The sequence below is a fragment of the Anarhichas minor genome, unplaced genomic scaffold, assembly GCF_050575085.1.
Source record: "Anarhichas minor isolate MPS153535 unplaced genomic scaffold, ASM5057508v1 ptg000036l, whole genome shotgun sequence".
Classification (NCBI taxonomy): Eukaryota; Metazoa; Chordata; class Actinopteri; order Perciformes; family Anarhichadidae; genus Anarhichas; species Anarhichas minor.
This window is the reverse complement of record NW_027466482.1, coordinates 953,204-1,025,292: the sequence shown is the minus strand read 5'-3', so window position 1 is coordinate 1,025,292 and position 72,089 is coordinate 953,204.

Here is a 72,089-nt window from a genome sequence, read left to right as displayed (position 1 = left end):
ATATTCATGAACATGACATCAGACTGTGAAATCAACTGTGTTGATGAATTTTTTTGAAGAAAATCTTTGAAACTATGCTTACTTTCACAAAATCAACTTTTGGCCTCCTCTCTGCCTGAAACGTCTTTTAAGAGCATAAAAAGTGAAAATGCATCTCTAGGCAGGAAAGTGCTGAAAGCTGCAGATATTCATGAACATGACATCAGACTGTGAAATCAACTGTGTTGATGAATTTTTTTGAAGAAAATCTTTGAAACTATGCTTACTTTCACAAAATCAACTTTTGGCCTCCTCTCTGCCTGAAACGTCTTTTAAGAGCATAAAAAGTGAAAATGCATCTCTAGGCAGGAAAGTGCTGAAAGCTGCAGATATTCATGAACATGACATCAGACTGTGAAATCAACTGTCTTGAGGAAGTTTTTTGAAGAAAATCTTTGAAACTATGCTTACTTTCACAAAATCAACTTTTGGCCTCCTCTCTGCCTGAAACGTCTTTTAAGAGCATAAAAAGTGAAAATGCATCTCTAGGCAGGAAAGTGCTGAAAGCTGCAGATATTCATGAACATGACATCAGACTGTGAAATCAACTGTGTTGATGAATTTTTTTGAAGAAAATCTTTGAAACTATGCTTACTTTCACAAAATCAACTTTTGGCCTCCTCTCTGCCTGAAACGTCTTTTAAGAGCATAAAAAGTGAAAATGCATCTCTAGGCAGGAAAGTGCTGAAAGCTGCAGATATTCATGAACATGACATCAGATTGTGAAATCAACTGTCTTGAGGAAGTTTTTTGAAGAAAATCTTTGAAACTATGCTTACTTTCACAAAATCAACTTTTGGCCTCCTCTCTGCCTGAAACGTCTTTTAAGAGCATAAAAAGTGAAAATGCATCTCTAGGCAGGAAAGTGCTGAAAGCTGCAGATATTCATGAACATGACATCAGACTGTTAAATCAACTGTTCTGACGTAGTTTTTTGAAGAAAATCTTTGAAACTATGCTTACTTTCACAAAATCAACTTTTGGCCTCCTCTCTGCCTGAAACGTCTTTTAAGAGCATAAAAAGTGAAAATGCATCTCTAGGCAGGAAAGTGCTGAAAGCTGCAGATATTCATGAACATGACATCAGACTGTGAAATCAACTGTGTTGATGAATTTTTTTGAAGAAAATCTTTGAAACTATGCTTACTTTCACAAAATCAACTTTTGGCCTCCTCTCTGCCTGAAACGTCTTTTAAGAGCATAAAAAGTGAAAATGCATCTCTAGGCAGGAAAGTGCTGAAAGCTGCAGATATTCATGAACATGACATCAGACTGTGAAATCAACTGTCTTGAGGAAGTTTTTTGAAGAAAATCTTTGAAACTATGCTTACTTTCACAAAATCAACTTTTGGCCTCCTCTCTGCCTGAAACGTCTTTTAAGAGCATAAAAAGTGAAAATGCATCTCTAGGCAGGAAAGTGCTGAAAGCTGCAGATATTCATGAACATGACATCAGACTGTGAAATCAACTGTGTTGATGAATTTTTTTGAAGAAAATCTTTGAAACTATGCTTACTTTCACAAAATCAACTTTTGGCCTCCTCTCTGCCTGAAACGTCTTTTAAGAGCATAAAAAGTGAAAATGCATCTCTAGGCAGGAAAGTGCTGAAAGCTGCAGATATTCATGAACATGACATTAGACTGTGAAATCAACTGTGTTGATGAATTTTTTTGAAGAAAATCTTTGAAACTATGCTTACTTTCACAAAATCAACTTTTGGCCTCCTCTCTGCCTGAAACGTCTTTTAAGAGCATAAAAAGTGAAAATGCATCTCTAGGCAGGAAAGTGCTGAAAGCTGCAGATATTCATGAACATGACATCAGACTGTGAAATCAACTGTCTTGAGGAAGTTTTTTGAAGAAAATCTTTGAAACTATGCTTACTTTCACAAAATCAACTTTTGGCCTCCTCTCTGCCTGAAACGTCTTTTAAGAGCATAAAAAGTGAAAATGCATCTCTAGGCAGGAAAGTGCTGAAAGCTGCAGATATTCATGAACATGACATCAGACTGTGAAATCAACTGTGTTGATGAATTTTTTTGAAGAAAATCTTTGAAACTATGCTTACTTTCACAAAATCAACTTTTGGCCTCCTCTCTGCCTGAAACGTCTTTTAAGAGCATAAAAAGTGAAAATGCATCTCTAGGCAGGAAAGTGCTGAAAGCTGCAGATATTCATGAACATGACATTAGACTGTGAAATCAACTGTGTTGATGAATTTTTTTGAAGAAAATCTTTGAAACTATGCTTACTTTCACAAAATCAACTTTTGGCCTCCTCTCTGCCTGAAACGTCTTTTAAGAGCATAAAAAGTGAAAATGCATCTCTAGGCAGGAAAGTGCTGAAAGCTGCAGATATTCATGAACATGACATCAGACTGTGAAATCAACTGTCTTGAGGAAGTTTTTTGAAGAAAATCTTTGAAACTATGCTTACTTTCACAAAATCAACTTTTGGCCTCCTCTCTGCCTGAAACGTCTTTTAAGAGCATAAAAAGTGAAAATGCATCTCTAGGCAGGAAAGTGCTGAAAGCTGCAGATATTCATGAACATGACATCAGACTGTGAAATCAACTGTGTTGATGAATTTTTTTGAAGAAAATCTTTGAAACTATGCTTACTTTCACAAAATCAACTTTTGGCCTCCTCTCTGCCTGAAACGTCTTTTAAGAGCATAAAAAGTGAAAATGCATCTCTAGGCAGGAAAGTGCTGAAAGCTGCAGATATTCATGAACATGACATTAGACTGTGAAATCAACTGTGTTGATGAATTTTTTTGAAGAAAATCTTTGAAACTATGCTTACTTTCACAAAATCAACTTTTGGCCTCCTCTCTGCCTGAAACGTCTTTTAAGAGCATAAAAAGTGAAAATGCATCTCTAGGCAGGAAAGTGCTGAAAGCTGCAGATATTCATGAACATGACATCAGACTGTGAAATCAACTGTCTTGAGGAAGTTTTTTGAAGAAAATCTTTGAAACTATGCTTACTTTCACAAAATCAACTTTTGGCCTCCTCTCTGCCTGAAACGTCTTTTAAGAGCATAAAAAGTGAAAATGCATCTCTAGGCAGGAAAGTGCTGAAAGCTGCAGATATTCATGAACATGACATCAGATTGTGAAATCAACTGTCTTGAGGAAGTTTTTTGAAGAAAATCTTTGAAACTATGCTTACTTTCACAAAATCAACTTTTGGCCTCCTCTCTGCCTGAAACGTCTTTTAAGAGCATAAAAAGTGAAAATGCATCTCTAGGCAGGAAAGTGCTGAAAGCTGCAGATATTCATGAACATGACATCAGACTGTTAAATCAACTGTTCTGACGTAGTTTTTTGAAGAAAATCTTTGAAACTATGCTTACTTTCACAAAATCAACTTTTGGCCTCCTCTCTGCCTGAAACGTCTTTTAAGAGCATAAAAAGTGAAAATGCATCTCTAGGCAGGAAAGTGCTGAAAGCTGCAGATATTCATGAACATGACATCAGACTGTGAAATCAACTGTGTTGATGAATTTTTTTGAAGAAAATCTTTGAAACTATGCTTACTTTCACAAAATCAACTTTTGGCCTCCTCTCTGCCTGAAACGTCTTTTAAGAGCATAAAAAGTGAAAATGCATCTCTAGGCAGGAAAGTGCTGAAAGCTGCAGATATTCATGAACATGACATCAGACTGTGAAATCAACTGTCTTGAGGAAGTTTTTTGAAGAAAATCTTTGAAACTATGCTTACTTTCACAAAATCAACTTTTGGCCTCCTCTCTGCCTGAAACGTCTTTTAAGAGCATAAAAAGTGAAAATGCATCTCTAGGCAGGAAAGTGCTGAAAGCTGCAGATATTCATGAACATGACATCAGACTGTGAAATCAACTGTGTTGATGAATTTTTTTGAAGAAAATCTTTGAAACTATGCTTACTTTCACAAAATCAACTTTTGGCCTCCTCTCTGCCTGAAACGTCTTTTAAGAGCATAAAAAGTGAAAATGCATCTCTAGGCAGGAAAGTGCTGAAAGCTGCAGATATTCATGAACATGACATTAGACTGTGAAATCAACTGTGTTGATGAATTTTTTTGAAGAAAATCTTTGAAACTATGCTTACTTTCACAAAATCAACTTTTGGCCTCCTCTCTGCCTGAAACGTCTTTTAAGAGCATAAAAAGTGAAAATGCATCTCTAGGCAGGAAAGTGCTGAAAGCTGCAGATATTCATGAACATGACATCAGACTGTGAAATCAACTGTCTTGAGGAAGTTTTTTGAAGAAAATCTTTGAAACTATGCTTACTTTCACAAAATCAACTTTTGGCCTCCTCTCTGCCTGAAACGTCTTTTAAGAGCATAAAAAGTGAAAATGCATCTCTAGGCAGGAAAGTGCTGAAAGCTGCAGATATTCATGAACATGACATCAGATTGTGAAATCAACTGTCTTGAGGAAGTTTTTTGAAGAAAATCTTTGAAACTATGCTTACTTTCACAAAATCAACTTTTGGCCTCCTCTCTGCCTGAAACGTCTTTTAAGAGCATAAAAAGTGAAAATGCATCTCTAGGCAGGAAAGTGCTGAAAGCTGCAGATATTCATGAACATGACATCAGACTGTTAAATCAACTGTTCTGACGTAGTTTTTTGAAGAAAATCTTTGAAACTATGCTTACTTTCACAAAATCAACTTTTGGCCTCCTCTCTGCCTGAAACGTCTTTTAAGAGCATAAAAAGTGAAAATGCATCTCTAGGCAGGAAAGTGCTGAAAGCTGCAGATATTCATGAACATGACATCAGACTGTGAAATCAACTGTCTTGAGGAAGTTTTTTGAAGAAAATCTTTGAAACTATGCTTACTTTCACAAAATCAACTTTTGGCCTCCTCTCTGCCTGAAACGTCTTTTAAGAGCATAAAAAGTGAAAATGCATCTCTAGGCAGGAAAGTGCTGAAAGCTGCAGATATTCATGAACATGACATCAGACTGTGAAATCAACTGTGTTGATGAATTTTTTTGAAGAAAATCTTTGAAACTATGCTTACTTTCACAAAATCAACTTTTGGCCTCCTCTCTGCCTGAAACGTCTTTTAAGAGCATAAAAAGTGAAAATGCATCTCTAGGCAGGAAAGTGCTGAAAGCTGCAGATATTCATGAACATGACATCAGACTGTGAAATCAACTGTCTTGAGGAAGTTTTTTGAAGAAAATCTTTGAAACTATGCTTACTTTCACAAAATCAACTTTTGGCCTCCTCTCTGCCTGAAACGTCTTTTAAGAGCATAAAAAGTGAAAATGCATCTCTAGGCAGGAAAGTGCTGAAAGCTGCAGATATTCATGAACATGACATCAGACTGTGAAATCAACTGTCTTGAGGAAGTTTTTTGAAGAAAATCTTTGAAACTATGCTTACTTTCACAAAATCAACTTTTGGCCTCCTCTCTGCCTGAAACGTCTTTTAAGAGCATAAAAAGTGAAAATGCATCTCTAGGCAGGAAAGTGCTGAAAGCTGCAGATATTCATGAACATGACATCAGATTGTGAAATCAACTGTCTTGAGGAAGTTTTTTGAAGAAAATCTTTGAAACTATGCTTACTTTCACAAAATCAACTTTTGGCCTCCTCTCTGCCTGAAACGTCTTTTAAGAGCATAAAAAGTGAAAATGCATCTCTAGGCAGGAAAGTGCTGAAAGCTGCAGATATTCATGAACATGACATCAGACTGTTAAATCAACTGTTCTGACGTAGTTTTTTGAAGAAAATCTTTGAAACTATGCTTACTTTCACAAAATCAACTTTTGGCCTCCTCTCTGCCTGAAACGTCTTTTAAGAGCATAAAAAGTGAAAATGCATCTCTAGGCAGGAAAGTGCTGAAAGCTGCAGATATTCATGAACATGACATCAGACTGTGAAATCAACTGTCTTGAGGAAGTTTTTTGAAGAAAATCTTTGAAACTATGCTTACTTTCACAAAATCAACTTTTGGCCTCCTCTCTGCCTGAAACGTCTTTTAAGAGCATAAAAAGTGAAAATGCATCTCTAGGCAGGAAAGTGCTGAAAGCTGCAGATATTCATGAACATGACATCAGACTGTGAAATCAACTGTGTTGATGAATTTTTTTGAAGAAAATCTTTGAAACTATGCTTACTTTCACAAAATCAACTTTTGGCCTCCTCTCTGCCTGAAACGTCTTTTAAGAGCATAAAAAGTGAAAATGCATCTCTAGGCAGGAAAGTGCTGAAAGCTGCAGATATTCATGAACATGACATCAGACTGTGAAATCAACTGTCTTGAGGAAGTTTTTTGAAGAAAATCTTTGAAACTATGCTTACTTTCACAAAATCAACTTTTGGCCTCCTCTCTGCCTGAAACGTCTTTTAAGAGCATAAAAAGTGAAAATGCATCTCTAGGCAGGAAAGTGCTGAAAGCTGCAGATATTCATGAACATGACATCAGATTGTGAAATCAACTGTCTTGAGGAAGTTTTTTGAAGAAAATCTTTGAAACTATGCTTACTTTCACAAAATCAACTTTTGGCCTCCTCTCTGCCTGAAACGTCTTTTAAGAGCATAAAAAGTGAAAATGCATCTCTAGGCAGGAAAGTGCTGAAAGCTGCAGATATTCATGAACATGACATCAGACTGTTAAATCAACTGTTCTGACGTAGTTTTTTGAAGAAAATCTTTGAAACTATGCTTACTTTCACAAAATCAACTTTTGGCCTCCTCTCTGCCTGAAACGTCTTTTAAGAGCATAAAAAGTGAAAATGCATCTCTAGGCAGGAAAGTGCTGAAAGCTGCAGATATTCATGAACATGACATCAGACTGTGAAATCAACTGTGTTGATGAATTTTTTTGAAGAAAATCTTTGAAACTATGCTTACTTTCACAAAATCAACTTTTGGCCTCCTCTCTGCCTGAAACGTCTTTTAAGAGCATAAAAAGTGAAAATGCATCTCTAGGCAGGAAAGTGCTGAAAGCTGCAGATATTCATGAACATGACATCAGACTGTGAAATCAACTGTCTTGAGGAAGTTTTTTGAAGAAAATCTTTGAAACTATGCTTACTTTCACAAAATCAACTTTTGGCCTCCTCTCTGCCTGAAACGTCTTTTAAGAGCATAAAAAGTGAAAATGCATCTCTAGGCAGGAAAGTGCTGAAAGCTGCAGATATTCATGAACATGACATCAGACTGTGAAATCAACTGTGTTGATGAATTTTTTTGAAGAAAATCTTTGAAACTATGCTTACTTTCACAAAATCAACTTTTGGCCTCCTCTCTGCCTGAAACGTCTTTTAAGAGCATAAAAAGTGAAAATGCATCTCTAGGCAGGAAAGTGCTGAAAGCTGCAGATATTCATGAACATGACATTAGACTGTGAAATCAACTGTGTTGATGAATTTGTTTGAAGAAAATCTTTGAAACTATGCTTACTTTCACAAAATCAACTTTTGGCCTCCTCTCTGCCTGAAACGTCTTTTAAGAGCATAAAAAGTGAAAATGCATCTCTAGGCAGGAAAGTGCTGAAAGCTGCAGATATTCATGAACATGACATCAGATTGTGAAATCAACTGTCTTGAGGAAGTTTTTTGAAGAAAATCTTTGAAACTATGCTTACTTTCACAAAATCAACTTTTGGCCTCCTCTCTGCCTGAAACGTCTTTTAAGAGCATAAAAAGTGAAAATGCATCTCTAGGCAGGAAAGTGCTGAAAGCTGCAGATATTCATGAACATGACATCAGACTGTTAAATCAACTGTTCTGACGTAGTTTTTTGAAGAAAATCTTTGAAACTATGCTTACTTTCACAAAATCAACTTTTGGCCTCCTCTCTGCCTGAAACGTCTTTTAAGAGCATAAAAAGTGAAAATGCATCTCTAGGCAGGAAAGTGCTGAAAGCTGCAGATATTCATGAACATGACATCAGACTGTGAAATCAACTGTGTTGATGAATTTTTTTGAAGAAAATCTTTGAAACTATGCTTACTTTCACAAAATCAACTTTTGGCCTCCTCTCTGCCTGAAACGTCTTTTAAGAGCATAAAAAGTGAAAATGCATCTCTAGGCAGGAAAGTGCTGAAAGCTGCAGATATTCATGAACATGACATCAGACTGTGAAATCAACTGTCTTGAGGAAGTTTTTTGAAGAAAATCTTTGAAACTATGCTTACTTTCACAAAATCAACTTTTGGCCTCCTCTCTGCCTGAAACGTCTTTTAAGAGCATAAAAAGTGAAAATGCATCTCTAGGCAGGAAAGTGCTGAAAGCTGCAGATATTCATGAACATGACATCAGACTGTGAAATCAACTGTCTTGAGGAAGTTTTTTGAAGAAAATCTTTGAAACTATGCTTACTTTCACAAAATCAACTTTTGGCCTCCTCTCTGCCTGAAACGTCTTTTAAGAGCATAAAAAGTGAAAATGCATCTCTAGGCAGGAAAGTGCTGAAAGCTGCAGATATTCATGAACATGACATCAGACTGTGAAATCAACTGTGTTGATGAATTTTTTTGAAGAAAATCTTTGAAACTATGCTTACTTTCACAAAATCAACTTTTGGCCTCCTCTCTGCCTGAAACGTCTTTTAAGAGCATAAAAAGTGAAAATGCATCTCTAGGCAGGAAAGTGCTGAAAGCTGCAGATATTCATGAACATGACATCAGATTGTGAAATCAACTGTCTTGAGGAAGTTTTTTGAAGAAAATCTTTGAAACTATGCTTACTTTCACAAAATCAACTTTTGGCCTCCTCTCTGCCTGAAACGTCTTTTAAGAGCATAAAAAGTGAAAATGCATCTCTAGGCAGGAAAGTGCTGAAAGCTGCAGATATTCATGAACATGACATCAGACTGTGAAATCAACTGTGTTGATGAATTTTTTTGAAGAAAATCTTTGAAACTATGCTTACTTTCACAAAATCAACTTTTGGCCTCCTCTCTGCCTGAAACGTCTTTTAAGAGCATAAAAAGTGAAAATGCATCTCTAGGCAGGAAAGTGCTGAAAGCTGCAGATATTCATGAACATGACATTAGACTGTGAAATCAACTGTGTTGATGAATTTTTTTGAAGAAAATCTTTGAAACTATGCTTACTTTCACAAAATCAACTTTTGGCCTCCTCTCTGCCTGAAACGTCTTTTAAGAGCATAAAAAGTGAAAATGCATCTCTAGGCAGGAAAGTGCTGAAAGCTGCAGATATTCATGAACATGACATCAGACTGTGAAATCAACTGTCTTGAGGAAGTTTTTTGAAGAAAATCTTTGAAACTATGCTTACTTTCACAAAATCAACTTTTGGCCTCCTCTCTGCCTGAAACGTCTTTTAAGAGCATAAAAAGTGAAAATGCATCTCTAGGCAGGAAAGTGCTGAAAGCTGCAGATATTCATGAACATGACATCAGATTGTGAAATCAACTGTCTTGAGGAAGTTTTTTGAAGAAAATCTTTGAAACTATGCTTACTTTCACAAAATCAACTTTTGGCCTCCTCTCTGCCTGAAACGTCTTTTAAGAGCATAAAAAGTGAAAATGCATCTCTAGGCAGGAAAGTGCTGAAAGCTGCAGATATTCATGAACATGACATCAGACTGTTAAATCAACTGTTCTGACGTAGTTTTTTGAAGAAAATCTTTGAAACTATGCTTACTTTCACAAAATCAACTTTTGGCCTCCTCTCTGCCTGAAACGTCTTTTAAGAGCATAAAAAGTGAAAATGCATCTCTAGGCAGGAAAGTGCTGAAAGCTGCAGATATTCATGAACATGACATCAGACTGTGAAATCAACTGTGTTGATGAATTTTTTTGAAGAAAATCTTTGAAACTATGCTTACTTTCACAAAATCAACTTTTGGCCTCCTCTCTGCCTGAAACGTCTTTTAAGAGCATAAAAAGTGAAAATGCATCTCTAGGCAGGAAAGTGCTGAAAGCTGCAGATATTCATGAACATGACATCAGACTGTGAAATCAACTGTCTTGAGGAAGTTTTTTGAAGAAAATCTTTGAAACTATGCTTACTTTCACAAAATCAACTTTTGGCCTCCTCTCTGCCTGAAACGTCTTTTAAGAGCATAAAAAGTGAAAATGCATCTCTAGGCAGGAAAGTGCTGAAAGCTGCAGATATTCATGAACATGACATCAGACTGTGAAATCAACTGTGTTGATGAATTTTTTTGAAGAAAATCTTTGAAACTATGCTTACTTTCACAAAATCAACTTTTGGCCTCCTCTCTGCCTGAAACGTCTTTTAAGAGCATAAAAAGTGAAAATGCATCTCTAGGCAGGAAAGTGCTGAAAGCTGCAGATATTCATGAACATGACATTAGACTGTGAAATCAACTGTGTTGATGAATTTTTTTGAAGAAAATCTTTGAAACTATGCTTACTTTCACAAAATCAACTTTTGGCCTCCTCTCTGCCTGAAACGTCTTTTAAGAGCATAAAAAGTGAAAATGCATCTCTAGGCAGGAAAGTGCTGAAAGCTGCAGATATTCATGAACATGACATCAGACTGTGAAATCAACTGTCTTGAGGAAGTTTTTTGAAGAAAATCTTTGAAACTATGCTTACTTTCACAAAATCAACTTTTGGCCTCCTCTCTGCCTGAAACGTCTTTTAAGAGCATAAAAAGTGAAAATGCATCTCTAGGCAGGAAAGTGCTGAAAGCTGCAGATATTCATGAACATGACATCAGATTGTGAAATCAACTGTCTTGAGGAAGTTTTTTGAAGAAAATCTTTGAAACTATGCTTACTTTCACAAAATCAACTTTTGGCCTCCTCTCTGCCTGAAACGTCTTTTAAGAGCATAAAAAGTGAAAATGCATCTCTAGGCAGGAAAGTGCTGAAAGCTGCAGATATTCATGAACATGACATCAGACTGTTAAATCAACTGTTCTGACGTAGTTTTTTGAAGAAAATCTTTGAAACTATGCTTACTTTCACAAAATCAACTTTTGGCCTCCTCTCTGCCTGAAACGTCTTTTAAGAGCATAAAAAGTGAAAATGCATCTCTAGGCAGGAAAGTGCTGAAAGCTGCAGATATTCATGAACATGACATCAGACTGTGAAATCAACTGTGTTGATGAATTTTTTTGAAGAAAATCTTTGAAACTATGCTTACTTTCACAAAATCAACTTTTGGCCTCCTCTCTGCCTGAAACGTCTTTTAAGAGCATAAAAAGTGAAAATGCATCTCTAGGCAGGAAAGTGCTGAAAGCTGCAGATATTCATGAACATGACATCAGACTGTGAAATCAACTGTCTTGAGGAAGTTTTTTGAAGAAAATCTTTGAAACTATGCTTACTTTCACAAAATCAACTTTTGGCCTCCTCTCTGCCTGAAACGTCTTTTAAGAGCATAAAAAGTGAAAATGCATCTCTAGGCAGGAAAGTGCTGAAAGCTGCAGATATTCATGAACATGACATCAGACTGTGAAATCAACTGTGTTGATGAATTTTTTTGAAGAAAATCTTTGAAACTATGCTTACTTTCACAAAATCAACTTTTGGCCTCCTCTCTGCCTGAAACGTCTTTTAAGAGCATAAAAAGTGAAAATGCATCTCTAGGCAGGAAAGTGCTGAAAGCTGCAGATATTCATGAACATGACATCAGACTGTGAAATCAACTGTCTTGAGGAAGTTTTTTGAAGAAAATCTTTGAAACTATGCTTACTTTCACAAAATCAACTTTTGGCCTCCTCTCTGCCTGAAACGTCTTTTAAGAGCATAAAAAGTGAAAATGCATCTCTAGGCAGGAAAGTGCTGAAAGCTGCAGATATTCATGAACATGACATCAGATTGTGAAATCAACTGTCTTGAGGAAGTTTTTTGAAGAAAATCTTTGAAACTATGCTTACTTTCACAAAATCAACTTTTGGCCTCCTCTCTGCCTGAAACGTCTTTTAAGAGCATAAAAAGTGAAAATGCATCTCTAGGCAGGAAAGTGCTGAAAGCTGCAGATATTCATGAACATGACATCAGACTGTTAAATCAACTGTTCTGACGTAGTTTTTTGAAGAAAATCTTTGAAACTATGCTTACTTTCACAAAATCAACTTTTGGCCTCCTCTCTGCCTGAAACGTCTTTTAAGAGCATAAAAAGTGAAAATGCATCTCTAGGCAGGAAAGTGCTGAAAGCTGCAGATATTCATGAACATGACATCAGACTGTGAAATCAACTGTGTTGATGAATTTTTTTGAAGAAAATCTTTGAAACTATGCTTACTTTCACAAAATCAACTTTTGGCCTCCTCTCTGCCTGAAACGTCTTTTAAGAGCATAAAAAGTGAAAATGCATCTCTAGGCAGGAAAGTGCTGAAAGCTGCAGATATTCATGAACATGACATCAGACTGTGAAATCAACTGTCTTGAGGAAGTTTTTTGAAGAAAATCTTTGAAACTATGCTTACTTTCACAAAATCAACTTTTGGCCTCCTCTCTGCCTGAAACGTCTTTTAAGAGCATAAAAAGTGAAAATGCATCTCTAGGCAGGAAAGTGCTGAAAGCTGCAGATATTCATGAACATGACATCAGACTGTGAAATCAACTGTGTTGATGAATTTTTTTGAAGAAAATCTTTGAAACTATGCTTACTTTCACAAAATCAACTTTTGGCCTCCTCTCTGCCTGAAACGTCTTTTAAGAGCATAAAAAGTGAAAATGCATCTCTAGGCAGGAAAGTGCTGAAAGCTGCAGATATTCATGAACATGACATTAGACTGTGAAATCAACTGTGTTGATGAATTTTTTTGAAGAAAATCTTTGAAACTATGCTTACTTTCACAAAATCAACTTTTGGCCTCCTCTCTGCCTGAAACGTCTTTTAAGAGCATAAAAAGTGAAAATGCATCTCTAGGCAGGAAAGTGCTGAAAGCTGCAGATATTCATGAACATGACATCAGATTGTGAAATCAACTGTCTTGAGGAAGTTTTTTGAAGAAAATCTTTGAAACTATGCTTACTTTCACAAAATCAACTTTTGGCCTCCTCTCTGCCTGAAACGTCTTTTAAGAGCATAAAAAGTGAAAATGCATCTCTAGGCAGGAAAGTGCTGAAAGCTGCAGATATTCATGAACATGACATCAGACTGTTAAATCAACTGTTCTGACGTAGTTTTTTGAAGAAAATCTTTGAAACTATGCTTACTTTCACAAAATCAACTTTTGGCCTCCTCTCTGCCTGAAACGTCTTTTAAGAGCATAAAAAGTGAAAATGCATCTCTAGGCAGGAAAGTGCTGAAAGCTGCAGATATTCATGAACATGACATCAGACTGTGAAATCAACTGTGTTGATGAATTTTTTTGAAGAAAATCTTTGAAACTATGCTTACTTTCACAAAATCAACTTTTGGCCTCCTCTCTGCCTGAAACGTCTTTTAAGAGCATAAAAAGTGAAAATGCATCTCTAGGCAGGAAAGTGCTGAAAGCTGCAGATATTCATGAACATGACATCAGACTGTTAAATCAACTGTTCTGACGTAGTTTTTTGAAGAAAATCTTTGAAACTATGCTTACTTTCACAAAATCAACTTTTGGCCTCCTCTCTGCCTGAAACGTCTTTTAAGAGCATAAAAAGTGAAAATGCATCTCTAGGCAGGAAAGTGCTGAAAGCTGCAGATATTCATGAACATGACATCAGACTGTGAAATCAACTGTGTTGATGAATTTTTTTGAAGAAAATCTTTGAAACTATGCTTACTTTCACAAAATCAACTTTTGGCCTCCTCTCTGCCTGAAACGTCTTTTAAGAGCATAAAAAGTGAAAATGCATCTCTAGGCAGGAAAGTGCTGAAAGCTGCAGATATTCATGAACATGACATCAGACTGTGAAATCAACTGTCTTGAGGAAGTTTTTTGAAGAAAATCTTTGAAACTATGCTTACTTTCACAAAATCAACTTTTGGCCTCCTCTCTGCCTGAAACGTCTTTTAAGAGCATAAAAAGTGAAAATGCATCTCTAGGCAGGAAAGTGCTGAAAGCTGCAGATATTCATGAACATGACATCAGACTGTGAAATCAACTGTGTTGATGAATTTTTTTGAAGAAAATCTTTGAAACTATGCTTACTTTCACAAAATCAACTTTTGGCCTCCTCTCTGCCTGAAACGTCTTTTAAGAGCATAAAAAGTGAAAATGCATCTCTAGGCAGGAAAGTGCTGAAAGCTGCAGATATTCATGAACATGACATCAGACTGTGAAATCAACTGTGTTGATGAATTTTTTTGAAGAAAATCTTTGAAACTATGCTTACTTTCACAAAATCAACTTTTGGCCTCCTCTCTGCCTGAAACGTCTTTTAAGAGCATAAAAAGTGAAAATGCATCTCTAGGCAGGAAAGTGCTGAAAGCTGCAGATATTCATGAACATGACATCAGACTGTGAAATCTACTGTCTTGAGGAAGTTTTTTGAAGAAAATCTTTGAAACTATGCTTACTTTCACAAAATCAACTTTTGGCCTCCTCTCTGCCTGAAACGTCTTTTAAGAGCATAAAAAGTGAAAATGCATCTCTAGGCAGGAAAGTGCTGAAAGCTGCAGATATTCATGAACATGACATCAGACTGTGAAATCAACTGTGTTGATGAATTTTTTTGAAGAAAATCTTTGAAACTATGCTTACTTTCACAAAATCAACTTTTGGCCTCCTCTCTGCCTGAAACGTCTTTTAAGAGCATAAAAAGTGAAAATGCATCTCTAGGCAGGAAAGTGCTGAAAGCTGCAGATATTCATGAACATGACATCAGACTGTGAAATCAACTGTGTTGATGAATTTTTTTGAAGAAAATCTTTGAAACTATGCTTACTTTCACAAAATCAACTTTTGGCCTCCTCTCTGCCTGAAACGTCTTTTAAGAGCATAAAAAGTGAAAATGCATCTCTAGGCAGGAAAGTGCTGAAAGCTGCAGATATTCATGAACATGACATCAGACTGTGAAATCAACTGTGTTGATGAATTTTTTTGAAGAAAATCTTTGAAACTATGCTTACTTTCACAAAATCAACTTTTGGCCTCCTCTCTGCCTGAAACGTCTTTTAAGAGCATAAAAAGTGAAAATGCATCTCTAGGCAGGAAAGTGCTGAAAGCTGCAGATATTCATGAACATGACATCAGACTGTGAAATCAACTGTGTTGATGAATTTTTTTGAAGAAAATCTTTGAAACTATGCTTACTTTCACAAAATCAACTTTTGGCCTCCTCTCTGCCTGAAACGTCTTTTAAGAGCATAAAAAGTGAAAATGCATCTCTAGGCAGGAAAGTGCTGAAAGCTGCAGATATTCATGAACATGACATCAGACTGTGAAATCTACTGTCTTGAGGAAGTTTTTTGAAGAAAATCTTTGAAACTATGCTTACTTTCACAAAATCAACTTTTGGCCTCCTCTCTGCCTGAAACGTCTTTTAAGAGCATAAAAAGTGAAAATGCATCTCTAGGCAGGAAAGTGCTGAAAGCTGCAGATATTCATGAACATGACATCAGACTGTGAAATCTACTGTCTTGAGGAAGTTTTTTGAAGAAAATCTTTGAAACTATGCTTACTTTCACAAAATCAACTTTTGGCCTCCTCTCTGCCTGAAACGTCTTTTAAGAGCATAAAAAGTGAAAATGCATCTCTAGGCAGGAAAGTGCTGAAAGCTGCAGATATTCATGAACATGACATCAGACTGTGAAATCAACTGTCTTGAGGAAGTTTTTTGAAGAAAATCTTTGAAACTATGTTGACTTTCACAAAATCCACTTTTGGCCTCTTCCAAGCCTGAAATGTATTTTAAGAACATAAAAGGCTACATTAAACCAGTAAAGGTACGCATCAGGTTCTAATGAAAACATCATGAAACAATGAAATCAACTGCCCTGAGCCAGTGTTTTGAAGAACATCCTTGAAACTATGTTTACTTTCACAAAATCCACTTTTGGCCTTTTCCAAGCCTGAAACGTATTTTAAGAGCATAAAAGGCTGAGAATGTACCGTAAACCATCATCAGGTTCTAATGAAAACATCATGAAACTGAACTGCCCTGAGCCAGTTTTTTGAAGAAAACCTTTGAATGTATTTTGACTGTCACAAAATCCACTTTTTTTCTTTTCTTCCAAGCCTGAAATGTATTTTAAGAGCATAAAAGGCTAAGAATGTACCGTAAACCAATAAAGGTGTGTCAGAATCAGTTTCTATCGAAAACATCATGAAACAGTGAAATCAACTGACCTGAGCCAGTTTTTTGACACTATGTTTACTTTCACAAAATCCACTTTTGGCCTTTTCCAAGCCTGAAACGTATTTTAAGAGCATAAAAGGCTGAGAATGTACCGTAAACCAGTAAAGGTGGGTAAGCAGGTTGTAATGAAAACATCATGAAACAGTGAAATCAACTGCCCTGAGCCAGTTTTCTGAAACTATGTTGACTTTCACAAAATCCACTTTTGGCCTCTTCCAAGTCTGAAATGTATTTTAAGAGCAGAAAAGGCTGAGAATGTACCGTAAACCAGTAAAGGTGGGTAATCATCAGGTTCTAATGAAAACATCATGAAACTGAACTGCCCTGAGCCAGTTTTTTGATGAAAACCTTTGAAAGTATTTTGACTGTCACAAAATCCACTTTTTTTTTTTCTTCCAAGCCTGAAACATATTTTAAGAGCATAAAATGCTACATTAAACCAGTAAAGGTGGGTACGCATCAGGTTCTAATGAAAACATCATGAAACAATGAAATCAACTGCCCTGAGCCAGTGTTTTGAAGAACATCCTTGAAACTATGTTGACTTTCACAAAATCCACTTTTGGCCTCTTCCAAGCCTGAAACGTATTTTAAGAGCATAAAAGGCTGAGAATGTACCGTAAACCAGTAAAGGTGGGTAAGCAGGTTGTAATGAAAACATCATGAAAGAGTGAAATCAACTGCCCTGAGCCAGTTTTTTGAAGAAAATCTTTGAAACTATGTTGACTTTCACAAAATCCACTTTTGGCCTCTTCCAAGCCTGAAATGTATTTTAAGAACATCAAAGGCTACATTAAACCAGTAAAGGTACGCATCAGGTTCTAATGAAAACATCATGAAACAATGAAATCAACTGCCCTGAGCCAGTTTTTTAAAGAACATCCTTGAAACTATGTTGACTTTCACAAAATCCACTTTTGGCCTCTTCCAAGCCTGAAACGTATTTTAAGAGCATAAAAGGCTGAGAATGTACCGTAAACCAGTAAAGGTGGGTAAGCAGGTTGTAATGAAAACATCATGAAACAGTGAAATCCACTGCCCTAAGCCAGTTTTTTGAAACTCTGTTTACTTTCACAAAATCCACTTTTGGCCTCTTTCAAGCATGAAACGTATTTTAACAACATAAAAGGCTACATTAAACCAGTAAAGGTGGGTACGCATCAGGTTCTAATGAAAACATCATGAAACAATGAAATCAACTGCCCTGAGCCAGTTTTTTGAAGAACATCCTTGAAACTATGTTGACTTTCACAAAATCCACTTTTGGCCTCTTCCAAGCCTGAAACGTATTTTAAGAACATAAAAGGCTACATTAAACCAGTAAAGGTGGGTAAGCATGTTGTAATGAAAACATCATGAAAGAGTGAAATCAACTGCCCTGAGCCAGTTTTTTGAAGAAAATCTTTGAAACTATGTTGACTTTCACAAAATCCACTTTTGGCCTCTTCCAAGTCTGAAACGTATTTTAAGAGCAGAAAAGGCTGAGAATGTACCGTAAACCAGTAAAGGTGGGTAATCATCAGGTTCTAATGAAAACATCATGAAACTGAACTGCCCTGAGCCAGTTTTTTGATGAAAACCTTTGAAAGTATTTTGACTGTCACAAAATCCACTTTTTTTTCTTCTTCCAAGCCTGAAACATATTTTTAGAGCATAAAAGGCTACATTAAACCAGTAAAGGTGGGTACGCATCAGGTTCTAATGAAAACATCATGAAACAATGAAATCCACTGCCCTTAGCCAGTTTTTTGAAACTCTGTTTACTTTCACAAAATCCACTTTTGGCCTCTTTCAAGCATGAAACGTATTTTAACAACATAAAAGGCTACATTAAACCAGTAAAGGTGGGTAAGCATGTTGTAATGAAAACATCATGAAACAATGAAATCAACTGCCCTGAGCCAGTTTTTTAAAGAACATCCTTGAAACTATGTTGACTTTCACAAAATCCACTTTTGGCCTCTTCCAAGCCTGAAACGTATTTTAAGAGCATAAAAGGCTGAGAATGTACCGTAAACCAGTAAAGGTGGGTAAGCAGGTTGTAATGAAAACATCATGAAACAGTGAAATCCACTGCCCTAAGCCAGTTTTTTGAAACTCTGTTTACTTTCACAAAATCCACTTTTGGCCTCTTTCAAGCATGAAACGTATTTTAACAACATAAAAGGCTACATTAAACCAGTAAAGGTGGGTACGCATCAGGTTCTAATGAAAACATCATGAAACAATGAAATCAACTGCCCTGAGCCAGTTTTTTGAAGAACATCCTTGAAACTATGTTGACTTTCACAAAATCCACTTTTGGCCTCTTCCAAGCCTGAAACGTATTTTAAGAACATAAAAGGCTACATTAAACCAGTAAAGTTGGGTACGCATCAGGTTCTAATGAAAACATCATGAAACAATGAAATCAACTGCCCTGAGCCAGTTTTTTAAAGAACATCCTTGAAACTATGTTGACTTTCACAAAATCCACTTTTGGCCTCTTCCAAGCCTGAAACGTATTTTAAGAGCATAAAAGGCTGAGAATGTACCGTAAACCAGTAAAGGTGGGTAATCATCAGGTTCTAATGAAAACATCATGAAACTGAACTGCCCTGAGCCAGTTTTTTGATGAAAACCTTTGAAAGTATTTTGACTGTCACAAAATCCACTTTTTTTTTTTCTTCCAAGCCTGAAACATATTTTAAGAGCATAAAAGGCTACATTAAACCAGTAAAGGTGGGTACGCATCAGGTTCTAATGAAAACATCATGAAACAATGAAATCAACTGCCCTGAGCCAGTTTTTTGAAGAACATCCTTGAAACTATGTTGACTTTCACAAAATCCACTTTTGGCCTCTTCCAAGCCTGAAACGTATTTTAAGAACATAAAAGGCTACATTAAACCAGTAAAGGTGGGTACGCATCAGGTTCTAATGAAAACATCATGAAACAATGAAATCAACTGCCCTGAGCCAGTTTTTTGAAGAAAATCTTTGAAACTATGTTGACTTTCACAAAATCCACTTTTGGCCTCTTCCAAGTCTGAAATGTATTTTAAGAGCAGAAAAGGCTGAGAATGTACCGTAAACCAGTAAAGGTGGGTAATCATCAGGTTCTAATGAAAACATCATGAAACTGAACTGCCCTGAGCCAGTTTTTTGATGAAAACCTTTGAAAGTATTTTGACTGTCACAAAATCCACTTTTTTTTTTTCTTCCAAGCCTGAAACATATTTTAAGAGCATAAAAGGCTACATTAAACCAGTAAAGGTGGGTACACATCAGGTTCTAATGAAAACATCATGAAACAATGAAATCAACTGCCCTGAGCCAGTTTTTTAAAGAACATCCTTGAAACTATGTTTACTTTCACAAAATCCACTTTTGGCCTCTTTCAAGGCTGAAATGTATTTTAAGAACATAAAAGGCTACATTAAACCAGTAAAGGTGGGTACGCATCAGGTTCTAATGAAAACATCATGAAACAATGAAATCAACTGCCCTGAGCCAGTTTTTTAAAGAACATCCTTGAAACTATGTTGACTTTGACAAAATCCACTTTTGGCCTCTTCCAAGCCTGAAACGTATTTTAAGAGCATAAAAGGCTGAGAATGTACCGTAAACCAGTAAAGGTGGGTAAGCAGGTTGTAATGAAAACATCATGAAACAGTGAAATCCACTGCCCTAAGCCAGTTTTTTGAAACTCTGTTTACTTTCACAAAATCCACTTTTGGCCTTTTCCAAGCCTGAAACGTATTTTAAGAGCAGAAAAGGCTGAGAATGTACCGTAAACCAGTAAAGGTGGGTAATCATCAGGTTCTAATGAAAACATCATGAAACTGAACTGCCCTGAGCCAGTTTTTTGAAGAAAACCTTTGAATGTATTTTGACTGTCACAAAATCCACTTTTTTTCTTTTCTTCCAAGCCTGAAACGTATTTTAAGAGCATAAAAGGCTAAGAATGTACCGTAAACCAATAAAGGTGTGTAAGAATCAGTTTCTATCGAAAACATCATGAAACAGTGAAATCAACTGACCTGAGCCAGTTTTTTGACACTATGTTGACTTTCACAAAATCCACTTTTGGCCTCTTCCAAGCCTGAAATGTATTTTAAGAGCATAAAAGGCTGATAATGTACCGTAAACCAGTAAAGGTGGGTAATCATCAGGTTCTAATGAAAACATCATGAAACTGAACTGCCCTGAGCCAGTTTTTTGAAGAACATCCTTGAAACTATGTTGACTTTCACAAAATCCACTTTTGGCCTCTTCCAAGCCTGAAACGTATTTTAACAACATAAAAGGCTACATTAAACCAGTAAAGGTGGGTAAGCATGTTGTAATGAAAACATCATGAAAGAGTGAAATCAACTGCCCTGAGCCAGTTTTTTGAAGAACATCTTTGAAACTATGTTGACTTTCACAAAATCCACTTTTGGCCTCTTCCAAGCCTGAAATGTATTTTAAGAACATCAAAGGCTACATTAAACCAGTAAAGGTACGCATCAGGTTCTAATGAAAACATCATGAAACAATGAAATCAACTGCCCTGAGCCAGTTTTTTAAAGAACATCCTTGAAACTATGTTGACTTTCACAAAATCCACTTTTGGCCTCTTCCAAGCCTGAAACGTATTTTAAGAGCATAAAAGGCTGAGAATGTACCGTAAACCAGTAAAGGTGGGTAAGCAGGTTGTAATGAAAACATCATGAAACAGTGAAATCCACTGCCCTAAGCCAGTTTTTTGAAACTCTGTTTACTTTCACAAAATCCACTTTTGGCCTTTTCCAAGCCTGAAACGTATTTTAAGAGCAGAAAAGGCTGAGAATGTACCGTAAACCAGTAAAGGTGGGTAATCATCAGGTTCTAATGAAAACATCATGAAACTGAACTGCCCTGAGCCAGTTTTTTGAAGAAAACCTTTGAATGTATTTTGACTGTCACAAAATCCACTTTTTTTCTTTTCTTCCAAGCCTGAAACGTATTTTAAGAGCATAAAAGGCTAAGAATGTACCGTAAACCAATAAAGGTGTGTAAGAATCAGTTTCTATCGAAAACATCATGAAACAGTGAAATCAACTGACCTGAGCCAGTTTTTTGACACTATGTTGACTTTCACAAAATCCACTTTTGGCCTCTTCCAAGCCTGAAATGTATTTTAAGAGCATAAAAGGCTGATAATGTACCGTAAACCAGTAAAGGTGGGTAATCATCAGGTTCTAATGAAAACATCATGAAACTGAACTGCCCTGAGCCAGTTTTTTGAAGAACATCCTTGAAACTATGTTGACTTTCACAAAATCCACTTTTGGCCTCTTCCAAGCCTGAAACGTATTTTAAGAACATAAAAGGCTACATTAAACCAGTAAAGGTGGGTACGCATCAGGTTCTAATGAAAACATCATGAAACAATGAAATCAACTGCCCTGAGCCAGTTTTTTAAAGAACATCCTTGAAACTATGTTGACTTTGACAAAATCCACTTTTGGCCTCTTTCAAGCATGAAACGTATTTTAAGAACATAAAAGGCTACATTAAACCAGTAAAGGTACGCATCAGGTTCTAATGAAAACATCATGAAAGAATGAAATCAACTGCCCTGAGCCAGTGTTTTGAAGAACATCCTTGAAACTATGTTTACTTTCACAAAATCCACTTTTGGCCTTTTCCAAGCCTGAAACGTATTTTAAGAGCAGAAAAGGCTGAGAATGTACCGTAAACCAGTAAAGGTGGGTAATCATCAGGTTCTAATGAAAACATCATGAAACTGAACTGCTCTGAGCCAGTTTTTTGAAGAAAACCTTTGAATGTATTTTGACTGTCACAAAATCCACTTTTTTTCTTTTCTTCCAAGCCTGAAACGTATTTTAAGAGCATAAAAGGCTAAGAATGTACCGTAAACCAATAAAGGTGTGTAAGAATCAGTTTCTATCGAAAACATCATGAAACAGTGAAATCAACTGACCTGAGCCAGTTTTTTGACACTATGTTGACTTTCACAAAATCCGCTTTTGGCCTCTTCCAAGCCTGAAATGTATTTTAAGAGCATAAAAGGCTGATAATGTACCGTAAACCAGTAAAGGTGGGTAATCATCAGGTTCTAATGAAAACATCATGAAACTGAACTGCCCTGAGCCAGTTTTTTGAAGAACATCCTTGAAACTATGTTGACTTTCACAAAATCCACTTTTGGCCTCTTCCAAGCCTGAAACGTATTTTAAGAACATAAAAGGCTACATTAAACCAGTAAAGGTGGGTAAGCATGTTGTAATGAAAACATCATGAAAGAGTGAAATCAACTGCCCTGAGCCAGTTTTTTGAAGAACATCTTTGAAACTATGTTGACTTTCACAAAATCCACTTTTGGCCTCTTCCAAGCCTGAAATATATTTTAAGAACATCAAAGGCTACATTAAACCAGTAAAGGTACGCATCAGGTTCGAATGAAAACATCATGAAACAATGAAATCAACTGCCCTGAGCCAGTGTTTTGAAGAACATCCTTGAAACTATGTTTACTTTCAGAAAATCCACTTTTGGCCTCTTCCAAGCATGAAACGTATTTTAAGAGCAGAAAAGGCTGAGAATGTACCGTAAACCAGTAAAGGTGGGTAAGCAGGTTGTAATGAAAACATCATGAAACAGTGAAATCAACTGACCTGAGCCAGTTTTCTGAAACTATGTTGACTTTCACAAAATCCACTTTTGGCCTCTTTCAAGCATGAAACGTATTTTAACAACATAAAAGGCTACATTAAACCAGTAAAGGTGGGTACGCATCAGGTTCTAATGAAAACATCATGAAACAATGAAATCAACTGCCCTGAGCCAGTGTTTTGAAGAACATCCTTGAAACTATGTTTACTTTCACAAAATCCACTTTTGGCCGTTTCCAAGCCTGAAACGTATTTTAAGAGCAGAAAAGGCTGAGAATGTACCGTAAACCAGTAAAGGTGGGTGAGCAGGTTGTAATGAAAACATCATGAAACAGTGAAATCCACTGCCCTAAGCCAGTTTTTTGAAACTATGTTTACTTTCACAAAATCCACTTTTGGCCTCTTCCAAGCCTGAAACGTATTTTAAGAGCATAAAAGGCTACATTAAACCAGTAAAGGTGGCTACGCATCAGGTTCTAATGAAAACATCATGAAACAATGAAATCAACTGCCCTGAGCCAGTTTTTTGAAGAACATCCTTGAAACTATGTTGACTTTCACAAAATCCACTTTTGGCCTCTTCCAAGCCTGAAACGTATTTTAAGAGCATAAAAGGCTGAGAATGTACCGTAAACCAGTAACGGTGGGTAATCATCAGGTTCTAATGAAAACATCATGAAACTGAACTGCCCTGAGCCAGTTTTTTGAAGAAAACCTTTGAAAGTATTTTGATTGTCACTAAATCCACTTTTTTTTTTCTTCCAAGCCTGAAACATATTTTAAGAGCAGAAAAGGCTGAGAATGTACCGTAAACCAGTGAAGGTGGGTAAGAATCAGTTTCTATCGAAAACATCATGAAACAGTGAAATCAACTGCCCTAAGCCAGTTTTTTGAAACTATGTTGACTTTCAGAAAATGCACTTTTGGCCTCTTCCAAGCTTGAAACGTATTTTAAGAGCATAAAAGGCTTAGAATGTAACGTAAACCAGTAAAGGTGGGTAAGCAGGTTGTAATGAAAACATCACGAAAGAGTGAAATGCACTGCCCTAAGCCAGTTTTTTAAAACTATGTTTACTTTCACAAAATCCACTTTTGGCCTCTTTCAAGCCTGAAACGTATTTTAACAACATAAAAGGCTACATTAAACCAGTAAAGGTAGGTACGCATCAGGTTCTAATGAAAACATCATGAAACAATGAAATCAACTGCCCTGAGCCAGTGTTTTGAAGAACATCCTTGAAACTATGTTTACTTTCACAAAATCCACTTTTGGCCTTTTCCAAGCCTCAAACGTATTTTAAGAGCAGAAAAGGCTGAGAATATACCGTAAACCAGTAAAGGTGGGTAATCATCAGGTTCTAATGAAAACATCATGAAACTGAACTGCCCTGAGCCAGTTTTTTGAAGAACATCCTTGAAACTATGTTTACTTTCACAAAATCCACTTTTGGCCTTTTCCAAGCCTGAAACGTATTCAGCAGAAAAGGCTGAGAATATACCGTAAACCAGTAAAGGTGGGTGAGCAGGTTGTAATGAAAACATCATGAAACAGTGAAATCAACTGCCCTGAGTCAGTTTTCTGAAACTATGTTGACTTTCACAAAATCCACTTTTGGCCTCTTTCAAGCCTGAAACGTATTTTAACAACATAAAAGGCTACATTAAACCAGTAAAGGTGGGTACGCATCAGGTTCTAATGAAAACATCATGAAACAATGAAATCAACTGCCCTGAGCCAGTGTTTTGAAGAACATCCTTGAAACTATGTTTACTTTCACAAAATCCACTTTTGGCCTCTTCCAAGCCTGAAACGTATTTTAAGAGCAGAAAAGGCTGAGAATGTACCGTAAACCAGTAAAGGTGGGTAAGAATCAGTTTCTATCGAAAACATCATGAAACAGTGAAATCAACTGCCCTAAGCCAGTTTTTTGAAACTATGTTGACTTTCAGAAAATGCACTTTTGGCCTCTTCCAAGCTTGAAACGTATTTTAAGAGCATAAAAGGCTTAGAATGTACCGTAAACCAGTAAAGGTGGGTAAGCAGGTTGTAATGAAACAGTGAAATCAACTGCCCTGAGCCAGTTTTCTGAAACTATGTTGACTTTCACAAAATCCACTTTTGGCCTCTTCCAAGCTTGAAACGTATTTTAAGAGCATAAAAGGCTGAGAATGTACCGTAAACCAGTAAAGTTGGGTAAGCAGGTTGTAATGAAAACATCATGAAAGAGTGAAATGCACTGCCCTAAGCCAGTTTTTTAAAACTATGTTTACTTTCACAAAATCCACTTTTGGCCTCTTTCAAGCCTGAAACGTATTTTAACAACATAAAAGGCTACATTAAACCAGTAAAGGTAGGTACGCATCAGGTTCTAATGAAAACATCATGAAACAATGAAATCAACTGCCCTGAGCCAGTGTTTTGAAGAACATCCTTGAAACTATGTTTACTTTCACAAAATCCACTTTTGGCCTTTTCCAAGCCTCAAACGTATTTTAAGAGCAGAAAAGGCTGAGAATATACCGTAAACCAGTAAAGGTGGGTAATCATCAGGTTCTAATGAAAACATCATGAATCTGAACTGCCCTGAGCCAGTTTTTTGAAGAACATCCTTGAAACTATGTTTACTTTCACAAAATCCACTTTTGGCCTTTTCCAAGCCTGAAACGTATTCAGCAGAAAAGGCTGAGAATATACCGAAAACCAGTAAAGGTGGGTGAGCAGGTTGTAATGAAAACATCATGAAACAGTGAAATCAACTGCCCTGAGCCAGTTTTTTAAAGAACATCCTTGAAACTATGTTGACTTTCACAAAATCCACTTTTGGCCTCTTCCAAGCCTGAAACGTATTTTAAGACCATAAAAGGCTGAGAATGTACCGTAAACCAGAAAAGATGGGTAAGCAGGTTGTTATGAAAACATCATGAAACAGTGAAATCCACTGCCCTAAGCCAGTTTTTTGAAACTATGTTTACTTTCACAAAATCCACTTTTGGCCTCTTCCAAGCCTGAAACGTATTTTAAGAGCATAAAAGGCTACATTAAACCAGTAAAGGTGGCTACGCATCAGGTTCTAATGAAAACATCATGAAACAATGAAATCAACTGCCCTGAGCCAGTTTTTTGAAGAACATCCTTGAAACTATGTTGACTTTCACAAAATCCACTTTTGGCCTCTTCCAAGCCTGAAACGTATTTTAAGAGCATAAAAGGCTACATTAAACCAGTAAAGGTGGCTACGCATCAGGTTCTAATGAAAACATCATGAAACAATGAAATCAACTGCCCTGAGCCAGTTTTTTGAAGAACATCCTTGAAACTATGTTGACTTTCACAAAATCCACTTTTGGCCTCTTCCAAGCCTGAAACGTATTTTAAGAGCATAAAAGGCTGAGAATGTACCGTAAACCAGTAACGGTGGGTAATCATCAGGTTCTAATGAAAACATCATGAAACTGAACTGCCCTGAGCCAGTTTTTTGAAGAAAACCTTTGAAAGTATTTTGATTGTCACTAAATCCACTTTTTTTTTTCTTCCAAGCCTGAAACATATTTTAAGAGCATAAAAGGCTGAGAATATACCGTAAACCAGTAAAGGTGGGTGAGCAGGTTGTAATGAAAACATCATGAAACAGTGAAATCAACTGCCCTGAGCCAGTTTTCTGAAACTATGTTGACTTTCACAAAATCCACTTTTGGCCATTTCCAAGCCTGAAACGTATTTTAAGAGCAGAAAAGGCTGAGAATATACCGTAAACCAGTAAAGGTGGGTGAGCAGGTTGTAATGAAAACATCATGAAACAGTGAAATCAACTGCCCTGAGCCAGTTTTCTGAAACTATGTTGACTTTCACAAAATCCACTTTTGGCCTCTTTCAAGCCTGAAACGTATTTTAACAACATAAAAGGCTACATTAAACCAGTAAAGGTGGGTACGCATCAGGTTCTAATGAAAACATCATGAAACAATGAAATCAACTGCCCTGAGCCAGTGTTTTGAAGAACATCCTTGAAACTATGTTTACTTTCACAAAATCCACTTTTGGCCTCTTCCAAGCCTGAAACGTATTTTAAGAGCAGAAAAGGCTGAGAATGTACCGTAAACCAGTAAAGGTGGGTAAGAATCAGTTTCTATCGAAAACATCATGAAACAGTGAAATCAACTGCCCTAAGCCAGTTTTTTGAAACTATGTTGACTTTCAGAAAATGCACTTTTGGCCTCTTCCAAGCTTGAAACGTATTTTAAGAGCATAAAAGGCTTAGAATGTACCGTAAACCAGTAAAGTTGGGTAAGCAGGTTGTAATGAAAACATCATGAAAGAGTGAAATGCACTGCCCTAAGCCAGTTTTTTAAAACTATGTTTACTTTCACAAAATCCACTTTTGGCCTCTTTCAAGCCTGAAACGTATTTTAACAACATAAAAGGCTACATTAAACCAGTAAAGGTAGGTACGCATCAGGTTCTAATGAAAACATCATGAAACAATGAAATCAACTGCCCTGAGCCAGTGTTTTGAAGAACATCCTTGAAACTATGTTTACTTTCACAAAATCCACTTTTGGCCTTTTCCAAGCCTCAAACGTATTTTAAGAGCAGAAAAGGCTGAGAATATACCGTAAACCAGTAAAGGTGGGTAATCATCAGGTTCTAATGAAAACATCATGAAACTGAACTGCCCTGAGCCAGTTTTTTGAAGAACATCCTTGAAACTATGTTTACTTTCACAAAATCCACTTTTGGCCTTTTCCAAGCCTGAAACGTATTCAGCAGAAAAGGCTGAGAATATACCGTAAACCAGTAAAGGTGGGTGAGCAGGTTGTAATGAAAACATCATGAAACAGTGAAATCCACTGCCCTAAGCCAGTTTTTTGAAACTATGTTTACTTTCACAAAATCCACTTTTGGCCTCTTCCAAGCCTGAAACGTATTTTAAGAGCATAAAAGGCTACATTAAACCAGTAAAGGTGGCTACGCATCAGGTTCTAATGAAAACATCATGAAACAATGAAATCAACTGCCCTGAGCCAGTTTTTTGAAGAACATCCTTGAAACTATGTTGACTTTCACAAAATCCACTTTTGGCCTCTTCCAAGCCTGAAACGTATTTTAAGAGCATAAAAGGCTGCGAATGTACCGTAAACCAGTAACGGTGGGTAATCATCAGGTTCTAATGAAAACATCATGAAACTGAACTGCCCTGAGCCAGTTTTTTGAAGAAAACCTTTGAAAGTATTTTGATTGTCACTAAATCCACTTTTTTTTTTCTTCCAAGCCTGAAACATATTTTAAGAGCATAAAAGGCTAAGAATGTACCGTGAAGCAATAAAGGTGTGTAAGAATCAGTTTCTATCGAAAACATCATGAAACAGTGAAATCAACTGCCCTAAGCCAGTTTTTTGAAACTATGTTTACTTTCACAAAATCCACTTTTGGCCTCTTTCAAGCCTGAAACGTATTTTAAGAACATAAAAGGCTACATTAAACCAGTAAAGGTGGGTACGCATCAGGTTCTAATGAAAACATCATGAAACAATGAAATCAACTGCCCTGAGCCAGTTTTTTAAAGAACATCCTTGAAACTATGTTGACTTTCACAAAATCCACTTTTGGCCTCTTCCAAGCCTGAAACGTATTTTAAGAGCATATAAGGCTGAGAATGTACCGTAAACCAGTAAAGGTGGGTAAGCAGGTTGTAATGAAAACATCATGAAAAAGTGAAATCCACTGCCCTAAGCCAGTTTTTTGAAACTATGTTTACTTTCACAAAATCCACTTTTGGCCTCTTCCAAGCCTGAAACGTATTTTAAGAGCATAAAAGGCTAAGAATGTACCGTGAACCAATAAAGGTGGGTAAGCAGGTTGTAATGAAAACATCATGAAACAGTGAAATCAACTGACCTGAGCCAGTTTTTTGAAACTATGTTTACTTTCACAAAATCCACTTTTTTGAAGAAAATCTTTGAAACTGTGTTGACTTTCAGAAAATCCACTTTTGGCCTCTTTCAAGCCTGAAACGTATTTTAACAACATAAAAGGCTACCAGTAAAGGTAGGTACGCATCAGGTTCTAATGAAAACATCATGAAACAATGAAATCAATTGCCCTGAGCCAGTGTTTTGAAGAACATCCTTGAAACTATGTTTACTTTCACAAAATCCACTTTTGGCCTTTTCCAAGCCTGAAACGTATTTTAAGAGCATAAAATGCTGAGAATGTACCGTAAACCAGTAAAGGTGGGTAAGCAGGTTGTAATGAAAACATCATGAAACAGTGAAATCAACTGCCCTGAGCCAGTTTTCTGAAACTATGTTTACTTTCACAAAATCCACTTTTGGCCTCTTTCAAGCCTGAAACGTATTTTAACAACATAAAAGGCTACATTAAACCAGTAAAGGTGGGTACGCATCAGGTTCTAATGAAAACATCATGAAACAGTGAAATCAACTGCCCTAAGCCAGTTTTTTGAAACTATGTTGACTTTCAGAAAATGCACTTTTGGCCTCTTCCAAGCTTGAAACGTATTTTAAGAGCATAAAAGGCTTAGAATGTACCGTAAACCAGTAAAGGTGGGTAAGCAGGTTGTAATGAAACAGTGAAATCAACTGCCCTAAGCCAGTTTTTTGAAACTATGTTGACTTTCAGAAAATGCACTTTTGGCCTCTTCCAAGCTTGAAACGTATTTTAAGAGCATAAAAGGCTTAGAATGTACCGTAAACCAGTAAAGTTGGGTAAGCAGGTTGTAATGAAAACATCATGAAAGAGTGAAATGCACTGCCCTAAGCCAGTTTTTTAAAACTATGTTTACTTTCACAAAATCCACTTTTGGCCTCTTTCAAGCCTGAAACGTATTTTAACAACATAAAAGGCTACATTAAACCAGTAAAGGTAGGTACGCATCAGGTTCTAATGAAAACATCATGAAACAATGAAATCAACTGCCCTGAGCCAGTGTTTTGAAGAACATCCTTGAAACTATGTTTACTTTCACAAAATCCACTTTTGGCCTTTTCCAAGCCTCAAACGTATTTGAAGAGCAGAAAAGGCTGAGAATATACCGTAAACCAGTAAAGGTGGGTAATCATCAGGTTCTAATGAAAACATCATGAAACTGAACTGCCCTGAGCCAGTTTTTTGAAGAACATCCTTGAAACTATGTTTACTTTCACAAAATCCACTTTTGGCCTTTTCCAAGCCTGAAACGTATTCAGCAGAAAAGGCTGAGAATATACCGTAAACCAGTAAAGGTGGGTGAGCAGGTTGTAATGAAAACATCATGAAACAGTGAAATCAACTGCCCTGAGCCAGTTTTTTAAAGAACATCCTTGAAACTATGTTGACTCTCAGAAAATGCACTTTTGGCCTCTTCCAAGCTTGAAACGTATTTTAAGAGCATAAAAGGCTGATAATGTACCGTAAACCAGTAAAGGTGGGTAAGCAGGTTGTAATGAAAACATCATGAAAGAGTGAAATGCACTGCCCTAAGCCAGTTTTTTAAAACTATGTTTACTTTCACAAAATCCACTTTTGGCCTCTTTCAAGCCTGAAACGTATTTTAACAACATAAAAGGCTACATTAAACCAGTAAAGGTAGGTACGCATCAGGTTCTAATGAAAACATCATGAAACAATGAAATCAACTGCCCTGAGCCAGTGTTTTGAAGAACATCCTTGAAACTATGTTTACTTTCACAAAATCCACTTTTGGCCTTTTCCAAGCCTGAAACGTATTCAGCAGAAAAGGCTGAGAATATACCGTAAACCAGTAAAGGTGGGTAATCATCAGGTTCTAATGAAAACATCATGAAACTGAACTGCCCTGAGCCAGTTTTTTGAAGAACATTTTTGAAACTATGTTTACTTTCACAAAATCCACTTTTGGCCTTTTCCAAGCCTGAAACGTATTCAGCAGAAAAGGCTGAGAATATACCGTAAACCAGTAAAGGTGGGTGAGCAGGTTGTAATGAAAACATCATGAAACAGTGAAATCAACTGCCCTGAGCCAGTTTTCTGAAACTATGTTGACTTTCACAAAATCCACTTTTGGCCTCTTTCAAGCCTGAAACGTATTTTAACAACATAAAAGGCTACATTAAACCAGTAAAGGTGGGTACGCATCAGGTTCTAATGAAAACATCATGAAACAATGAAATCAACTGCCCTGAGCCAGTGTTTTGAAGAACATCCTTGAAACTATGTTTACTTTCACAAAATCCACTTTTGGCCTTTTCCAAGCCTCAAACGTATTTGAAGAGCAGAAAAGGCTGAGAATATACCGTAAACCAGTAAAGGTGGGTAATCATCAGGTTCTAATGAAAACATCATGAAACTGAACTGCCCTGAGCCAGTTTTTTGAAGAACATCCTTGAAACTATGTTTACTTTCACAAAATCCACTTTTGGCCTTTTCCAAGCCTGAAACGTATTCAGCAGAAAAGGCTGAGAATATACCGTAAACCAGTAAAGGTGGGTGAGCAGGTTGTAATGAAAACATCATGAAACAGTGAAATCAACTGCCCTGAGCCAGTTTTTTAAAGAACATCCTTGAAACTATGTTGACTCTCAGAAAATGCACTTTTGGCCTCTTCCAAGCTTGAAACGTATTTTAAGAGCATAAAAGGCTGATAATGTACCGTAAACCAGTAAAGGTGGGTAAGCAGGTTGTAATGAAACAGTAAAATCAACTGCCCTGAGCCAGTTTTCTGAAACTATGTTGACTTTCACAAAATCCACTTTTGGCCTCTTCCAAGCTTGAAACGTATTTTAAGAGCATAAAAGGCTGAGAATGTACCGTAAACCAGTAAAGGTGGGTAAGCAGGTTGTAATGAAAACATCATGAAAGAGTGAAATGCACTGCCCTAAGCCAGTTTTTTAAAACTATGTTTACTTTCACAAAATCCACTTTTGGCCTCTTTCAAGCCTGAAACGTATTTTAACAACATAAAAGGCTACATTAAACCAGTAAAGGTAGGTACGCATCAGGTTCTAATGAAAACATCATGAAACAATGAAATCAACTGCCCTGAGCCAGTGTTTTGAAGAACATCCTTGAAACTATGTTTACTTTCACAAAATCCACTTTTGGCCTTTTCCAAGCCTGAAACGTATTCAGCAGAAAAGGCTGAGAATATACCGTAAACCAGTAAAGGTGGGTAATCATCAGGTTCTAATGAAAACATCATGAAACTGAACTGCCCTGAGCCAGTTTTTTGAAGAACATCCTTGAAACTATGTTTACTTTCACAAAATCCACTTTTGGCCTTTTCCAAGCCTGAAACGTATTCAGCAGAAAAGGCTGAGAATATACCGTAAACCAGTAAAGGTGGGTGAGCAGGTTGTAATGAAAACATCATGAAACAGTGAAATCAACTGCCCTGAGCCAGTTTTCTGAAACTATGTTGACTTTCACAAAATCCACTTTTGGCCTCTTTCAAGCCTGAAACGTATTTTAACAACATAAAAGGCTACATTAAACCAGTAAAGGTGGGTACGCATCAGGTTCTAATGAAAACATCATGAAACAATGAAATCAACTGCCCTGAGCCAGTGTTTTGAAGAACATCCTTGAATCTATGTTTACTTTCACAAAATCCACTTTTGGCCTCTTCCAAGCCTGAAACGTATTTTAAGAGCAGAAAAGGCTGAGAATGTACCGTAAACCAGTAAAGGTGGGTTAGAATCAGTTTCTATCGAAAACATCATGAAACAGTGAAATCAACTGCCCTAAGCCAGTTTTTTGAAACTATGTTGACTTTCAGAAAATGCACTTTTGGCCTCTTCCAAGCCTGAAACGTATTTTAAGAGCATAAAAGGCTGAGAATGTACCGTAAATCAGTAAAGGTGGGTAATCATCAGGTTCTAATGAAAACATCATGAAACTGAACTGCCCTGAGCCAGTTTTTTGAAGAACATCCTTGAAACTATGTTTACTTTCACAAAATCCACTTTTTTGAGGAAAATCTTTTAAACTGTTTACTTTCACAAAATCCACTTTTTAGAAGAAAATCTTTGAAACTATGTTTACTTTAACAAAATCCACTTTTTTGAAGAAAATCTTTGAAACTGTTTGCTTTCACACAATCCACTTTTGGCCTCCTCTCTGCTTGAAATGTCTTTTAAGAGCATACAAAGTGAAAATGCATCTCTAGCCCTTGTGTTGTCCTGAAGAAATATTTTGCTGTCAAAATATGTTTTTTATTCATCAAATGGTCTGAAAATAATGGGGGGCGTTCGATACTATGCTCTTCATGATTAAAATTAATTTGAGGTAATTTGATTGAATTAACGGTGATTTATTGAATTGAATAACTTCTGTTGTCCTCTGGGGTCAAAAAGACCCCGCAGCACAAAGTGGCTCAATGAGGCAAGTTGTCACACCATACTGCTTTCCAAAACATCTTTGATCTTGGATGTTTGATGTGTGGGGTCAAGCAATGGTTATGACAATAAAAAAATAGGTCTTTTCTCACAGGTGTTGGGGCATTTCACATTTTAGAGAGAGACAGGCAGCACAATGAGGAGGCAGAAGCGCTATACTGCACAAAAATCTTTGAAACTATGTTTACTTTCACAAAATCAACTTTTGGCCTCCTCTCTGCCTGAAACGTCTTTTAAGAGCATAAAAAGTGAAAATGCATCTCTAGGCAGGAAAGTGCTGAAAGCTGCAGATATTCATGAACATGACATCAGACTGTGAAATCAACTGTCTTGAGGAAGTTTTTTGAAGAAAATCTTTGAAACTATGCTTACTTTCACAAAATCAACTTTTGGCCTCCTCTCTGCCTGAAACGTCTTTAAAGAGCATAAAAAGTGAAAATGCATCTCTAGGCAGGAAAGTGCTGAAATCTGCAGATATTCATGAACATGACATCAGACTGTGAAATCAACTGTGCTGACGTATTTTTTTGAAGAAAATCTTTGAAACTATGCTTACTTTCACAAAATCAACTTTTGGCCTCCTCTCTGCCTGAAACGTCTTTTAAGAGCATAAAAAGTGAAAATGCATCTCTAGGCAGGAAAGTGCTGAAAGCTGCAGATATTCATGAACATGACATCAGACTGTGAAATCAACTGTCTTGAGGAAGTTTTTTGAAGAAAATCTTTGAAACTATGTTTTTTTCACAAAATCCACTTTTGGCCTCTTCCAAGCCTGCAACGTAATTTAAGAGCAGAAAAGGCTACATTAAACCAGTAAAGGTGGGTAAGCATGTTGTAATGAAAACATCATGAAAGAGTGAAATCAACTACCCTGAGCCAGTTTTTTGAAGAAAATCTTTGAAACTATGTTGACTTTCACAAAATCCACTTTTGGCCTCTTCCAAGCCTGAAATGTATTTTAAGAACATAAAAGGCTACATTAAACCAGTAAAGGTACGCATCAGGTTCTAATGAAAACATCATGAAACTGAACTGCCCTGAGCCAGTTTTTTGAAGAAAACCTTTGAATGTATTTTGACTGTCACAAAATCCACTTTTTTTCTTTTCTTCCAAGCCTGAAATGTATTTTAAGAGCATAAAAGGCTAAGAATGTACCGTAAACCAATAAAGGTGTGTAAGAATCAGTTTCTATCGAAAACATCATGAAACAGTGAAATCAACTGACCTGAGCCAGTTTTTTGACACTATGTTGACTTTCACAAAATCCACTTTTGGCCTTTTCCAAGCCTGAAACGTATTTTAAGAGCAGAAAAGGCTGAGAATGTACCGTAAACCAGTAAAGGTGGGTAAGCAGGTTGTAATGAAAACATCATGAAAGAGTGAAATCAACTGCCCTGAGCCAGTTTTCTGAAACTATGTTGACTTTCACAAAAGCCACTTTTGGCCTCTTCCAAGTCTGAAATGTATTTTAAGAGCAGAAAAGGCTGAGAATGTACCGTAAACCAGTAAAGGTGGGTAATCATCAGGTTCTAATGAAAACATCATGAAACTGAACTGCCCTGAGCCAGTTTTTTGAAGAACATCCTTGAAACTATGTTGACTTTCACAAAATCCACTTTTGGCCTCTTTCAAGCCTGAAACATATTTTAAGAGCATAAAAGGCTGAGAATGTACCGTAAACCAGTAAAGGTGCCTGGAACGTATTTTAAGAGCATAAAAGGCTGAGAATGTACCGTAAACCAGTAAAGGTGGGTAATCATCAGGTTGTAATGAAAACATCATGAAACTGAACTGCCCTGAGCCAGTTTTTTGAAGAAAACCTTTGAAAGTATTTTGACTTTCACAAAATCCACTTTTGTTGAAGAAAATCTTTGAAACTATATTGACTGTCACAAAATCCACTTTTGTTTTCCTTCCCAGCCTGAAACGTATTTTCAGAGCATAAAAGGCTAAGAATGTACCGTGAAACCAATAAAGGTGTGTAAGAATCAGTTTCTATCGAAAACATCATGAAACAGTGAAATCAACTGCCCTGAGCCAGTTTTCTGAAACTATGTTGACTTTCACAAAATCCACTTTTGGCCTCTTCCAAGCCTCAAACGTATTTTAAGAGCAGAAAAGGCTGAGAATGTACCGTAAACCAGTAAAGGTGGGTAAGCAGGTTGTAATGAAAACATCATGAAAGAGTGAAATCAACTGCCCTGAGCCAGTTTTTTGAAGAAAATCTTTGAAACTATGTTTTTTTCACAAAATCCACTTTTGGCCTCTTCCAAGCCTGAAATGTATTTTAAGAACATCAAAGGCTACATTAAACCAGTAAAGGTACGCATCAGGTTCTAATGAAAACATCATGAAACAATGAAATCAACTGCCCTGAGCCAGTGTTTTGAAGAACATCCTTGAAACTATGTTTACTTTCACAAAATCCACTTTTGGCCTTTTCCAAGCCTGAAACGTATTTTAAGAGCATAAAAGGCTGAGAATGTACCGTAAACCAGTAAAGGTGGGTAAGCAGGTTGTAATGAAAACATCATGAAACAGTGAAATCAACTGCCCTGAGCCAGTTTTCTGAAACTATGTTTACTTTCACAAAATCCACTTTTGGCCTCTTCCAAGTCTGAAATGTATTTTAAGAGCAGAAAAGGCTGAGAATGTACCGTAAACCAGTAAAGGTGGGTAATCATCAGGTTCTAATGAAAACATCATGAAACTGAACTGCCCTGAGCCAGTTTTTTGAAGAAAACCTTTGAATGTATTTTGACTGTCACAAAATCCACTTTTTTTCTTTTCTTCCAAGCCTGAAACGTATTTTAAGAGCATAAAAGGCTAAGAATGTACCGTAAACCAATAAAGGTGTGTAAGAATCAGTTTCTATCGAAAACATCATGAAACAGTAAAATCAACTGCCCTGAGCCAGTTTTCTGAAACTATGTTGACTTTCACAAAATCCACTTTTGGCCTCTTCCAAGCCTGAAACGTATTTTAAGATCATAAAAGGCTGAGAATGTACCGTGAACCAGTAACGGTGGGTAATCATCAGGTTCTAATGAAAACATCATGAAACAGTGAAATGCACTGCCCTAAGCCAGTTTTTTAAAACTATGTTTACTTTCACAAAATCCACTTTTGGCCTCTTTCAAGCCTGAAACGTATTTTAACAAAATAAAAGGCTACATTAAACCAGTAAAGGTAGGTACGCATCAGGTTCTAATGAAAACATCATGAAACAATGAAATCAACTGCCCTGAGCCAGTGTTTTGAAGAACATCCTTGAAACTATGTTTACTTTCACAAAATCCACTTTTGGCCTTTTCCAAGCCTGAAACGTATTTTAAGAGCATAAAAGGCTGAGAATGTACCGTAAACCAGTAAAGGTGGGTAAGCAGGTTGTAATGAAAACATCATGAAACAGTGAAATCAACTGCCCTGAGCCAGTTTTCTGAAACTATGTTTACTTTCACAAAATCCACTTTTGGCCTCTTCCAAGTCTGAAATGTATTTTAAGAGCAGAAAAGGCTGAGAATGTACCGTAAACCAGTAAAGGTGGGTAATCATCAGGTTCTAATGAAAACATCATGAAACTGAACTGCCCTGAGCCAGTTTTTTGATGAAAACCTTTGAAAGTATTTTGACTGTCACAAAATCCACTTTTTTTTCTTTTTCCAAGCCTGAAACATATTTTAAGAGCATAAAAGGCTACATTAAACCAGTAAAGGTGGGTACGCATCAGGTTCTAATGAAAACATCATGAAACAATGAAATCAACTGCCCTGAGCCAGTTTTTTAAAGAACATCCTTGAAACTATGTTGACTTTCACAAAATCCACTTTTGGCCTCTTCCAAGCCTGAAACGTATTTTAAGAGCATAAAAGGCTGAGAATGTACCGTAAACCAGTAAAGGTGGGTAAGCAGGTTGTAATGAAAACATCATGAAAGAGTGAAATCAACTGCCCTGAGCCAGTTTTTTGAAGAAAATCTTTGAAACTATGTTGACTTTCACAAAATCCACTTTTGGCCTCTTCCAAGCCTGAAATGTATTTTAAGAACATCAAAGGCTACATTAAACCAGTAAAGGTACGCATCAGGTTCTAATGAAAACATCATGAAACAATGAAATCAACTGCCCTGAGCCAGTTTTTTAAAGAACATCCTTGAAACTATGTTGACTTTCACAAAATCCACTTTTGGCCTCTTCCAAGCCTGAAACGTATTTTAAGAGCATAAAAGGCTGAGAATGTACCGTAAACCAGTAAAGGTGGGTAAGCAGGCTGTAATGAAAACATCATGAAACAGTGAAATCCACTGCCCTAAGCCAGTTTTTTGAAACTCTGTTTACTTTCACAAAATCCACTTTTGGCCTCTTTCAAGCATGAAACGTATTTTAACAACATAAAAGGCTACATTAAACCAGTAAAGGTGGGTACGCATCAGGTTCTAATGAAAACATCATGAAACAATGAAATCAACTGCCCTGAGCCAGTTTTTTAAAGAACATCCTTGAAACTATGTTGACTTTCACAAAATCCACTTTTGGCCTCTTCCAAGCCTGAAACGTATTTTAAGAGCATAAAAGGCTGAGAATGTACCGTAAACCAGTAAAGGTGGGTAAGCAGGTTGTAATGAAAACATCATGAAACAGTGAAATCAACTGCCCTGAGCCAGTTTTCTGAAACTATGTTTACTTTCACAAAATCCACTTTTGGCCTCTTCCAAGTCTGAAATGTATTTTAAGAGCAGAAAAGGCTGAGAATGTACCGTAAACCAGTAAAGGTGGGTAAGCAGGTTGTAATGAAAACATCATGAAAGAGTGAAATCAACTGCCCTGAGCCAGTTTTTTGAAGAAAATCTTTGAAACTATGTTGACTTTCACAAAATCCACTTTTGGCCTCTTCCAAGCCTGAAATGTATTTTAAGAACATCAAAGGCTACATTAAACCAGTAAAGGTACGCATCAGGTTCTAATGAAAACATCATGAAACAATGAAATCAACTGCCCTGAGCCAGTTTTTTAAAGAACATCCTTGAAACTATGTTGACTTTCACAAAATCCACTTTTGGCCTCTTCCAAGCCTGAAACGTATTTTAAGAGCATAAAAGGCTGAGAATGTACCGTAAACCAGTAAAGGTGGGTAAGCAGGCTGTAATGAAAACATCATGAAACAGTGAAATCCACTGCCCTAAGCCAGTTTTTTGAAACTCTGTTTACTTTCACAAAATCCACTTTTGGCCTCTTTCAAGCATGAAACGTATTTTAACAACATAAAAGGCTACATTAAACCAGTAAAGGTGGGTACGCATCAGGTTCTAATGAAAACATCATGAAACAATGAAATCAACTGCCCTGAGCCAGTTTTTTAAAGAACATCCTTGAAACTATGTTGACTTTCACAAAATCCACTTTTGGCCTCTTCCAAGCCTGAAACGTATTTTAAGAGCATAAAAGGCTGAGAATGTACCGTAAACCAGTAAAGGTGGGTAAGCAGGTTGTAATGAAAACATCATGAAACAGTGAAATCAACTGCCCTGAGCCAGTTTTCTGAAACTATGTTTACTTTCACAAAATCCACTTTTGGCCTCTTCCAAGTCTGAAATGTATTTTAAGAGCAGAAAAGGCTGAGAATGTACCGTAAACCAGTAAAGGTGGGTAAGCAGGTTGTAATGAAAACATCATGAAACAGTGAAATCAACTGCCCTGAGCCAGTTTTCTGAAACTATGTTTACTTTCACAAAATCCACTTTTGGCCTCTTCCAAGTCTGAAATGTATTTTAAGAGCAGAAAAGGCTGAGAATGTACCGTAAACCAGTAAAGGTGGGTAAGCAGGTTGTAATGAAAACATCATGAAACAGTGAAATCAACTGCCCTGAGCCAGTTTTCTGAAACTATGTTTACTTTCACAAAATCCACTTTTGGCCTCTTCCAAGTCTGAAATGTATTTTAAGAGCAGAAAAGGCTGAGAATGTACCGTAAACCAGTAAAGGTGGGTAAGCAGGCTGTAATGAAAACATCATGAAACAGTGAAATCCACTGCCCTAAGCCAGTTTTTTGAAACTCTGTTTACTTTCACAAAATCCACTTTTGGCCTCTTTCAAGCATGAAACGCATTTTAACAACATAAAAGGCTACATTAAACCAGTAAAGGTGGGTACGCATCAGGTTCTAATGAAAACATCATGAAACAATGAAATCAACTGCCCTGAGCCAGTTTTTTAAAGAACATCCTTGAAACTATGTTGACTTTCACAAAATCCACTTTTGGCCTCTTCCAAGCCTGAAACGTATTTTAAGAGCATAAAAGGCTGAGAATGTACCGTAAACCAGTAAAGGTGGGTAAGCAGGTTGTAATGAAAACATCATGAAACAGTGAAATCAACTGCCCTGAGCCAGTTTTCTGAAACTATGTTTACTTTCACAAAATCCACTTTTGGCCTCTTCCAAGTCTGAAATGTATTTTAAGAGCAGAAAAGGCTGAGAATGTACCGTAAACCAGTAAAGGTGGGTAAGCAGGTTGTAATGAAAACATCATGAAACAGTGAAATCAACTGCCCTGAGCCAGTTTTCTGAAACTATGTTTACTTTCACAAAATCCACTTTTGGCCTCTTCCAAGTCTGAAATGTATTTTAAGAGCAGAAAAGGCTGAGAATGTACCGTAAACCAGTAAAGGTGGGTAATCATCAGGTTCTAATGAAAACATCATGAAACTGAACTGCCCTGAGCCAGTTTTTTGATGAAAACCTTTGAAAGTATTTTGACTGTCACAAAATCCACTTTTTTTTCTTTTTCCAAGCCTGAAACATATTTTAAGAGCATAAAAGGCTACATTAAACCAGTAAAGGTGGGTACGCATCAGGTTCTAATGAAAACATCATGAAACAATGAAATCAACTGCCCTGAGCCAGTTTTTTAAAGAACATCCTTGAAACTATGTTGACTTTCACAAAATCCACTTTTGGCCTCTTCCAAGCCTGAAACGTATTTTAAGAGCATAAAAGGCTGAGAATGTACCGTAAACCAGTAAAGGTGGGTAAGCAGGTTGTAATGAAAACATCATGAAAGAGTGAAATCAACTGCCCTGAGCCAGTTTTTTGAAGAAAATCTTTGAAACTATGTTGACTTTCACAAAATTCACTTTTGGCCTCTTCCAAGCCTGAAATGTATTTTAAGAACATCAAAGGCTACATTAAACCAGTAAAGGTACGCATCAGGTTCTAATGAAAACATCATGAAACAATGAAATCAACTGCCCTGAGCCAGTTTTTTAAAGAACATCCTTGAAACTATGTTGACTTTCACAAAATCCACTTTTGGCCTCTTCCAAGCCTGAAACGTATTTTAAGAGCATAAAAGGCTGAGAATGTACCGTAAACCAGTAAAGGTGGGTAAGCAGGCTGTAATGAAAACATCATGAAACAGTGAAATCCACTGCCCTAAGCCAGTTTTTTGAAACTCTGTTTACTTTCACAAAATCCACTTTTGGCCTCTTTCAAGCATGAAACGTATTTTAACAACATAAAAGGCTACATTAAACCAGTAAAGGTGGGTACGCATCAGGTTCTAATGAAAACATCATGAAACTGAACTGCCCTGAGCCAGTTTTTTGATGAAAACCTTTGAAAGTATTTTGACTGTCACAAAATCCACTTTTTTTTTTTCTTCCAAGCCTGAAACATATTTTAAGAGCATAAAAGGCTACATTAAACCAGTAAAGGTGGGTACGCATCAGGTTCTAATGAAAACATCATGAAACAATGAAATCAACTGCCCTGAGCCAGTTTTTTGAAGAACATCCTTGAAACTATGTTGACTTTCACAAAATCCACTTTTGGCCTCTTCCAAGTCTGAAATGTATTTTAAGAGCAGAAAAGGCTGAGAATGTACCGTAAACCAGTAAAGGTGGGTAATCATCAGGTTCTAATGAAAACATCATGAAACTGAACTGCCCTGAGCCAGTTTTTTGATGAAAACCTTTGAAAGTATTTTGACTGTCACAAAATCCACTTTTTTTTTTTCTTCCAAGCCTGAAACATATTTTAAGAGCATAAAAGGCTACATTAAACCAGTAAAGGTGGGTACACATCAGGTTCTAATGAAAACATCATGAAACAATGAAATCAACTGCCCTGAGCCAGTTTTTTAAAGAACATCCTTGAAACTATGTTTACTTTCACAAAATCCACTTTTGGCCTCTTTCAAGGCTGAAATGTATTTTAAGAACATAAAAGGCTACATTAAACCAGTAAAGGTGGGTACGTATCAGGTTCTAATGAAAACATCATGAAACAATGAAATCAACTGCCCTGAGCCAGTTTTTTAAAGAACATCCTTGAAACTATGTTGACTTTGACAAAATCCACTTTTGGCCTCTTCCAAGCCTGAAACGTATTTTAAGAGCATAAAAGGCTGAGAATGTACCGTAAACCAGTAAAGGTGGGTAAGCAGGTTGTAATGAAAACATCATGAAACAGTGAAATCCACTGCCCTAAGCCAGTTTTTTGAAACTCTGTTTACTTTCACAAAATCCACTTTTGGCCATTTCCAAGCCTGAAACGTATTTTAAGAGCAGAAAAGGCTGAGAATGTACCGTAAACCAGTAAAGGTGGGTAATCATCAGGTTCTAATGAAAACATCATGAAACTGAACTGCCCTGAGCCAGTTTTTTGAAGAACATCCTTGAAACTATGTTGACTTTCACAAAATCCACTTTTGGCCTCTTCCAAGCCTGAAACGTATTTTAAGAACATAAAAGGCTACATTAAACCAGTAAAGGTGGGTAAGCATGTTGTAATGAAAACATCATGAAAGAGTGAAATCAACTGCCCTGAGCCAGTTTTTTGAAGAACATCTTTGAAACTATGTTGACTTTCACAAAATCCACTTTTGGCCTCTTCCAAGCCTGAAATATATTTTTAGAACATCAAAGGCTACATTAAACCAGTAAAGGTACGCATCAGGTTCTAATGAAAACATCATGAAACAATGAAATCAACTGCCCTGAGCCAGTGTTTTGAAGAACATCCTTGAAACTATGTTTACTTTCACAAAATCCACTTTTGGCCTTTTCCAAGCCTGAAACGTATTTTAAGAGCAGAAAAGGCTGAGAATGTACCGTAAACCAGTAAAGGTGGGTGAGCAGGTTGTAATGAAAACATCATGAAACAGTGAAATCAAGTGCCCTGAGCCAGTTTTTTAAAGAACATCCTTGAAACTATGTTGACTTTCACAAAATCCACTTTTGGCCTCTTCCAAGCCTGAAACGTATTTTAAGAGCATAAAAGGCTGAGAATGTACCGTAAACCAGAAAAGATGGGTAAGCAGGTTGTTATGAAAACATCATGAAACAGTGAAATCCACTGCCCTAAGCCAGTTTTTTGAAACTATGTTTACTTTCACAAAATCCACTTTTGGCCTCTTCCAAGCCTGAAACGTATTTTAAGAGCATAAAAGGCTACATTAAACCAGTAAAGGTGGCTACGCATCAGGTTCTAATGAAAACATCATGAAACAATGAAATCAACTGCCCTGAGCCAGTTTTTTGAAGAACATCCTTGAAACTATGTTGACTTTCACAAAATCCACTTTTGGCCTCTTCCAAGCCTGAAACGTATTTTAAGAGCATAAAAGGCTGAGAATGTACCGTAAACCAGTAACGGTGGGTAATCATCAGGTTCTAATGAAAACATCATGAAACTGAACTGCCCTGAGCCAGTTTTTTGAAGAAAACCTTTGAAAGTATTTTGATTGTCACTAAATCCACTTTTTTTTTTCTTCCAAGCCTGAAACATATTTTAAGAGCATAAAAGGCTGAGAATATACCGTAAACCAGTAAAGGTGGGTGAGCAGGTTGTAATGAAAACATCATGAAACAGTGAAATCAACTGCCCTGAGCCAGTTTTCTGAAACTATGTTGACTTTCACAAAATCCACTTTTGGCCTTTTCCAAGCCTGAAACGTATTTTAAGAGCAGAAAAGGCTGAGAATATACCGTAAACCAGTAAAGGTGGGTGAGCAGGTTGTAATGAAAACATCATGAAACAATGAAATCAACTGCCCTGAGCCAGTGTTTTGAAGAACATCCTTGAAACTATGTTTACTTTCACAAAATCCACTTTTGGCCTCTTCCAAGCTTGAAACGTATTTTAAGAGCATAAAAGGCTTAGAATGTACCGTAAACCAGTAAAGGTGGGTAAGCAGGTTGTAATGAAACAGTGAAATCAACTGCCCTGAGCCAGTTTTCTGAAACTATGTTGACTTTCACAAAATCCACTTTTGGCCTCTTCCAAGCTTGAAACGTATTTTAAGAGCATAAAAGGCTGAGAATGTACCGTAAACCAGTAAAGTTGGGTAAGCAGGTTGTAATGAAAACATCATGAAAGAGTGAAATGCACTGCCCTAAGCCAGTTTTTTAAAACTATGTTTACTTTCACAAAATCCACTTTTGGCCTCTTTCAAGCCTGAAACGTATTTTAACAACATAAAAGGCTACATTAAACCAGTAAAGGTAGGTACGCATCAGGTTCTAATGAAAACATCATGAAACAATGAAATCAACTGCCCTGAGCCAGTGTTTTGAAGAACATCCTTGAAACTATGTTTACTTTCACAAAATCCACTTTTGGCCTTTTCCAAGCCTCAAACGTATTTTAAGAGCAGAAAAGGCTGAGAATATACCGTAAACCAGTAAAGGTGGGTAATCATCAGGTTCTAATGAAAACATCATGAAACTGAACTGCCCTGAGCCAGTTTTTTGAAGAACATCCTTGAAACTATGTTTACTTTCACAAAATCCACTTTTGGCCTTTTCCAAGCCTGAAACGTATTTTAAGAGCAGAAAAGGCTGAGAATATACCGTAAACCAGTAAAGGTGGGTGAGCAGGTTGTAATGAAAACATCATGAAACAATGAAATCAACTGCCCTGAGCCAGTGTTTTGAAGAACATCCTTGAAACTATGTTTACTTTCACAAAATCCACTTTTGGCCTCTTCCAAGCTTGAAACGTATTTTAAGAGCATAAAAGGCTTAGAATGTACCGTAAACCAGTAAAGGTGGGTAAGCAGGTTGTAATGAAACAGTGAAATCAACTGCCCTGAGCCAGTTTTCTGAAACTATGTTGACTTTCACAAAATCCACTTTTGGCCTCTTCCAAGCTTGAAACGTATTTTAAGAGCATAAAAGGCTGAGAATGTACCGTAAACCAGTAAAGTTGGGTAAGCAGGTTGTAATGAAAACATCATGAAAGAGTGAAATGCACTGCCCTAAGCCAGTTTTTTAAAACTATGTTTACTTTCACAAAATCCACTTTTGGCCTCTTTCAAGCCTGAAACGTATTTTAACAACATAAAAGGCTACATTAAACCAGTAAAGGTAGGTACGCATCAGGTTCTAATGAAAACATCATGAAACAATGAAATCAACTGCCCTGAGCCAGTGTTTTGAAGAACATCCTTGAAACTATGTTTACTTTCACAAAATCCACTTTTGGCCTTTTCCAAGCCTCAAACGTATTTTAAGAGCAGAAAAGGCTGAGAATATACCGTAAACCAGTAAAGGTGGGTAATCATCAGGTTCTAATGAAAACATCATGAAACTGAACTGCCCTGAGCCAGTTTTTTGAAGAACATCCTTGAAACTATGTTTACTTTCACAAAATCCACTTTTGGCCTTTTCCAAGCCTGAAACGTATTCAGCAGAAAAGGCTGAGAATATACCGTAAACCAGTAAAGGTGGGTGAGCAGGTTGTAATGAAAACATCATGAAACAGTGAAATGCACTGCCCTAAGCCAGTTTTTTAAAACTATGTTTACTTTCACAAAATCCACTTTTGGCCTCTTTCAAGCCTGAAACGTATTTTAACAACATAAAAGGCTACATTAAACCAGTAAAGGTAGGTACGCATCAGGTTCTAATGAAAACATCATGAAACAATGAAATCAACTGCCCTGAGCCAGTGTTTTGAAGAACATCCTTGAAACTATGTTTACTTTCACAAAATCCACTTTTGGCCTTTTCCAAGCCTCAAACGTATTTTAAGAGCAGAAAAGGCTGAGAATATACCGTAAACCAGTAAAGGTGGGTAATCATCAGGTTCTAATGAAAACATCATGAAACTGAACTGCCCTGAGCCAGTTTTTTGAAGAACATCCTTGAAACTATGTTTACTTTCACAAAATCCACTTTTGGCCTTTTCCAAGCCTGAAACGTATTCAGCAGAAAAGGCTGAGAATATACCGTAAACCAGTAAAGGTGGGTGAGCAGGTTGTAATGAAAACATCATGAAACAGTGAAATCAACTGCCCTGAGCCAGTTTTTTAAAGAACATCCTTGAAACTATGTTGACTTTCACAAAATCCACTTTTGGCCTCTTCCAAGCCTGAAACGTATTTTAAGACCATAAAAGGCTGAGAATGTACCGTAAACCAGAAAAGATGGGTAAGCAGGTTGTTATGAAAACATCATGAAACAGTGAAATCCACTGCCCTAAGCCAGTTTTTTGAAACTATGTTTACTTTCACAAAATCCACTTTTGGCCTCTTCCAAGCCTGAAACGTATTTTAAGAGCATAAAAGGCTACATTAAACCAGTAAAGGTGGCTACGCATCAGGTTCTAATGAAAACATCATGAAACAATGAAATCAACTGCCCTGAGCCAGTTTTTTGAAGAACATCCTTGAAACTATGTTGACTTTCACAAAATCCACTTTTGGCCTCTTCCAAGCCTGAAACGTATTTTAAGAGCATAAAAGGCTGAGAATGTACCGTAAACCAGTAACGGTGGGTAATCATCAGGTTCTAATGAAAACATCATGAAACTGAACTGCCCTGAGCCAGTTTTTTGAAGAAAACCTTTGAAAGTATTTTAATTGTCACTAAATCCACTTTTTTTTTTCTTCCAAGCCTGAAACATATTTTAAGAGCATAAAAGGCTGAGAATATACCGTAAACCAGTAAAGGTGGGTGAGCAGGTTGTAATGAAAACATCATGAAACAGTGAAATCAACTGCCCTGAGCCAGTTTTCTGAAACTATGTTGACTTTCACAAAATCCACTTTTGGCCTTTTCCAAGCCTGAAACGTATTTTAAGAGCAGAAAAGGCTGAGAATATACCGTAAACCAGTAAAGGTGGGTGAGCAGGTTGTAATGAAAACATCATGAAACAGTGAAATCAACTGCCCTGAGCCAGTTTTCTGAAACTATGTTGACTTTCACAAAATCCACTTTTGGCCTCTTTCAAGCCTGAAACGTATTTTAACAACATAAAAGGCTACATTAAACCAGTAAAGGTGGGTACGCATCAGGTTCTAATGAAAACATCATGAAACAATGAAATCAACTGCCCTGAGCCAGTGTTTTGAAGAACATCCTTGAAACTATGTTTACTTTCACAAAATCCACTTTTGGCCTCTTCCAAGCCTGAAACGTATTTTAAGAGCAGAAAAGGCTGAGAATGTACCGTAAACCAGTGAAGGTGGGTAAGAATCAGTTTCTATCGAAAACATCATGAAACAGTGAAATCAACTGCCCTAAGCCAGTTTTTTGAAACTATGTTGACTTTCAGAAAATGCACTTTTGGCGTCTTCCAAGCTTGAAACGTATTTTAAGAGCATAAAAGGCTTAGAATGTACCGTAAACCAGTAAAGGTGGGTAAGCAGGTTGTAATGAAACAGTGAAATCAACTGCCCTGAGCCAGTTTTCTGAAACTATGTTGACTTTCACAAAATCCACTTTTGGCCTCTTCCAAGCTTGAAACGTATTTTAAGAGCATAAAAGGCTGAGAATGTACCGTAAACCAGTAAAGTTGGGTAAGCAGGTTGTAATGAAAACATCATGAAAGAGTGAAATGCACTGCCCTAAGCCAGTTTTTTAAAACTATGTTTACTTTCACAAAATCCACTTTTGGCCTCTTTCAAGCCTGAAACGTATTTTAACAACATAAAAGGCTACATTAAACCAGTAAAGGTAGGTACGCATCAGGTTCTAATGAAAACATCATGAAACAATGAAATCAACTGCCCTGAGCCAGTTTTTTGAAGAACATCCTTGAAACTATGTTGACTTTCACAAAATCCACTTTTGGCCTCTTCCAAGCCTGAAACGTATTTTAAGAGCATAAAAGGCTGAGAATGTACCGTAAACCAGTAACGGTGGGTAATCATCAGGTTCTAATGAAAACATCATGAAACTGAACTGCCCTGAGCCAGTTTTTTGAAGAAAACCTTTGAAAGTATTTTAATTGTCACTAAATCCACTTTTTTTTTTCTTCCAAGCCTGAAACATATTTTAAGAGCATAAAAGGCTGAGAATATACCGTAAACCAGTAAAGGTGGGTGAGCAGGTTGTAATGAAAACATCATGAAACAGTGAAATCAACTGCCCTGAGCCAGTTTTCTGAAACTATGTTGACTTTCACAAAATCCACTTTTGGCCTTTTCCAAGCCTGAAACGTATTTTAAGAGCAGAAAAGGCTGAGAATATACCGTAAACCAGTAAAGGTGGGTGAGCAGGTTGTAATGAAAACATCATGAAACAGTGAAATCAACTGCCGTGAGCCAGTTTTCTGAAACTATGTTGACTTTCACAAAATCCACTTTTGGCCTCTTTCAAGCCTGAAACGTATTTTAACAACATAAAAGGCTACATTAAACCAGTAAAGGTGGGTACGCATCAGGTTCTAATGAAAACATCATGAAACAATGAAATCAACTACCCTGAGCCAGTGTTTTGAAGAACATCCTTGAAACTATGTTTACTTTCACAAAATCCACTTTTGGCCTCTTCCAAGCCTGAAACGTATTTTAAGAGCAGAAAAGGCTGAGAATGTACCGTAAACCAGTGAAGGTGGGTAAGAATCAGTTTCTATCGAAAACATCATGAAACAGTGAAATCAACTGCCCTAAGCCAGTTTTTTGAAACTATGTTTACTTTCACAAAATCCACTTTTGGCCTTTTCCAAGCCTGAAACGTATTCAGCAGAAAAGGCTGAGAATATACCGTAAACCAGTAAAGGTGGGTGAGCAGGTTGTAATGAAAACATCATGAAACAGTGAAATCAACTGCCCTGAGCCAGTTTTTTAAAGAACATCCTTGAAACTATGTTGACTTTCACAAAATCCACTTTTGGCCTCTTCCAAGCCTGAAACGTATTTTAAGACCATAAAAGGCTGAGAATGTACCGTAAACCAGAAAAGATGGGTAAGCAGGTTGTTATGAAAACATCATGAAACAGTGAAATCCACTGCCCTAAGCCAGTTTTTTGAAACTATGTTTACTTTCACAAAATCCACTTTTGGCCTCTTCCAAGCCTGAAACGTATTTTAAGAGCATAAAAGGCTACATTAAACCAGTAAAGGTGGCTACGCATCAGGTTCTAATGAAAACATCATGAAACAATGAAATCAACTGCCCTGAGCCAGTTTTTTGAAGAACATCCTTGAAACTATGTTGACTTTCACAAAATCCACTTTTGGCCTCTTCCAAGCCTGAAACGTATTTTAAGAGCATAAAAGGCTGAGAATGTACCGTAAACCAGTAACGGTGGGTAATCATCAGGTTCTAATGAAAACATCATGAAACTGAACTGCCCTGAGCCAGTTTTTTGAAGAAAACCTTTGAAAGTATTTTAATTGTCACTAAATCCACTTTTTTTTTTCTTCCAAGCCTGAAACATATTTTAAGAGCATAAAAGGCTGAGAATATACCGTAAACCAGTAAAGGTGGGTGAGCAGGTTGTAATGAAAACATCATGAAACAGTGAAATCAACTGCCCTGAGCCAGTTTTCTGAAACTATGTTGACTTTCACAAAATCCACTTTTGGCCTTTTCCAAGCCTGAAACGTATTTTAAGAGCAGAAAAGGCTGAGAATATACCGTAAACCAGTAAAGGTGGGTGAGCAGGTTGTAATGAAAACATCATGAAACAGTGAAATCAACTGCCCTGAGCCAGTTTTCTGAAACTATGTTGACTTTCACAAAATCCACTTTTGGCCTTTTCCAAGCCTGAAACGTATTTTAACAACATAAAAGGCTACATTAAACCAGTAAAGGTGGGTACGCATCAGGTTCTAATGAAAACATCATGAAACAATGAAATCAACTGCCCTGAGCCAGTGTTTTGAAGAACATCCTTGAAACTATGTTTACTTTCACAAAATCCACTTTTGGCCTCTTCCAAGCCTGAAACGTATTTTAAGAGCAGAAAAGGCTGAGAATGTACCGTAAACCAGTGAAGGTGGGTAAGAATCAGTTTCTATCGAAAACATCATGAAACAGTGAAATCAACTGCCCTAAGCCAGTTTTTTGAAACTATGTTGACTTTCAGAAAATGCACTTTTGGCGTCTTCCAAGCTTGAAACGTATTTTAAGAGCATAAAAGGCTTAGAATGTACCGTAAACCAGTAAAGGTGGGTAAGCAGGTTGTAATGAAACAGTGAAATCAACTGCCCTGAGCCAGTTTTCTGAAACTATGTTGACTTTCACAAAATCCACTTTTGGCCTCTTCCAAGCTTGAAACGTATTTTAAGAGCATAAAAGGCTGAGAATGTACCGTAAACCAGTAAAGTTGGGTAAGCAGGTTGTAATGAAAACATCATGAAAGAGTGAAATGCACTGCCCTAAGCCAGTTTTTTAAAACTATGTTTACTTTCACAAAATCCACTTTTGGCCTCTTTCAAGCCTGAAACGTATTTTAACAACATAAAAGGCTACATTAAACCAGTAAAGGTAGGTACGCATCAGGTTCTAATGAAAACATCATGAAACAATGAAATCAACTGCCCTGAGCCAGTTTTTTGAAGAACATCCTTGAAACTATGTTGACTTTCACAAAATCCACTTTTGGCCTCTTCCAAGCCTGAAACGTATTTTAAGAGCATAAAAGGCTGAGAATGTACCGTAAACCAGTAACGGTGGGTAATCATCAGGTTCTAATGAAAACATCATGAAACTGAACTGCCCTGAGCCAGTTTTTTGAAGAAAACCTTTGAAAGTATTTTAATTGTCACTAAATCCACTTTTTTTTTTCTTCCAAGCCTGAAACATATTTTAAGAGCATAAAAGGCTGAGAATATACCGTAAACCAGTAAAGGTGGGTGAGCAGGTTGTAATGAAAACATCATGAAACAGTGAAATCAACTGCCCTGAGCCAGTTTTCTGAAACTATGTTGACTTTCACAAAATCCACTTTTGGCCTTTTCCAAGCCTGAAACGTATTTTAAGAGCAGAAAAGGCTGAGAATATACCGTAAACCAGTAAAGGTGGGTGAGCAGGTTGTAATGAAAACATCATGAAACAGTGAAAACAACTGCCGTGAGCCAGTTTTCTGAAACTATGTTGACTTTCACAAAATCCACTTTTGGCCTCTTTCAAGCCTGAAACGTATTTTAACAACATAAAAGGCTACATTAAACCAGTAAAGGTGGGTACGCATCAGGTTCTAATGAAAACATCATGAAACAATGAAATCAACTACCCTGAGCCAGTGTTTTGAAGAACATCCTTGAAACTATGTTTACTTTCACAAAATCCACTTTTGGCCTCTTCCAAGCCTGAAACGTATTTTAAGAGCAGAAAAGGCTGAGAATGTACCGTAAACCAGTGAAGGTGGGTAAGAATCAGTTTCTATCGAAAACATCATGAAACAGTGAAATCAACTGCCCTAAGCCAGTTTTTTGAAACTATGTTGACTTTCAGAAAATGCACTTTTGGCGTCTTCCAAGCTTGAAACGTATTTTAAGAGCATAAAAGGCTTAGAATGTACCGTAAACCAGTAAAGGTGGGTAAGCAGGTTGTAATGAAACAGTGAAATCAACTGCCCTGAGCCAGTTTTCTGAAACTATGTTGACTTTCACAAAATCCACTTTTGGCCTCTTCCAAGCTTGAAACGTATTTTAAGAGCATAAAAGGCTGAGAATGTACCGTAAACCAGTAAAGTTGGGTAAGCAGGTTGTAATGAAAACATCATGAAAGAGTGAAATGCACTGCCCTAAGCCAGTTTTTTAAAACTATGTTTACTTTCACAAAATCCACTTTTGGCCTCTTTCAAGCCTGAAACGTATTTTAACAACATAAAAGGCTACATTAAACCAGTAAAGGTAGGTACGCATCAGGTTCTAATGAAAACATCATGAAACAATGAAATCAACTGCCCTGAGCCAGTGTTTTGAAGAACATCCTTGAAACTATGTTTACTTTCACAAAATCCACTTTTGGCCTTTTCCAAGCCTCAAACGTATTTTAAGAGCAGAAAAGGCTGAGAATATACCGTAAACCAGTAAAGGTGGGTAATCATCAGGTTCTAATGAAAACATCATGAAACTGAACTGCCCTGAGCCAGTTTTTTGAAGAACATCCTTGAAACTATGTTTACTTTCACAAAATCCACTTTGGCCTTTTCCAAGCCTGAAACGTATTCAGCAGAAAAGGCTGAGAATATACCGTAAACCAGTAAAGGTGGGTGAGCAGGTTGTAATGAAAACATCATGAAACAGTGAAATCAACTGCCCTGAGCCAGTTTTTTAAAGAACATCCTTGAAACTATGTTGACTTTCACAAAATCCACTTTTGGCCTCTTCCAAGCCTGAAACGTATTTTAAGACCATAAAAGGCTGAGAATGTACCGTGAACCAGAAAAGATGGGTAAGCAGGTTGTTATGAAAACATCATGAAACAGTGAAATCCACTGCCCTAAGCCAGTTTTTTGAAACTATGTTTACTTTCACAAAATCCACTTTTGGCCTCTTTCAAGCCTGAAACGTATTTTAAGAACATAAAAGGCTACATTAAACCAGTAAAGGTGGGTACGCATCAGGTTCTAATGAAAACATCATGAAACTGAACTGCCCTGAGCCAGTTTTTTGAAGAAAACCTTTGAAAGTATTTTGATTGTCACTAAATCCACTTTTTTTTTTCTTCCAAGCCTGAAACATATTTTAAGAGCATAAAAGGCTAAGAATGTACCGTGAAGCAATAAAGGTGTGTAAGAATCAGTTTCTATCGAAAACATCATGAAACAGTGAAATCAACTGCCCTAAGCCAGTTTTTTGAAACTATGTTTACTTTCCCAAAATCCACTTTTGGCCTCTTTCAAGCCTGAAACGTATTTTAAGAACATAAAAGGCTACATTAAACCAGTAAAGGTGGGTACGCATCAGGTTCTAATGAAAACATCATGAAACAATGAAATCAACTGCCCTGAGCCAGTTTTTTAAAGAACATCCTTGAAACTATGTTGACTTTCACAAAATCCACTTTTGGCCTCTTCCAAGCCTGAAACGTATTTTAAGAGCATATAAGGCTGAGAATGTACCGTAAACCAGTAAAGGTGGGTAAGCAGGTTGTAATGAAAACATCATGAAAAAGTGAAATCCACTGCCCTAAGCCAGTTTTTTGAAACTATGTTTACTTTCACAAAATCCACTTTTGGCCTCTTCCAAGCCTGAAACGTATTTTAAGAGCATATAAGGCTGAGAATGTACCGTAAACCAGTAAAGGTGGGTAAGCAGGTTGTAATGAAAACATCATGAAAAAGTGAAATCCACTGCCCTAAGCCAGTTTTTTGAAACTATGTTTACTTTCACAAAATCCACTTTTGGCCTCTTCCAAGCCTGAAACGTATTTTAAGAGCATAAAAGGCTAAGAATGTACCGTGAACCAGTAAAGGCGTGTAAGAATCAGGTTCTAATGAAAACATCATGAAACTGAACTGCCCTGAGCCAGTTTTTTGAAGAAAACCTTTGAATGTATTTTGACTGTCACTAAATCCACTTTTTTTTTTTCTTCCAAGCCTGAAACGTATTTTAAGAGCATAAAAGGCTAAGAATGTACCGTGAACCAATAAAGGTGGGTAAGCAGGTTGTAATGAAAACATCATGAAACAGTGAAATCAACTGACCTGAGCCAGTTTTTTGAAACTATGTTTACTTTCACAAAATCCACTTTTTTGAAGAAAATCTTTGAAACTGTGTTGACTTTCAGAAAATCCACTTTTGGCCTCTTTCAAGCCTGAAACGTATTTTAACAACATAAAAGGCTACCAGTAAAGGTAGGTACGCATCAGGTTCTAATGAAAACATCATGAAACAATGAAATCAATTGCCCTGAGCCAGTGTTTTGAAGAACATCCTTGAAACTATGTTTACTTTCACAAAATCCACTTTTGGCCTTTTCCAAGCCTGAAACGTATTTTAAGAGCATAAAAGGCTGAGAATGTACCGTAAACCAGTAAAGGTGGGTAAGCAGGTTGTAATGAAAACATCATGAAACAGTGAAATCAACTGCCCTGAGCCAGTTTTCTGAAACTATGTTTACTTTCACAAAATCCACTTTTGGCCTCTTTCAAGCCTGAAACGTATTTTAACAACATAAAAGGCTACATTAAACCAGTAAAGGTGGGTACGCATCAGGTTCTAATGAAAACATCATGAAACAATGAAATCAACTGCCCTGAGCCAGTGTTTTGAAGAACATCCTTGAAACTATGTTTACTTTCACAAAATCCACTTTTGGCCTCTTCCAAGCCTGAAACGTATTTTAAGAGCAGAAAAGGCTGAGAATGTACCGTAAACCAGTGAAGGTGGGTAAGAATCAGTTTCTATCGAAAACATCATGAAACAGTGAAATCAACTGCCCTAAGCCAGTTTTTTGAAACTATGTTGACTCTCAGAAAATGCACTTTTGGCCTCTTCCAAGCTTGAAACGTATTTTAAGAGCATAAAAGGCTTAGAATGTACCGTAAACCAGTAAAGGTGGGTAAGCAGGTTGTAATGAAACAGTAAAATCAACTGCCCTGAGCCAGTTTTCTGAAACTATGTTGACTTTCACAAAATCCACTTTTGGCCTCTTCCAAGCTTGAAACGTATTTTAAGAGCATAAAAGGCTGAGAATGTACCGTAAACCAGTAAAGGTGGGTAAGCAGGTTGTAATGAAAACATCATGAAAGAGTGAAATGCACTGCCCTAAGCCAGTTTTTTAAAACTATGTTTACTTTCACAAAATCCACTTTTGGCCTCTTTCAAGCCTGAAACGTATTTTAACAACATAAAAGGCTACATTAAACCAGTAAAGGTAGGTACGCATCAGGTTCTAATGAAAACATCATGAAACAATGAAATCAACTGCCCTGAGCCAGTGTTTTGAAGAACATCCTTGAAACTATGTTTACTTTCACAAAATCCACTTTTGGCCTTTTCCAAGCCTGAAACGTATTCAGCAGAAAAGGCTGAGAATATACCGTAAACCAGTAAAGGTGGGTGAGCAGGTTGTAATGAAAACATCATGAAACAGTGAAATCAACTGCCCTGAGCCAGTTTTCTGAAACTATGTTGACTTTCACAAAATCCACTTTTGGCCTCTTTCAAGCCTGAAACGTATTTTAACAACATAAAAGGCTACATTAAACCAGTAAAGGTGGGTACGCATCAGGTTCTAATGAAAACATCATGAAACAATGAAATCAACTGCCCTGAGCCAGTGTTTTGAAGAACATCCTTGAAACTATGTTTACTTTCACAAAATCCACTTTTGGCCTCTTCCAAGCCTGAAACGTATTTTAAGAGCAGAAAAGGCTGAGAATGTACCGTAAACCAGTAAAGGTGGGTTAGAATCAGTTTCTATCGAAAACATCATGAAACAGTGAAATCAACTGCCCTAAGCCAGTTTTTTGAAACTATGTTGACTTTCAGAAAATGCACTTTTGGCCTCTTCCAAGCCTGAAATGTATTTTAAGAGCATAAAAGGCTGATAATGTACCGTAAACCAGTAAAGGTGGGTAAGCAGGTTGTAATGAAACAGTAAAATCAACTGCCCTGAGCCAGTTTTCTGAAACTATGTTGACTTTCACAAAATCCACTTTTGGCCTCTTCCAAGCTTGAAACGTATTTTAAGAGCATAAAAGGCTGAGAATGTACCGTAAACCAGTAAAGGTGGGTAAGCAGGTTGTAATGAAAACATCATGAAAGAGTGAAATGCACTGCCCTAAGCCAGTTTTTTAAAACTATGTTTACTTTCACAAAATCCACTTTTGGCCTCTTTCAAGCCTGAAACGTATTTTAACAACATAAAAGGCTACATTAAACCAGTAAAGGTAGGTACGCATCAGGTTCTAATGAAAACATCATGAAACAATGAAATCAACTGCCCTGAGCCAGTGTTTTGAAGAACATCCTTGAAACTATGTTTACTTTCACAAAATCCACTTTTGGCCTTTTCCAAGCCTGAAACGTATTCAGCAGAAAAGGCTGAGAATATACCGTAAACCAGTAAAGGTGGGTAATCATCAGGTTCTAATGAAAACATCATGAAACTGAACTGCCCTGAGCCAGTGTTTTGAAGAACATCCTTGAAACTATGTTTACTTTCACAAAATCCACTTTTGGCCTTTTCCAAGCCTGAAACGTATTTTAAGAGCAGAAAAGGCTGCGAATATACCGTAAACCAGTAACGGTGGGTAATCATCAGGTTCTAATGAAAACATCATGAAACTGAACTGCCCTGAGCCAGTTTTTTGAAGAACATCCTTGAAACTATGTTTACTTTCACAAAATCCACTTTTGGCCTTTTCCAAGCCTGAAACGTATTTTAAGAGCAGAAAAGGCTGAGAATGTACCGTAAACCAGTAAAGGTGGGTAAGAATCAGTTTCTATCGAAAACATCATGAAACAGTGAAATCAACTGCCCTAAGCCAGTTTTTTGAAACTATGTTGACTTTCAGAAAATGCACTTTTGGCCTCTTCCAAGCCTGAAACGTATTTTAAGAGCATAAAAGGCTGAGAATGTACCGTAAACCAGTAAAGGTGGGTAAGCAGGTTGTAATGAAAACATCATGAAAGAGTGAAATGCACTGCCCTAAGCCAGTTTTTTAAAACTATGTTTACTTTCACAAAATCCACTTTTGGCCTCTTTCAAGCCTGAAACGTATTTTAACAACATAAAAGGCTACATTAAACCAGTAAAGGTAGGTACGCATCAGGTTCTAATGAAAACATCATGAAACAATGAAATCAACTGCCCTGAGCCAGTGTTTTGAAGAACATCCTTGAAACTATGTTTACTTTCACAAAATCCACTTTTGGCCTTTTCCAAGCCTGAAACGTATTCAGCAGAAAAGGCTGAGAATATACCGTAAACCAGTAAAGGTGGGTAATCATCAGGTTCTAATGAAAACATCATGAAACTGAACTGCCCTGAGCCAGTGTTTTGAAGAACATCCTTGAAACTATGTTTACTTTCACAAAATCCACTTTTGGCCTTTTCCAAGCCTGAAACGTATTTTAAGAGCAGAAAAGGCTGCGAATATACCGTAAACCAGTAACGGTGGGTAATCATCAGGTTCTAATGAAAACATCATGAAACTGAACTGCCCTGAGCCAGTTTTTTGAAGAACATCCTTGAAACTATGTTTACTTTCACAAAATCCACTTTTGGCCTTTTCCAAGCCTGAAACGTATTTTAAGAGCAGAAAAGGCTGAGAATGTACCGTAAACCAGTAAAGGTGGGTAAGAATCAGTTTCTATCGAAAACATCATGAAATAGTGAAATCAACTGCCCTAAGCCAGTTTTTTGAAACTATGTTGACTTTCAGAAAATGCACTTTTGGCCTCTTCCAAGCCTGAAACGTATTTTAAGAGCATAAAAGGCTGAGAATGTACCGTAAACCAGTAAAGGTGGGTAAGCAGGTTGTAATAAAAACATCATGAAACAGTGAAATCAACTGCCCTGAGCCAGTTTTCTGAAACTATGTTGACTTTCACAAAATCCACTTTTGGCCTCTTCCAAGGCTGAAACGTATTTTAACAACATAAAAGGCTACATTAAACCAGTAAAGGTGGGTACGCATCAGGTTCTAATGAAAACATCATGAAACAGTGAAATCAACTGCCCTGAGCCAGTTTTCTGAAACTATGTTGACTTTCACAAAATCCACTTTTGGCCTCTTCCAAGCCTGAAACGTATTTTAAGAGGATAAAAGGCTGAGAATGTACCGTAAACCAGTAACGGTGGGTAATCATCAGGTTCTAATGAAAACATCATGAAACTGAACTGCCCTGAGCCAGTTTTTTGAAGAAAACCTTTGAAAGTATTTTGATTGTCACTAAATCCACTTTTTTTTTTCTTCCAAGCCTGAAACATATTTTAAGAGCATAAAAGGCTAAGAATGTACCGTGAACCAATAAAGGTGTGTAAGAATCAGTTTCTATCGAAAACATCATGAAACAGTGAAATCAACTGCCCTAAGCCAGTTTTTTAAAGAACATCCTTGAAACTATGTTGACTTTCACAAAATCCACTTTTGGCCTCTTCCAAGCCTGAAACGTATTTTAAGAGCATAAAAGGCTGAGAATGTACCGTAAACCAGAAAAGATGGGTAAGCAGGTTGTAATGAAAACATCATGAAACAGTGAAATCCACTGCCCTAAGCCAGTTTTTTGAAACTATGTTGACTTTCACAAAATCCACTTTTGGCCTCTTCCAAGCCTGAAACGTCTTTTAAGAGCATAAAAGGCTGAGAATGTACCGTAAACCAGTAAAGATGTGTAAGCATCAGCTTCTAATGAAAACATCATGAAACTGTGAAATCAACTGTCCTGAGCCAGTTTTTTGAAGAAAACCTTTGAAACTATGTTTACTTTCACAAAATCCACTTTTTTGAGGAAAATCTTTTAAACTGTTTACTTTCACAAAATCCACTTTTTAGAAGAAAATCTTTGAAACTATGTTTACTTTAACAAAATCCACTTTTTTGAAGAAAATCTTTGAAACTGTTTGCTTTCACACAATCCACTTTTGGCCTCCTCTCTGCTTGAAACGTCTTTTAAGAGCATAAAAAGTGAAAATGCATCTCTAGCCCTTGTGTTGTCCTGAAGAAATATTTTGCTGTCAAAATATGTTTTTTATTCATCAAATGGTCTGAAAATAATGGGGGGCGTTCGATACTATGCTCTTCATGATTAAAATAAATTTGAGGTAATTTGATTGAATTAACGGTGATTTATTGAATTGAATAACTTCTGTTGTCCTCTGGGGTCAAAAAGACCCCGCAGCACAAAGTGGCTCAATGAGGCAAGTTGTCACACCATACTGCTTTCCAAAACATCTTTGATCTTGGATGTTTGATGTGTGGGGTCAAGCAATGGTTATGACAATAAAAAAATAGGTCTTTTCTCACAGGTGTTGGGGCATTTCACATTTTAGAGAGAGACAGGCAGCACAATGAGGAGGCAGAAGCGCTATACTGCACAGGAGGCTTGTGAGGTAATTTTGAACTATGATGTGGAAAAGAATAACCAGGAGGACAATGCTGAACATAATGAGGAGGAAGAATCAACTGATGAGGACGATTCAGGGTCAGAAGAGACGGAAAATAATGATGAGGCGATGGATCCAACCTACAGACCACATGCTACTACTTCCTCTGAAGAAGCCCCCACATCGCCCGCTGAAATGGAAGAAGGGCATGAAGTGAAGGAAAATGATGACCATGATGAGGTAGAATCTGAAGCTGAAATGGAAGAAGTGTCAGAAGTGGAGAACTGCACTTATTATGATGAAGAGGAAGAATCAACTGATGAGGTAAAATCTGAAGCTGAAATGGAAGAAGTGTCAGAAGTGGAGGACTGCACTTATGATGAAGAAGAATATTTCCAGTCAAAGGATGAAAAAATGATCTGGTCTTCCATCCCTCCCAGTGACAGACGACGCATGTTGACAGTCGAGAGAGCAGAGAGAGAGACAAGCCACCATGGTCCAACCGCATATGCAAGGTCTCGTATTGATGACATAAAGTCCACTTTTGACCTGTTTCTGCCCAAGCCTATTGAAGAGGTGGTGCTGAACATGACAAACAAGGAGGGGCGACGTGTGTATGGCAACAAGTGGAGAAAGATGGATCGAATGGACCTGCAGGCATATGTGGGTTTGTTGATTCTCGCAGGCGTGTACCGATCCAGTAAAGAAGCTACATCTAGTTTATGGCATGCCGAGTCTGGTAGGGCAATTTTCCGTGCTACCATGACACTCAAGATGTTTCATAAAATCTCAAGAGTGATTCGATTTGATGATAAAGACACAAGAGAAGACCGCCGTGCACGAGACAAACTTGCTCACATTCGAGACGTATGGGACAAGTGGGTGTCTCTCCTGCCATTGATGTACGATCCAGGCACAAATGTGACTGTGGATGAGCGCCTGGTCCCCTTCAGAGGTCGCTGTCCATTCAAACAGTACATCCCGAGTAAACCAGGGAAATATGGGATCAAAATATGGGCAGCATGCGATGCCAGGTCCAGCTATGCATGGAACATGCAAATATACACTGGCAAACCTGCTGGTGCGCAGTCAGAAAAAAATCAGGGCATGCGAGTTGTCCTTGACATGACAGGAGGTCTCCAGGGGAAAACGATCACCTGTGACAACTTCTTCACTTCACATGCCCTTGGCCTGCAGCTGCTGAAAAGAAAGCTGTACATGATGGGAACAGTACGGAGGAATAAGCCTGAGCTTCCCCCTGCACTGGTGTCAAAAACGGACAGGGCTCTGTTCTCATCGAAGTTTGCCTTCACCGAGACCCATGCTCTGGTGTCCTATCACCCCAAAAAACAGAGAAATGTTCTTCTGATGAGCACTCTGCATCGGGATGCTGCTGTGAGCAACAGGGATGACAAAAGGCCAAAAATCATCGAAGATTACAATCACAACAAAGGGGGTGTCGATAACCTTGACAAGGTAATGCACATTTATTATTCATAATATTTATAATATTATATATGGAAAGGATAATGCATTGAATTTGTATGTAGGAAAATAAACCTACATTTCTGAATATTTGTTGGTTGTTTCTTTTGTTTCAGGTTACAGTGTGTACACGTGCAAAAGGAAGACAGCCCGTTGGCCCCTCGTTGTCTTCTTCAACATTCTCGACGTGTCTGCATACAACTCATTTGTCCTGTGGTCTGAGATCAAGCCAGCCTGGAATCAGGGGAAGTCCAACAGGAGGAGACTGTTCATGGAGGAGCTTGGGCGACAACTGGTGATACCTCACATCAAGCGACGCATGGTCAGCATTATGTTGCTCTTCCTTCTGTAGTGACCTCACAATTTGAACTATTTGTATTTGTACTGTGATTTGTTATAATAAAGTTTGACTTGACTTGACAGGTTATTCCCCGCACGCCAGCCGCTGCCAGAATGGTTATGTCTATCCAGCAGCTCTACTCCAGCTCTACCTCTGCAGCAGCTCCCCCTCGCCCAGCTGCCCCTCCATGCAAAAGGGGAAGGTGCCAATTGTGCCAGAGTGATCTCAAAACAACACAAACGTGCCAAAAATGCAATGCATACATCTGCAAAAGTCATGCCATTACAACCTGCCTTGCATGCATCTGATGTACGATACAGGCACACATTCACATTCAGACTGTTTTTTTCTGAAAAGTTAGTTTTGAAAAGTTAAATGTTTTGGAAATGAATGTTGACATGTTTTATGTCAGTAATGAGTTGGAATAAAGTTGACTAAAAAGTTGAAAACACAACTTCAACTAGTTCAACTAGTATTGAACTAGAACTAGTTCAATACACATTCACGTCATCAATTATATTCTTTTAAACAGAGAACACAGGACAACACAGGACAGGGTGATAATTTATACTTTATAAACAGTCAAACCAGACGGGGTCATTTTTGACGCCAGAGGACAACAGGTGTTATTATTTGCTGCCATTAAAAAAATTCAAATGATTCAAGAACAGCATCCTCACTAAACTTTGATATATACCTCTCTGTGATAAGTCAAACAGTCAAAAATGATATAAAGTCAAAATAATTCATTGTTTCATTGTATTTTCACTCAAAAACAGGGTATACTATTATGTAAACAAGGTCTATTGGGCCTAAATTCCAAAACGAAGGTGTTGGACTGAAGTAAGACTAAAGGTGTAAAACAGAATTGATTGACAATTTATACTATATGCTTTAAAAACAGTCAAACCAGGTGGGGTCATTTTTGACCCCAGAGGACAACAAGTGTATGGCAATCGGGAGGACAACACAAGGGCTAGCCAGCAAAGTGCTGAAAGCTGCAGATATTCATGAACATGACATCAGATTGTGAAATCAACTGTCTTGAGGAAGTTTTTTGAAGAAAATCTTTGAAACTATGCTTACTTTCAGAAAATCAACTTTTGGCCTCCTCTCTGCCTGAAACGTCTTTTAAGAGCATAAAAAGTGAAAATGCATCTCTAGGCAGGAAAGTGCTGAAAGCTGCAGATATTCATGAACATGACATCAGACTGTTAAATCAACTGTTCTGACGTAGTTTTTTGAAGAAAATCTTTGAAACTATGCTTACTTTCACAAAATCAACTTTTGGCCTCCTGTCTACCTGAAACGTCTTTTAAGAGCATAAAAAGTGAAAATGCATCTCTAGGCAGGAAAGTGCTGAAAGCTGCAGATATTCATGAACATGACATCAGACTGTGAAATCAACTGTGCTGACGTAGTTTTTTGAAGAAAATCTTTGAAACTATGCTTACTTTCAGAAAATCAACTTTTGGCCTCCTCTCTGCCTGAAACGTCTTTTAAGAGCATAAAAAGTGAAAATGCATCTCTAGGCAGGAAAGTGCTGAAAGCTGCAGATATTCATGAACATGACATCAGACTGTTAAATCAACTGTTCTGACGTAGTTTTTTGAAGAAAATCTTTGAAACTATGCTTACTTTCACAAAATCAACTTTTGGCCTCCTGTCTACCTGAAACGTCTTTTAAGAGCATAAAAAGTGAAAATGCATCTCTAGGCAGGAAAGTGCTGAAAGCTGCAGATATTCATGAACATGACATCAGACTGTGAAATCAACTGTGCTGACGTAGTTTTTTGAAGAAAATCTTTGAAACTATGCTTACTTTCACAAAATCAACTTTTGGCCTCCTCTCTGCCTGAAACGTCTTTTAAGAGCATAAAAAGTGAAAATGCATCTCTAGGCAGGAAAGTGCTGAAAGCTGCAGATATTCATGAACATGACATCAGACTGTGAAATCAACTGTCTTGAGGAAGTTTTTTGAAGAAAATCTTTGAAACTATGCTTACTTTCACAAAATCAACTTTTGGCCTCCTCTCTGCCTGAAACGTCTTTTAAGAGCATAAAAAGTGAAAATGCATCTCTAGGCAGGAAAGTGCTGAAAGCTGCAGATATTCATGAACATGACATCAGACTGTGAAATCAACTGTCTTGAGGAAGTTTTTTGAAGAAAATCTTTGAAACTATGCTTACTTTCACAAAATCAACTTTTGGCCTCCTCTCTGCCTGAAACGTCTTTTAAGAGCATAAAAAGTGAAAATGCATCTCTAGGCAGGAAAGTGCTGAAAGCTGCAGATATTCATGAACATGACATCAGACTGTGAAATCAACTGTCTTGAGGAAGTTTTTTGAAGAAAATCTTTGAAACTATGCTTACTTTCACAAAATCAACTTTTGGCCTCCTCTCTGCCTGAAACGTCTTTTAAGAGCATAAAAAGTGAAAATGCATCTCTAGGCAGGAAAGTGCTGAAAGCTGCAGATATTCATGAACATGACATCAGACTGTGAAATCAACTGTCTTGAGGAAGTTTTTTGAAGAAAATCTTTGAAACTATGCTTACTTTCACAAAATCAACTTTTGGCCTCCTCTCTGCCTGAAACGTCTTTTAAGAGCATAAAAAGTGAAAATGCATCTCTAGGCAGGAAAGTGCTGAAAGCTGCAGATATTCATGAACATGACATCAGACTGTGAAATCAACTGTCTTGAGGAAGTTTTTTGAAGAAAATCTTTGAAACTATGCTTACTTTCACAAAATCAACTTTTGGCCTCCTCTCTGCCTGAAACGTCTTTTAAGAGCATAAAAAGTGAAAATGCATCTCTAGGCAGGAAAGTGCTGAAAGCTGCAGATATTCATGAACATGACATCAGACTGTGAAATCAACTGTGTTGATGAATTTTTTTGAAGAAAATCTTTGAAACTATGCTTACTTTCACAAAATCAACTTTTGGCCTCCTCTCTGCCTGAAACGTCTTTTAAGAGCATAAAAAGTGAAAATGCATCTCTAGGCAGGAAAGTGCTGAAAGCTGCAGATATTCATGAACATGACATCAGACTGTGAAATCAACTGTCTTGAGGAAGTTTTTTGAAGAAAATCTTTGAAACTATGCTTACTTTCACAAAATCAACTTTTGGCCTCCTCTCTGCCTGAAACGTCTTTTAAGAGCATAAAAAGTGAAAATGCATCTCTAGGCAGGAAAGTGCTGAAAGCTGCAGATATTCATGAACATGACATCAGACTGTGAAATCAACTGTCTTGAGGAAGTTTTTTGAAGAAAATCTTTGAAACTATGCTTACTTTCACAAAATCAACTTTTGGCCTCCTCTCTGCCTGAAACGTCTTTTAAGAGCATAAAAAGTGAAAATGCATCTCTAGGCAGGAAAGTGCTGAAAGCTGCAGATATTCATGAACATGACATCAGACTGTGAAATCAACTGTGCTGACGTAGTTTTTTGAAGAAAATCTTTGAAACTATGCTTACTTTCACAAAATCAACTTTTGGCCTCCTCTGCCTGAAACGTCTTTTAAGAGCATAAAAAGTGAAAATGCATCTCTAGGCAGGAAAGTGCTGAAAGCTGCAGATATTCATGAACATGACATCAGACTGTTAAATCAACTGTGCTGACGTAGTTTTTTGAAGAAAATCTTTGAAACTATGTTTACTTTCACAAAATCAACTTTTGGCCTCCTCTCTGCCTGAAACGTCTTTTAAGAGCATAAAAAGTGAAAATGCATCTCTAGGCAGGAAAGTGCTGAAAGCTGCAGATATTCATGAACATGACATCAGACTGTGAAATCAACTGTCTTGAGGAAGTTTTTTGAAGAAAATCTTTGAAACTATGTTTTTTTCACAAAATCCACTTTTGGCCTCTTCCAAGCCTGCAACGTAATTTAAGAGCAGAAAAGGCTACATTAAACCAGTAAAGGTGGGTAAGCATGTTGTAATGAAAACATCATGAAAGAGTGAAATCAACTGCCCTGAGCCAGTTTTTTGAAGAAAATCTTTGAAACTATGTTGACTTTCACAAAATCCACTTTTGGCCTCTTCCAAGCCTGAAATGTATTTTAAGAACATAAAAGGCTACATTAAACCAGTAAAGGTACGCATCAGGTTCTAATGAAAACATCATGAAACAATGAAATCAACTGCCCTGAGCCAGTGTTTTGAAGAACATCCTTGAAACTATGTTTACTTTCACAAAATCCACTTTTGGCCTTTTCCAAGCCTGAAACGTATTTTAAGAGCATAAAAGGCTGAGAATGTACCGTAAACCATCATCAGGTTCTAATGAAAACATCATGAAACTGAACTGCCCTGAGCCAGTTTTTTGAAGAAAACCTTTGAATGTATTTTGACTGTCACAAAATCCACTTTTTTTCTTTTCTTCCAAGCCTGAAATGTATTTTAAGAGCATAAAAGGCTAAGAATGTACCGTAAACCAATAAAGGTGTGTAAGAATCAGTTTCTATCGAAAACATCATGAAACAGTGAAATCAACTGACCTGAGCCAGTTTTTTGACACTATGTTGACTTTCACAAAATCCACTTTTGGCCTTTTCCAAGCCTGAAACGTATTTTAAGAGCAGAAAAGGCTGAGAATGTACCGTAAACCAGTAAAGGTGGGTAATCATCAGGTTCTAATGAAAACATCATGAAACTGAACTGCCCTGAGCCAGTTTTTTGATGAAAACCTTTGAAAGTATTTTGACTGTCACAAAATCCACTTTTTTTTTTTCTTCCAAGCCTGAAACATATTTTAAGAGCATAAAAGGCTACATTAAACCAGTAAAGGTGGGTACGCATCAGGTTCTAATGAAAACATCATGAAACAATGAAATCAACTGCCCTGAGCCAGTGTTTTGAAGAACATCCTTGAAACTATGTTTACTTTCACAAAATCCACTTTTGGCCTTTTCCAAGCCTGAAACGTATTTTAAGAGCAGAAAAGGCTGAGAATGTACCGTAAACCATCATCAGGTTCTAATGAAAACATCATGAAACTGAACTGCCCTGAGCCAGTTTTTTGAAGAAAACCTTTGAATGTATTTTGACTGTCACAAAATCCACTTTTTTTCTTTTCTTCCAAGCCTGAAATGTATTTTAAGAGCATAAAAGGCTAAGAATGTACCGTAAACCAATAAAGGTGTGTAAGAATCAGTTTCTATCGAAAACATCATGAAACAGTGAAATCAACTGACCTGAGCCAGTTTTTTGACACTATGTTGACTTTCACAAAATCCACTTTTGGCCTTTTCCAAGCCTGAAACATATTTTAAGAGCAGAAAAGGCTGAGAATGTACCGTAAACCAGTAAAGGTGGGTAAGCAGGTTGTAATGAAAACATCATGAAAGAGTGAAATCAACTGCCCTGAGCCAGTTTTCTGAAACTATGTTGACTTTCACAAAATCCACTTTTGGCCTCTTCCAAGTCTGAAATGTATTTTAAGAGCAGAAAAGGCTGAGAATGTACCGTAAACCAGTAAAGGTGGGTAATCATCAGGTTCTAATGAAAACATCATGAAACTGAACTGCCCTGAGCCAGTTTTTTGATGAAAACCTTTGAAAGTATTTTGACTGTCACAAAATCCACTTTTTTTTTTTCTTCCAAGCCTGAAACATATTTTAAGAGCATAAAATGCTACATTAAACCAGTAAAGGTGGGTATGCATCAGGTTCTAATGAAAACATCATGAAACAATGAAATCAACTGCCCTGAGCCAGTGTTTTGAAGAACATCCTTGAAACTATGTTTACTTTCACAAAATCCACTTTTGGCCTTTTCCAAGCCTGAAACGTATTTTAAGAGCAGAAAAGGCTGAGAATGTACCGTAAACCATCATCAGGTTCTAATGAAAACATCATGAAACTGAACTGCCCTGAGCCAGTTTTTTGAAGAAAACCTTTGAATTTATTTTGACTGTCACAAAATCCACTTTTTTTCTTTTCTTCCAAGCCTGAAATGTATTTTAAGAGCATAAAAGGCTGAGAATGTACCGTAAACCAATAAAGGTGTGTAAGAATCAGTTTCTATCGAAAACATCATGAAACAGTGAAATCAACTGCCCTGAGCCAGTTTTTTGACACTATGTTGACTTTCACAAAATCCACTTTTGGCCTTTTCCAAGCCTGAAACGTATTTTAAGAGCAGAAAAGGCTGAGAATGTACCGTAAACCAGTAAAGGTGGGTAAGCAGGTTGTAATGAAAACATCATGAAAGAGTGAAATCAACTGCCCTGAGCCAGTTTTCTGAAACTATGTTGACTTTCACAAAATCCACTTTTGGCCTCTTCCAAGTCTGAAATGTATTTTAAGAGCAGAAAAGGCTGAGAATGTACCGTAAACCAGTAAAGGTGGGTAATCATCAGGTTCTAATGAAAACATCATGAAACTGAACTGCCCTGAGCCAGTTTTTTGATGAAAACCTTTGAAAGTATTTTGACTGTCACAAAATCCACTTTTTTTTTTTCTTCCAAGCCTGAAACATATTTTAAGAGCATAAAAGGCTACATTAAACCAGTAAAGGTGGGTACGCATCAGGTTCTAATGAAAACATCATGAAACAATGAAATCAACTGCCCTGAGCCAGTGTTTTGAAGAACATCCTTGAAACTATGTTTACTTTCACAAAATCCACTTTTGGCCTTTTCCAAGCCTGAAACGTATTTTAAGAGCAGAAAAGGCTGAGAATGTACCGTAAACCAGTAAAGGTGGGTAATCATCAGGTTCTAATGAAAACATCATGAAACTGAACTGCCCTGAGCCAGTTTTTTGAAGAACATCCTTGAAACTATGTTGACTTTCACAAAATCCACTTTTGGCCTCTTTCAAGCCTGAAACATATTTTAAGAGCAGAAAAGGCTGAGAATGTACCGTAAACCAGTAAAGGTGGGTAAGCAGGTTGTAATGAAAACATCATGAAAGAGTGAAATCAACTGCCCTGAGCCAGTTTTTTGAAGAAAATCTTTGAAACTATGTTTTTTTCACAAAATCCACTTTTGGCCTCTTCCAAGCCTGCAACGTATTTAAGAGCAGAAAAGGCTGAGAATGTACCGTAAACCAGTAAAGGTGGGTAATCATCAGGTTCTCATGAAAACATCATGAAACTGAACTGCCCTGAGCCAGTTTTCTGAAACTATGTTGACTTTCACAAAATCCACTTTTGGCCTCTTCCAAGCCTGAAATGTATTTTAAGAACATCAAAGGCTACATTAAACCAGTAAAGGTACGCATCAGGTTCTAATGAAAACATCATGAAACAATGAAATCAACTGCCCTGAGCCAGTTTTTTAAAGAACATCCTTGAAACTATGTTGACTTTCACAAAATCCACTTTTGGCCTCTTCCAAGCCTGAAACGTATTTTAAGAGCATAAAAGGCTGAGAATGTACCGTAAACCAGTAAAGGTGGGTAAGCAGGTTGTAATGAAAACATCATGAAACAGTGAAATCCACTGCCCTAAGCCAGTTTTTTGAAACTCTGTTTACTTTCACAAAATCCACTTTTGGCCTCTTTCAAGCATGAAACGTATTTTAACAACATAAAAGGCTACATTAAACCAGTAAAGGTGGGTACGCATCAGGTTCTAATGAAAACATCATGAAACAATGAAATCAACTGCCCTGAGCCAGTTTTTTGAAGAACATCCTTGAAACTATGTTGACTTTCACAAAATCCACTTTTGGCCTCTTCCAAGTCTGAAATGTATTTTAAGAGCAGAAAAGGCTGAGAATGTACCGTAAACCAGTAAAGGTGGGTAATCATCAGGTTCTAATGAAAACATCATGAAACTGAACTGCCCTGAGCCAGTTTTTTGATGAAAACCTTTGAAAGTATTTTGACTGTCACAAAATCCACTTTTTTTTCTTTTTCCAAGCCTGAAACATATTTTAAGAGCATAAAAGGCTACATTAAACCAGTAAAGTTGGGTACGCATCAGGTTCTAATGAAAACATCATGAAACAATGAAATCAACTGCCCTGAGCCAGTTTTTTAAAGAACATCCTTGAAACTATGTTGACTTTCACAAAATCCACTTTTGGCCTCTTCCAAGCCTGAAACGTATTTTAAGAGCATAAAAGGCTGAGAATGTACCGTAAACCAGTAAAGGTGGGTAAGCAGGTTGTAATGAAAACATCATGAAACAGTGAAATCCACTGCCCTAAGCCAGTTTTTTGAAACTCTGTTTACTTTCACAAAATCCACTTTTGGCCTCTTTCAAGCATGAAACGTATTTTAACAACATAAAAGGCTACATTAAACCAGTAAAGGTGGGTACGCATCAGGTTCTAATGAAAACATCATGAAACAATGAAATCAACTGCCCTGAGCCAGTTTTTTAAAGAACATCCTTGAAACTATGTTGACTTTCACAAAATCCACTTTTGGCCTCTTCCAAGCCTGAAACGTATTTTAAGAGCATAAAAGGCTGAGAATGTACCGTAAACCAGTAAAGGTGGGTAAGCAGGTTGTAATGAAAACATCATGAAAGAGTGAAATCAACTGCCCTGAGCCAGTTTTTTGAAGAAAATCTTTGAAACTATGTTGACTTTCACAAAATCCACTTTTGGCCTCTTCCAAGCCTGAAATGTATTTTAAGAACATCAAAGGCTACATTAAACCAGTAAAGGTACGCATCAGGTTCTAATGAAAACATCATGAAACAATGAAATCAACTGCCCTGAGCCAGTTTTTTAAAGAACATCCTTGAAACTATGTTGACTTTCACAAAATCCACTTTTGGCCTCTTCCAAGCCTGAAACGTATTTTAAGAGCATAAAAGGCTGAGAATGTACCGTAAACCAGTAAAGGTGGGTAAGCAGGTTGTAATGAAAACATCATGAAACAGTGAAATCCACTGCCCTAAGCCAGTTTTTTGAAACTCTGTTTACTTTCACAAAATCCACTTTTGGCCTCTTTCAAGCATGAAACGTATTTTAACAACATAAAAGGCTACATTAAACCAGTAAAGGTGGGTACGCATCAGGTTCTAATGAAAACATCATGAAACAATGAAATCAACTGCCCTGAGCCAGTTTTTTGAAGAACATCCTTGAAACTATGTTGACTTTCACAAAATCCACTTTTGGCCTCTTCCAAGCCTGAAACGTATTTTAAGAACATAAAAGGCTACATTAAACCAGTAAAGGTGGGTAAGCATGTTATAATGAAAACATCATGAAAGAGTGAAATCAACTGCCCTGAGCCAGTTTTTTGAAGAAAATCTTTGAAACTATGTTGACTTTCACAAAATCCACTTTTGGCCTCTTCCAAGCCTGAAATGTATTTTAAGAACATCAAAGGCTACATTAAACCAGTAAAGGTACGCATCAGGTTCTAATGAAAACATCATGAAACAATGAAATCAACTGCCCTGAGCCAGTTTTTTAAAGAACATCCTTGAAACTATGTTGACTTTCACAAAATCCACTTTTGGCCTCTTCCAAGCCTGAAACGTATTTTAAGAGCATAAAAGGCTGAGAATGTACCGTAAACCAGTAAAGGTGGGTAAGCAGGTTGTAATGAAAACATCATGAAAGAGTGAAATCAACTGCCCTGAGCCAGTTTTTTGAAGAAAATCTTTGAAACTATGTTGACTTTCACAAAATCCACTTTTGGCCTCTTCCAAGCCTGAAATGTATTTTAAGAACATCAAAGGCTACATTAAACCAGTAAAGGTACGCATCAGGTTCTAATGAAAACATCATGAAACAATGAAATCAACTGCCCTGAGCCAGTTTTTTAAAGAACATCCTTGAAACTATGTTGACTTTCACAAAATCCACTTTTGGCCTCTTCCAAGCCTGAAACGTATTTTAAGAGCATAAAAGGCTGAGAATGTACCGTAAACCAGTAAAGGTGGGTAAGCAGGTTGTAATGAAAACATCATGAAACAGTGAAATCCACTGCCCTAAGCCAGTTTTTTGAAACTCTGTTTACTTTCACAAAATCCACTTTTGGCCTCTTTCAAGCATGAAACGTATTTTAACAACATAAAAGGCTACATTAAACCAGTAAAGGTGGGTAAGCATGTTATAATGAAAACATCATGAAAGAGTGAAATCAACTGCCCTGAGCCAGTTTTTTGAAGAAAATCTTTGAAACTATGTTGACTTTCACAAAATCCACTTTTGGCCTCTTCCAAGCCTGAAATGTATTTTAAGAACATCAAAGGCTACATTAAACCAGTAAAGGTACGCATCAGGTTCTAATGAAAACATCATGAAACAATGAAATCAACTGCCCTGAGCCAGTGTTTTGAAGAACATCCTTGAAACTATGTTTACTTTCACAAAATCCACTTTTGGCCTCTTCCAAGCCTGAAACGTATTTTAAGAGCAGAAAAGGCTGAGAATGTACCGTAAACCAGTAAAGGTGGGTAAGCAGGTTGTAATGAAAACATCATGAAACAGTGAAATCAACTGCCCTGAGCCAGTTTTCTGAAACTATGTTGACTTTCACAAAATCCACTTTTGGCCTCTTCCAAGTCTGAAATGTATTTTAAGAGCAGAAAAGGCTGAGAATGTACCGTAAACCAGTAAAGGTGGGTAATCATCAGGTTCTAATGAAAACATCATGAAACTGAACTGCCCTGAGCCAGTTTTTTGATGAAAACCTTTGAAAGTATTTTGACTGTCACAAAATCCACTTTTTTTTTTTCTTCCAAGCCTGAAACATATTTTAAGAGCATAAAAGGCTACATTAAACCAGTAAAGGTGGGTACGCATCAGGTTCTAATGAAAACATCATGAAACAATGAAATCAACTGCCCTGAGCCAGTTTTTTAAAGAACATCCTTGAAACTATGTTTACTTTCACAAAATCCACTTTTGGCCTCTTTCAAGGCTGAAATGTATTTTAAGAACATAAAAGGCTACATTAAACCAGTAAAGGTGGGTACGCATCAGGTTCTAATGAAAACATCATGAAACAATGAAATCAACTGCCCTGAGCCAGTTTTTTAAAGAACATCCTTGAAACTATGTTGACTTTCACAAAATCCACTTTTGGCCTCTTCCAAGCCTGAAACGTATTTTAAGAGCATAAAAGGCTGAGAATGTACCGTAAACCAGTAAAGGTGGGTAAGCAGGTTGTAATGAAAACATCATGAAACAGTGAAATCCACTGCCCTAAGCCAGTTTTTTGAAACTCTGTTTACTTTCACAAAATCCACTTTTGGCCTCTTTCAAGCATGAAACGTATTTTAACAACATAAAAGGCTACATTAAACCAGTAAAGGTGGGTACGCATCAGGTTCTAATGAAAACATCATGAAACAATGAAATCAACTGCCCTGAGCCAGTTTTTTGAAGAACATCCTTGAAACTATGTTGACTTTCACAAAATCCACTTTTGGCCTCTTCCAAGCCTGAAACGTATTTTAAGAACATAAAAGGCTACATTAAACCAGTAAAGGTGGGTAAGCATGTTATAATGAAAACATCATGAAAGAGTGAAATCAACTGCCCTGAGCCAGTTTTTTGAAGAAAATCTTTGAAACTATGTTGACTTTCACAAAATCCACTTTTGGCCTCTTCCAAGCCTGAAATGTATTTTAAGAACATCAAAGGCTACATTAAACCAGTAAAGGTACGCATCAGGTTCTAATGAAAACATCATGAAACAATGAAATCAACTGCCCTGAGCCAGTTTTTTAAAGAACATCCTTGAAACTATGTTGACTTTCACAAAATCCACTTTTGGCCTCTTCCAAGCCTGAAACGTATTTTAAGAGCATAAAAGGCTGAGAATGTACCGTAAACCAGTAAAGGTGGGTAAGCAGGTTGTAATGAAAACATCATGAAACAGTG